At 33.6% G+C, this 72,089-nt stretch overlaps 2 protein-coding genes across 5 annotated transcripts; both read right to left on the minus strand.

Annotated features, from left to right (window-relative positions):
• Positions 1–1,181: 1,181 nt before the first annotated feature.
• On the minus strand, positions 1,182–15,295 carry LOC7484713 (tip elongation aberrant protein 1). Of its 4 annotated transcripts, XM_024582649.2 has the most exons (12): positions 14,865–15,295; positions 13,979–14,128; positions 13,569–13,736; positions 13,069–13,221; positions 12,715–12,867; positions 12,351–12,515; positions 12,039–12,209; positions 9,226–9,412; positions 8,911–9,124; positions 7,757–7,775; positions 7,647–7,709; positions 5,867–6,337 (listed from the first exon to the last, which is right to left on the minus strand). In XM_024582649.2, exons 1-12 carry the CDS (start codon positions 15,043–15,045, stop codon positions 6,303–6,305), a joined length of 1,659 nt encoding a protein of 552 aa, XP_024438417.1. In that variant the 5' UTR covers positions 15,046–15,295; the 3' UTR covers positions 5,867–6,302. The 4 variants fall into 4 exon arrangements, with proteins under 4 accessions (XP_024438416.1, XP_024438417.1, XP_024438415.1 ...); XM_024582648.2 differs by lacking the exon at positions 5,867–6,337 and adding an exon at positions 1,182–1,809 and having other exon boundaries at positions 7,647–7,775; positions 14,865–15,292; XM_024582647.2 differs by having other exon boundaries at positions 7,647–7,775; positions 14,865–15,292.
• Positions 15,296–39,937: 24,642 nt separating this feature from the next.
• Positions 39,938–42,628, minus strand: LOC7484714 (COBRA-like protein 4). The gene is made up of 6 exons (XM_002318538.4): positions 42,409–42,628; positions 42,230–42,309; positions 41,372–41,828; positions 41,123–41,276; positions 40,741–41,000; positions 39,938–40,625 (listed from the first exon to the last, which is right to left on the minus strand). Exons 1-6 carry the CDS (start codon positions 42,476–42,478, stop codon positions 40,330–40,332), a joined length of 1,317 nt encoding a protein of 438 aa, XP_002318574.4. The 5' UTR covers positions 42,479–42,628; the 3' UTR covers positions 39,938–40,329.
• Between the last annotated feature and the right edge of the window lie 29,461 nt (positions 42,629–72,089).

Genomic DNA, 72,089 nt, shown 5'->3' on the forward strand with positions numbered 1-72,089 from the left:
CTCTAATGTTTCACTCACAGATTCGTGGTGATTCGCAACGACAAGACAAATATACACTAGAATTAATTAACGATATGGGAAAATAAAATTAACACAATTTATCTCTAAACTATAGAAATAATCTGACTAAAACTAGAAACAAGTAGAAAAACCTGAAACTACCCAAATTTATTTTAACCGAACCGATTGAACCACTTTTGACATGAACTGATTTGAATATTTTTTTAATTTTGACGCCACAACAAAATTTTTCTAGATAGTAGGTTTTTTTTTATTATCAAGAAACCCTAATTAATGCAAACCCTAGTGCTAGACGCAAAGAAATTGACAACATAAACAAAACTCAAATTCTAGGAAGAACCGAAACAAAAACAAGGTAAATAAAGGGATATAACTTGATTTTAAAGCCTAACTCTGATAACAAATGATGTGGATATCTTGATTACATGGTCAAGCAACCCCTTACAAAGTATGTAGTATCTTGATACCCAACAAAATACAGATCTCAGTTTATAGGTCGTTTTATTATGCCTAGTTATCAAAACCCATGTATGATCAATTTACGACAGAATTAAATCTTGAATTGAAACCTCAAGCAAATGATATTGAAATAAGCCCGGATGTAATAGATAGTGTTATTTCATCCCCAGTACAAATTTTATGAAATTTCAATTAATTTTAAGGTGGTTTGCTTAGGGTTCTCTAAGAGTTGTGTTTTTGCTCCAAATTGCAACAAGCATTGAATAATGTCTTTTTTCTCTCTTTTTTTTTTTGGACTTTTATGAGACTAATATGTTTAGAGATAATAAAAAAAAATGTTATTTTTTTTAATAGTATGCCGCAAACATAAAGAAGAAGAAGATTGATGCAAACATTGAAAAAACTTAACGAACAATAAAAAAACAGAAATTTCAAAAGGATATGACTTGTTCTCAAAGCCTTGCTCTGATACCAAGTAATGTAAACCTTGCAATCACGTGGTCATGCAACCCACAATCAATATTGAGATCTGATCCTGGAAAGTTAAAAGAGGTCTAATAGGATTGTGACACAATGGAACCTTCCCCAAGGCAACAACACTATTGGAATGAAGTATAATGATGCCACGAAGCCAATTAATCTTTGAAAAGTCAAATTCAGTTTTTTTAAGAATCAAAGAATGCAAGAATCTTTCTCACATGTTAAACTAAAAATTTCAGAAATATTATTCATCAAAGGTGCCGAAATTTAGACTTACATGTGTTTAAATAGTTCTAAGAAATTAATCCTAATGGATCTACCCTGTGGGCTGAATTGACCAACTTATAAAAACTGACCCAAAACATTTACTAGTAAGCCCAAACCCTGATCCAAACAAGCCTTAGATCCTAACTGAAAACAAAGTATTAATTAAGCTCACATAAGCTTTGGGTTGTAGCTAACAAAATAAAAATAAAGCTCATAAGTTCTAAGTCTTTATCCGTCATGAAAAGAGAAGAAGAAGAAAACATTGTAGGTTTAATACAAGACTTATTTATAGCTTATAATGCTTCCTAATAATCCTAGAAACTAAAAGAGAAGTTGTTGTCCCTTTGGTTTCTAAGTTAGAATAGGATTCTGATCTCAACCTTGTATTTATCCTTCTTTTGGAAGGAAAAAGATATTGTCTTTAATGCTTCTCTTTGCCACTTCTTGGTATCCTTCCATTACTAGGAAACACAATTAAGTTGCTAAAGTATTCTCCTTGCACAATAAGGAAACTTTCCAACCACATATATTTTCTAAGTCAGCTTAGATTCCTTTGTTTGCTTTGTTATGTTTTCTCTTTACCTGACAAAGAAATAAAATAAAATTAATAAATCCTAATATTTAAAGGAAATAATTAAAGTTCCCACACATAATAAGAAATCCAAAACTAGTTAGGAATCCATAAAGCATGTAAAAACATCACATAATAAGCCTAGCCAGAACTTATACAAAATTGAAAGTCTTGTTGTCAAAAATTCATGGCCCAAATAAGGGTGGATTGGACCCCTCTTGCACATGGATTAAATGTTCTAAGACCTCTTGATGCTCCAAAGGATCTCCAAGTTTAGCCTAGGTCAAAACTTGCACAAACAGCTTATTCAATGCCTTCGCTTTGGACCTTATGATGAGCTCATTTGGAACGTGTAATGAGTCTTTAGCAGTGTTTTAAAACCCGGCCCGACCCGACAGGTCGACCCGGGACCCAGCTGACCCGGGGCTGGAATCGAGCCGGGTTGATAAAAAACTGGCCAAGGATTTAGCCTGGCAAAACCCGGTCGACCCGGGTAAACCCAGATGAGACTCGAATGTTTATATATATATATATATATATAAAACGTCACCGTTTTATCCTTTTATTATCAAACAGTTTGACAGTAAAAGACTAAAACGATGAAGACAAAAAACCTAATCTCTTCAATCTTCAAAGCCATATCAGTTGCGAAGAAGAGCAGAGGAATTTAAGCCACAAGAAAAAAATTTCAAGGCAAGCCATACCAAGTTTTGTCGCCGTCTCTCTTTTGGTTATTAAATCACCAATGGATCTCCATTATGGCTTTCTAGCTTTTGTGGTTTCTGGCTTTTCTGGTTAGTTCTCTATCTGCATCTCCCTAGTTTTAGGCAAATTAGTCTTAATTAATTCTTGCATGCTTCTTCAATCTTTGACACAACTTTTTTTGTGTCACTTGAAGTGGAAACAGAGAGATCAATAACTGGGATTCCTTCATTAGTTTTGGACAAACATTTTTTTTTAGTGGAAATAGAAAGATCAATAACTGAGATTCCTTCTTTGACACAACTTTTTTTTTGGCAAACATTGAACATGGACAGTTTCTGTTGATTATAAGAGTGGATTAAAAGGGGAAAAAAGGAGGAAAAAGTGAAGGGATTGTTGGATCCAATTACCTATTGATATGTATGGTTTTAGAGATGTACAAGAATAGTTTGCGAAGGGATTGTTGGATCCAATTACCTATTGATATGTATGGTTTTAGAGATGTACAAGAATAGTTTGCTTAGGGATTGCAATTTATTAAATATTTTTTGCTTTAAATTATGTGAAAAAAAATATATTAAACTGTCTATTAATCAAAGTGTTTGTGTTGCTATGTGGTTTTGACTCTAATTTAAGAGGAATGCTTGCTTTCCAGAACTAATCTAAACAGTCTATTCTTTTTTTTTTGACCTTTTTTTGTTGACCCGGGTCAACCCATCTGACCCGTGACCCGATCATTGTACCGGGTCAACCACCGGGTCGGGTTTAAAAACTATGGTCCTTGGTGTTCACGGGCTGATCCAAACCATTCTTATTTCCAAAACAATAAACAATAGTACAAAACAACTGAAAAACACATAAAAAGAACCTAGTACTCAAAGGCATAACAATCTTTATATCCTAAAAGGGTTTAAGAGATTTATTATTGGTTGTTCGTGTGGATTACCGTTTTTGGACGAACACTTGGACGACTTGTGGTTTACAACCCAGCTTTAAAGCAATTATTTAAAGCAAAAAAGAACATCTAATCTTAAAATAATCTTTGTATAAACCCTAGACAGCTCTATATCTGTCTAACAAGATCCTTGAGACTCTAAAAAAAAATTAAATTTATTGTTTCCATTATGTATACTTGTTTCAGGAAATCCAACAAATTGTTCTTATATTTTGTTTAACATATTTGCATCAAAGTTATCATAATATTAGTTTTTAAATTAAAACTTGCTTTTATGTATATGATAAGATATTTGAAAAACAAATCCTATGGTAAAAACAAATACCAATAAAAAATGAAACGCGCTAATAAGATAAAATGGTTTTACTTAAAAATATGCCTTTCTTGTTCTTATAGAAAATCACCATTTTTTGGAATAATTACAAAAAACCTCTTATAGTTTAATTATTTTTTAATTTATCTATGTTTTTCCATAAATTACACTTCACATCATAAAGTTTATATATTCATAACACTTTACATCCTAAAGTTGACATGCCAAAAAGAAACAGCAAAAATATATATGATTATTTATAAGATTAGCATTACATTCCATTTAATGACTAAATAGCTCTTATATTAAAAAAAAAAAAAAAAAAAAAAACCCTAGCCACCACCCTCTTAATCCAAACCTAGATCTACAACAAATGAAAAAAAGAAGAAGAGAAAACACCCATGTACAATCTCACCCTCTCTCTCTCTCTCTCTCTCTCTATATATATATATATATATATATATATATATATATATAAAGCACAAAGACTATGCTAGAAGCCAAAAGAATTGGGTTGGTTCGATTCAGTGAGAAGAAGAAAACATTGGTTTCAATGGATGGTTTACCAGACTAATTGGTGTGGGAAATCTTGAGAATGGTCAAGAAAATTATAGATAAAAACTATACTTCATTAGCATGTAAACGAATCTACAAACAGGTTAATGAACAAAGACAATTTATGAGGGGTGGTTGTGGATTGAACCCTGCAAATCAAGCCTAGAAATCCCTCTACAATAGGTTTCCTAACTTGGCAAAAGTAGAAATAACATACGCTGGTTGGATGTCCGAGAGTAAAGCAATTAAATTAAGGGTTTTGTTCTTATTACTTTTGATTTTTATTAAATAAAAACATAGAAAAAAAATTATATTTTTGGTGGAAAAAATAATAAGAAAATGAGGAATCTATTAGCACATTATTTTGTTTCAATGAAATTTAACTTATTTCTATTCATAAAAAAAAAATGATTTTCATACTATTAAATTAAAAAATCTGAAGGACTCATTAATACAAACCTTAATGGTAAGAAATTTAGAACCCATAATCAAGATTGAACACAATTCAAAAAAAAAATCAGTGGATGATTACCTAAATGAAAAAAAAGTTATTGAATGAAAACCCCGACTCATTAATTATAACAAACCAAGAACCGAAAGAATAAGATTGAAAACCTTGATCCATTGATTATAACAAAACAAGAACCGAATGTATGAGGATGAACTCCATAAAATACTAGTCTTTGATAAGTTATGAAAGTTATCTAAAGAACTAAGAGTAAACATAAACTCTCATGTACAAGTTTTATTTTTGAATAATCAATTTATTCTTTAAATACAAGCTAAATAACCCTATATAAAATTTCTTAAACAAGACTTTAAAAATAACAAAGAAGTTATAAATAAAATAGAAAAAAAAATCCTAAATCAATTACGAAAATATTGCAAATTCCATACAGGAACTTCTGAGCTTTATCGTAAGGCATTTTCAATGATTGAACGCTACTGAGAGTTTATCCTTATTAAAAACAAGACCTTTAGAATTTTTTAGCGAAATTTCAATATAATCCAATAGTTAGATTGAAAGTTAAATCCATTAACATAAAACTACACAATAGAAAAATAGACCTAATTCGCATATAAGTAGAAAGACAAATTGATTCCAGAAATAAAGCTGAAATATCTTGAATTTATTCATTAAATGCCTTTTTAATCTTCTTAGCTCATAACATTATAATAGGCTCAATTGAAACATTTAATGGATCATATGATGGTGTTTGCTTGATGATTCTCAGCACTTAATTTATCACTAGCACTTAATTTATCACTATACTATCACTAGCACTTAATTTATCACTATACAGGATCATATATTTTAATATACATTTATTTCTCATTTTAATATACATTTATCTTGCAACTTCCTGACTTAGACTTTAGTTAGCATAAACAATATTTATTAACGTATGTGATTCTCAATTTTTTTTTATTAAACATCCATCAGATTTTCAATTTATGGTTAAAAATTTTCTCCATCCTAGAAAATACATTGACAATGTCTTTGTATTTTTCTGTCTTAAAATAATTTTTTGCTCTCAACAGCAACATAACACAAGCCAACTAGCTAGTGTAGATCTAAATAGTATTTGATTTAGATTTGTATAACAATTGGCAAATGCATTAACTATTACATTCCACACCTTTTTACACTATTTCTAAAGCTCGAGTTCTTCCACTTACCCTAGATGAACAGGTCATTGAACGTTGACCAACCAAGCTAGGACAAGTCTTATAACACAACTTTCTAGTCTGCCCACAATTTTTTTTTCTTTGCCTTTTTATTTTTTTCATTATCTTCTTTCTTGAGTTTTAATCTCCCAGTTAACACCATCAAAAGAGAAGTCAAACATCTCATAGAAATGAAATAAGCTAAATGTGTTTTTGCAAATACCGAGCCTTTGCCCCAAAGATGAAAAGACACCCGTTAGTCACCAACTTGATGATAAGCAACTCTTTTCCCATAATTGGACGAAGATGGATCAAGTATTCAAGATATCTCCGATAATAAACAAAACTGCATGTAACACAAATGGGTCCATAAGGTGTAAAGTCAATCAGGATTAAAAAAAAAAGAAAAAAGAAGAAGGAAGAGGTATGAACAAAAGGGCGGTAGATTACACCAGTTAAGAGTGCAGATTCTGGATATCACCAATCAAATGCATCTATGACCACCTTCAAGCCATAATGTACACAGGCAGGTGGTTTGTATCAAGTCATTCCAAAAGGTCAACTATTCATCAATCAAATCGATCTCCCCGGACCATTTATACCTCAGCAGTTGTTGACCGGCCATTATTTAAAATACGGGCCTGGTAACTATGGTCACAGATTTGACATTGGTTGGACAGCACAGAAATCTCTTGACGCAATGCAAGAGCCAGGACTATTTTCAATTTATCTGTACAATGTTGTCTGAAAATAGTCTTAAATATCATGACACTACTTACAAACTAACTATTCTATTAATTATTAATTAATTTGAATAATGAATTTACAAATACATCTCTAATAGCCCTTTCTCTTATGTATATGAGGTATTGATCACATCAGAATCATACAGTATTGAATTTGGAAGCCACTATCAATATAGCATAGGCATTTCATCAAGTGGGTGATTTGAAACGCAATTCAAAACAAAAAATAACACGTGTGCAGACATAAGGTAGCAATACATTGGGATGAACATGGAGGCAATGCTTTTTTTCAACAAGGTCTGAATCAACTAACTCATTCATCTTGATGGTCGGTGAAACCCTAATCCAACACTCGAACCAATATGGTTTGCAACATAATATTTTTGTAGACCCCTAATACAACAGACAAGCTGAAGATAGTGAGTTAAATCACAAGTTTTTTTCTTTTCTTTTCCTTTTTTTTCACAAAATAAATTTTTTATAATTAGCTAAGTGAATCAGAGCGAGCTCATATTTACGCAAACCATAGCTTGCTATCTTAAAGCAAAAATTGACAATGGTCAGAAAAGCGCTAGTAATGGCTTATATAATGTGAGATTCAAACCCACTCCATCAGATTTGAGTGCAAAATAAGATATTCATTTTGGTTCCAGAAGTCGCATAAATAGTCACCCACGATAAAATACCACAAATTTGAATGAGGTTTATCTTTTATCATATATCAGCAGCAGTACAGGTCAGAAATAATTATAACCTGACAGTGCCAACCCCCTAAAGCCAACTCACTAACAAATGGTTTCTGATTTTCTAACTGTAACCCAGTCTAGAATTATCATGTGACAAACTAAGGATGGGTTGAGTTTTGCCAACCGTAATTGGCCAAATACTAAATCCTTCCTAGATTCATACCTTGGTTTAGTGACAAAGTGGTAGGCCCTCTGCTGCAGTAGACTTCTCTTTTAGAAATCCTGTATCAGAGGTCATATCATCATTCAAATTCAGAGTAGGAGTCGCTGGTGGTTCTGCATTTGGAGGAACCTGAAGGAAATCAGAAGGAAAAAATCATTGATAGGTCAATTCACATTAGACCCATTAACATGAAGAATAGGTTATACTCTAGACAATTAAATTAATTCCATGAGGATGTAAGTCTTGACAAGTCATGATAAAAATTGGTATACGAGCAAAAGCTCTCAGAAGCTCCTAGAGCACAAGGAGATGCGTGATTGAACAGACATACCATGATGCTTATCAAAAACAGCTGGCTACTGCAATGCATATGAGCATGGTTTTCAATAATGGCCATTATTTAATGGGATCGGAGGATTCTGACCGTTGTTCAGTTTTGTGGTGCCGTCAACATGTTCACAACAATAACGGTTACGATTTCAGTAGATAACGTTATTGGCTGATATTGAGAAAATAAAAGGTCAATCATGGCCTACATTTAATAATATGATTTTGAAATAAATTTTGTACTCCAAGTTCATGTTTTCACACTTTACTATTTTTTTAAAGAACAATAGCCACATTGTTTTGTAACACCTGTTAGTTCATGATCAGTAATCTGCAACCATCATTTAAAAGCAGTGTAGTCAAGAGGCGCTTGCCTAGGCGATCCCAGCGAGGCAAGGTGAGCCCCAACACCTTTATTAGCCTCAGGCATTGGATGTCAATGAAGCACCGCCTAGGCGAGCACCTTTTGAGTGGGTGCAAGGCATTAAGGCTAGTGCCTGCTTGAAGTTCTTCTTTATATGTTGGATTTTTCTTTTTTAAAAATAAAAACTAATTTATATTTTGACCTATTTATCCATTTTTTAATTGATATTTAATTTTGCTTTTTAATCTATTTGGCTACTTACTACTTTAAATTATCTTATTTTTAAGGGTGAAAAATATAACTTTATATGATTATGTTATGGTATTTTATATTTTCTTTTGATCTAATCCTAATTGGAAAGATATATATTTTATATTTATATATTATAATATAATATTACTTCTTTTTTTAATTTATAGCAAATCGCCTTGGTTCATTCAGATGAACTCCATTCACAGTTTCTCCAACACTAGCATTTGAAGCAGGCATTTAGCCTAAAAAGAACAAAGCTAAGAGTACTTAATAAAACATGCAGGAGATATTGAATGAAGAAAAAGGCAAATAGATTTAAACCTCATGAGACAGATGAACATTAGAGGAAGCCAGATTTTTTAAATCAGGGACAGCAGCAGCTTCCGTCTTGGGTTCCTGTGCTGTGGATTCCATCCCATGAGCGTTGTCTGGCTGAATGTTTTCTACTGCATCCTGGATGAGGGTTTTATAAGTTTTTGATTTGCTGTTGTAGTCACCATTCAATACAACACCACTTTCAGCACTTGCCCTTTTCCTGATATGGGCATGTAGCAAAAATAAACACAAGTTTCACGGGAAATGCAGTTATAGCAACAACTGCCAATTAAGCATTAGCAAAAAATACCATGTTCTCACCTGCGGTTATTGTGGCTAACTATCTGGGGAGAACTTTGCTTGTTGGAAAATAATATTCCACGTAGAAGCTTTCCATCTACAATAGTCTCAATGGTATATCCATGAGGAAGGCTTTCAGTAACTTTGGCTTGAAATGTCTTCTTCCCATGATCACGCTGTGTTTGATTCAACGGGAAATTTTCTCTGCCTGCAAATAAAAGCACAAATTTTGTTTGGTATTCAACTCACATGAAACCAGGACAATACTGCCCAAATTGCTAGTCTTACCATATTACCATCATGGTAATACATAATTAGATTCTCTTAGTTTCCAGCAGATAAATCATGATTACAACAATAAATTGCCACGCTAATATAAAAGAATTGGTAACAGGTATAGTTCGAAACCTACTTAACTTGCATGCTTAAAGAAGTTAAATCACAAACAGTAGGATTCAAAAAGCATCAGTATACAGATCATCAGTAAACTAAATAGCAAAGTGCAAAAAAGGGAAATATGCAGAAATAGAAATGTTGGAGCTTGGAATCTAAATTTCAACGCGTAAAATTCCTTTTGCCACTGTTGGGATGTTGAGTGGTCATTCCAAAAACCACTATCTAGAACTTTTTGAGATTTGGAAAAGATTCCCAGGCTTTTTTCCAGAATATAATAATGCAATCTTGGGCGGATTATTCTTAGAAGTTTAGTAACCATGGCAATTACTGTATAAATTTCTCACCTTTTCCCTAACATTTCATGCGAACTAAAATTCATTTCAGTTCTACATCTAGTGTACAAATCCCAAACAAATTTCAACCAAGATTTCAACTTAAGTCCTGTCACTGCAGTCTGAACATTTTTGTTGATGCCAAAAGACTCCAATCTGAGAAAAGAGATTTCAACTCAAATCATGCAACTAACTCTTGATTGTTTTCTTGATGACATATAGACTATCTGATCCCAGAAAACATAACAACATTTCAAACTCAGGGATCATATATGCTTGGTGGCCATCCGAAAATTCCACTAGCTTATTATGAAAAAAATCCTGCCTTCAAATGCCTTAGAATTGTAGCACAGTTCAACCCCATAAATTACATGCCCTTAACCTTCTCGGTAAGAAAGATAGCCACCATAATTTTTTGAAAAACCAGCCAGGCAACAGTAAACATTCTTTATCTGCACAACACAAAACCTTCAAAAACGAGCTGGAGGGTGGATATATCTCAACTAGTTTTTAAATCACGACAAATAAACTCCACTCTCATTTTGGCCATAGGAGGTGAGTGCTGCCACTTGGAAATTGTCCTGGCCTCCATGGAAAAAGGAATTAGAACTGAATTTACTTTCATCAAACTCTTCACTATCAATACCATGAATCTTGTAGCAATGTAGCCCCCTCTAAAGTGCTTAAATTTTAGCCAGCCATATGCATATTACATAATCCTGCCTTCAAATGCCTTTGAATTGTAGCACAGTTCAACCCCATCAATTACATGCCCTTAACCTTCTTGGTAAGAAAGATAGCAACCATATTTTTTGAAAAACCAGCCAGGCAACAGTAAACATTCTTTATCTGCACAACACAAAACCTTCAAATACGAGGTGGAGGGTGGATATATCTCAACTAGTTTTCAAATCATAACAAATAAACTGCACTCTCATTTTGGCCACGAGGTGACTGCTGCCACTTGGAAATTGTCCTGGCCTCCAAGGACAAAGGAATTAGAACTGATTTCACTTTCATCAAACTCTTCACTATCAATACCATGAATCTTGTAGCATTGTAGCCCCCTCTAAAGTGCTTAAATTTTAGCCAGCCATGTATGCTTACTACATAATGATAAGAAAAAGGTCCCCCATCTTATTACAGAACAGCAGTCTCTGAGTATCTGGACATGCTTAAATATTGGGTAATGGATACAAAAAATTGTTATGATGACTGGAAAAGAGAGACAAAAGGAAGTGAACCAAAAATTTATTTCAATCCCATTGGCTGCATCTTAACAAAGAAAAAGAAATTCCAGGAGGGACAAGACCTAAAAAAGTTTTTCCACATTTTTTTCCTCTGTTTAAATAGCATAAAGATGCATTTTCCATTAGAACTAGAATATCATTAGGAGTCCTTCCTCCTGCTCCGTCTCCAAATTGGTCAGAGCACATTTCATAAATTGCATTTCCTTCAGGAGGACAATTTTAAATTCATCCTCGTCCACTTTCACATAAGAAACAGAATCACAACATCCCCAATTGTGCTTTTGAACTCACTCCCACTCCATATTTCAAATGAAAAGAAAAGAAATCATATCATCTATTTTCATGGTCAATAAATCCTCAATGATGCTTTAGACCATTATGCAAGAAGTAAATAGCAGATAAAAGAAATTGCACACTCTGTCCCAACAAAGAGCAGACACTGGACTTATAGGACATTAAGATATTGCATTACAAGGAACACCAAGATTTTCCAAGTACACAGATAATGCTAAAAGACCACAAATTTCCGATAGAGAATTCACCATTTTCCAAAATAAAAAAGGCCACTGAAAGATTTATTAGATGAGCATCCAAATAAAAAGCTAGATGCATCTAGTCACGTTAAGTTCTATTTTTTGGACCATGTAAATAACTCATACAAAAACTCATTGAGACTGATAAAAACTGTGAAATAATTGTCAATCGAGTAACACTACCAAGGCACTCCAAAGGCATTTTTTAGTGATTGCATGAGACCTCCAATTCTGTCTGGTTCAGATATGAAAAACTACCGGATTAATTTCATGAATGGAAACTGTGATAAATAATATAAAAAGAGAGAAAATCTACTTTTTACCTGGTTGGGCATAACTCAGAAAGGTGTGGTGAAAGTCAGCATTTGTGTCAATTCGGACTAAAACTTTTTCATGCACAGAAGAATTAAGATTTTGTTCTTGGCACTTTAGTTTCAATTGTTTTTTCAGAGATAACTTTTCCATACGCCATTCATCTTGCACTCTTGTGAGACCTACATTTTAAATAATGGATGAGATTACCAAAATAAAATAATGATCTAGACTGATACAAGGGTTTATAGAATAACAAAATTGCATCACAAAAGCATGCAAGAAACGTTAGTTCAAGAAAAATATAAGAGAATGTACCATACCTGTGTGTAAATAATACATATCTTCCAGTGCCTCAAGACTCTTATTGCAGCCACCAATGAACACAAGCACACCACCCTTCAGTGGATCCAAGCAGTCCCCAGCCACAGAAAATCTGGCAGAAGGTCCATCTCCAGTTGTCATCACCATGGTCCAAATGCCAGTTTCTGCCCCCATAACAAATGTAGATGTTTACAGCAATAAATAACAATAACCATATCAAGAACTTGAAGATATAATCTGCTTGTATTTTCAAATCCACAGGAAAAGCAAGTAAAATGTTGAAAATTTGGTGGATTTACAGGGAGAGGGAAGTGCATTTTTTCAACGTCACTAAAACTTTATCAACAATAGCATGATACATACCAACATTAAGCATATGTAGGTCATCATATAGATTTTGAGCATCTGTAAATCCACCAAAAACAAATAAATTCTTGCCAAAAGAAACAGTAGAATGGCCAGCTCGAGGTGGCAACTTTTGGCCCGATGTGTTCAGCTCCTTCCAAACAAGAGTTTCTAGCAAAATACAAGAAAAATAAAGAGTAGGTAACACATCCTTGCACAAAAATACAATTTCAAATTATAATTGAAATTAATCATGTGCACATGTTTGAAAGCAAATACATAAAATTTACCTTCACATACGCACACACACAAATGCACATGTTCTGTGAGTGTGTGCGGATATATATTTATGTGCATGATAATGAGCAGAACCTGTATCTAGGATGTGGACATCTGACAAATAATAATCATGCCCATCTTCACCACCAATCACAATGATTTTATCCCTCCAAGATGAGCAAGTATGGCTATCGCGGGCAGAAGGTGGAGTGCCTGTTGTTATTGCTTGTTTCCATACAAATGTCTCTACAAAAGTAGAAGGAAAATGAATGACACAATGTCTTTAACCCTACACGGCTGTGCACAACAAATTGCAAGAGAATAATAATTTACTAAAATAAATGAAGACTTGTCTACTTTCAGAGCCCATCGAAAGAGTCTGAAAAGTCAATAAGTTTTAGAAAAATCAACTCAGTCCCCCATAACCCAACCCCTAAAACCCCCACCACATGGACGCAAAAAAATAAAAAATAAAAAATAATCCTTGGTAGTCCTGTATAGCATAGGAACTTGATGTATGCATAAATTGTAAGCTAAACTAAAGCATGATCAAAACAAATACTTGCTGACTAGCCATATATGGAGAAAGTTACCTGTATTCAAGATATAAAGATCATTGTAATAGATTTCATGACTATTATCTGAAGATTTTCCACAGCCACCAAATATGAAAAGTCGTTTGCCAACAAGGGCAGCGCTATGACCCTCCCGTGCATCTGGTCCATCACCTCTTACATTTGGAGATATCCAAGTATGTGATGCTACAATATGATGACCAATGAAGGAAGTGTAAATCTTCATCAGAGTTGCCAGCACCATAGGTAACAGAAACAATTTTGTTAAATATCATTCCTTAGTTACTCTTTCATGATCAGATCTATTTCATCATAAAAATTATTGCTCTGTGACACTTAAGATATGTAATCAATGGCCACGTAAAATAGTAGGGCGTGACATAGAAGGAAAATCAAATAGAATCAAAATCAAGGACAAGATCACTCACAAGTATCTAAGATACGCAGATCCTTGAGAGGGTTCATCCCATCAGTACCCCCAAACACATAGAGATTTTCACCAACAGTTGTACAAGAGTGGCTATCTCTCGGAACTGGCAGTGTGCCATTTAACATTGGCTGGCTCCAAGTCTGGTTAACTACAAGTCAGCAACCCGATATGAGAGCATAAAATAAAATTAGGGGGAAAAGAAATTGCAGATGAAAATTCAACAACTCAAAAGGCAATCATCAACGAATATCAAGTGAAGAAAACATGGAAAAATTTGTTCTAAAAGAAACCAAGAACACCTCAGCGAGAAAAATAAATGCTCGCAAGTAGCAAAAGCAACAAGCATGATAGAGTACAGATATAATCAAATCCTATTAGGTGGGACAAATACTTGCATAGGCTCGTATAGTTCATTGACTCCAAAATAGGAAATTAACCGCACAGACATATCATTTTGCACGCAGAGTTAAAAAAGAGAAGAAAGAAATAAAAATTAGTACCCGTACCCACAGGAAACCTAAACATACACTTCAAACACTATTTTAATAGCAAACCATAAATGCCACAAAAATTAATGCTAACAACAACTCCCATGCAATTTGCAACACCAATAAACACAATTCAACAAGTTACAGAAAAAAGGGGGGGAAAGCAAAATAACACCAGTAATCACATTTCCTCTCATCACCAAACTTAATACAGACAAAATTAATGCCAAGAAACAAAAAAGAAAATCCGCAAAATCCCCAATAAACAAAAAATCCAGATTTCGTACAAGCACCAAAGGAAACCCCAGAATTGCAAAAGACTAAAAGATAGCGAGGACAAGATATAAAGAGAAAAATAAAAACAAGAGAAAAAAAGTAGAAGAAGTGATAACCCACCAGTGTCAAAGACATGGACTTGGTTGGTCTGGCAGTTATCCTTTCCATAGCCACCAAAAACATAGAGAAATCTTCCTCCTTTAATCGAATTACAAGTGTGTCCCCACCTCTTCCTTGGTCCATTTAACTCTTCTATTGCAACCCCTTGTTGTAACTGCTGCTGCACCCTTTCCCATCTCATTTTTTCTTTCTTTTGGAAAAAAAATTCTCCAAGGAAAAATAAAATACAAATGTGAGGTTTTATGTCTCACACAGTAGAGAATGAGAATCAGAATATAAAGAAATAAAAGGAAGTTTTTTTTTTGTTTGGATTATCAGTAGATTTAGAATAGAGTGTGATTTCTTTTCTTTTTTAGTTTGTTGTTGTTTCAGTTTTCATGCAGAACAGAAAGAGAAGCTTAGAGCAAAGTGTGTGTTAATAAATAATTAGACAGGGGCGAAAAGAAAAGGCATTAGGGTAAACTTGGTTGCAGCTTTTTATTTGGAATGTAATAAATTAATATTTTTTTATTTTTAAAATTTATTTTTAATAGCAATATTAAAATTGAAAGTATAATTCTACTAAAAAGCAACATCATGACTAAAATATTTATCAAATAAAAATGGTCAATTAAGTAGAGATTTATTTGTTGCAAATTACGTGACAAAAAGACAATTAAACAAATTAACCATTAGGGTAAAAACCTGAATGGGCTCAAGAGTCCTAAAAATAAAATAAAAAACCAAAAACTCATTTTAGAAATTACAAACTTCGTCCATCAAACATGACAGAAAATAAAAAAAACTATATTTCTAACTAGATAAAAATGCATGGATATCATTTAATCCCAAATCATTGCATTTTGTTTTTGCATAAATTTTCTAGGAAAAATCATCAATATAGTTCAACTCTATTATTAGAAAGGACAAGTGTCGCCTTGCAATCAAGAAACACTAAAAATTTTAACTTTATTATCAGAAATCTTAAATTCAACCATGTCATTAGAAAATCTCTATTTTCAACCCTATCATAAGGAATTCTTAATTTTAATTTTATCATCAGGAAGTCCAACCCTTCCATTAGAAAGGACATGTATTAGCCTTGTAATCAGAAAACACCAAGAAATTTAACCTTGTCATCAGGAATCTTCAATTTTAACCTTGTTACCAAGAACCTTCAATTTTAACCATGTCGTCAGGAATCTCCAAACTTAACATTGTCATCAAGAAATTTTTATTTTAACTCTATTATCAGGAATCCCCTATCCCAACCCTACGATTAGGAAAGAAAAACTTAACCCTACCTTCAAGAAGTTTGTCCCTGCCATGAGGAAGAACATGTGTCAACCCTGCAATTAGAAAACACCAAGAAATTCAACTTTGTCATCAAGAATCTCAAATTCAACCTTGTCATTAGGAAATATCCATTTTTAACTCTTTTAGATAGTGTTTTTGGCATTATTTCCTTTTGAATATGATTTCTAGCCCTTACCTTTTAGATAGTGCACTTTATAGCCCTATCATTTTTCCTTTTGAATGCACTTTATAGTCCTCATCTTTCAGGTAATGCGTTTTCTACCCTATTTTTATTTTTATTTTGAGGGTGATTTGAAGCCCTCACCTACCAGATAGTGTGCTTTCTAATCTATCTCTTTCCTCCGAGTATGCTTTCTAATCTATCTCTTTCCTCCGAGTATGCTTTCTAACCTTCACCTCTTAGATAACACATTTTTTAGCCCTATCCTTTTCTTTTCTAAGTGTGTTTTCTAGCCTTCACCAACCAAATAATGCATCTTTAAGCTCTATCTTTTTCTTTTGAGTATGTTTTTTAGCTCTCACCTCTTAGATAATGCACTTTCTAGCCCTATTTTTTTCATTCTAAATGTGTTTTACAGCCCTCATCTACTAGATAGTGCACCTTTGAGCCATATCTTTTTTCCTTTGAGTGCATTTTAAAGCCTTCACCTACCAGATAATGCGTTTTCTAGCCCTTTCTCTTTTCTTTTGAGTGTGTTTTTAATCCCTCACCTGCCAAACAGTACGCCTTTGAGCCTTATCTATTTTCTTCTGAGTGTGCCTTTGAGCCATCACCTTCCAAATAAAACATCTTTAAGCCCTATCTCTTTTACATAGTGTTTTTTGCATTATTTTATTCTGAGTGCACTTTTAAGCCCTCACATGCCAGATAAGGCGTCTTTAAACCCTATCTATTTCCTTCTAAGTGTGTCTTTGAGTCCCTACCTTTTAGATAGCACACCTTTGAGCCTTATGTTTTTTACATAGTGCTTTTGGCACCATTCCCTTCTAAGTGCACATTTGATCCCTCACCTTTCAGATAGCGTGTCGTTGAGCCTTATCTCTTTACATAGTACTTTCAACACTATTTTCTTTAGAGTGCGCTTTTTAGTCCTTACTTCTAACATTTTTTTTAGATTAGTCATTCTTAGAGATCTTTGAATATCCCATTATTTTGAGAAGGATTAACCACTTCATGATTTGGTAAATCCATCCTTTTATCTTTTCTTCTTTACAAGCTTACTATCTAAATATCTAAAGTCTCTTACAAGACTTTCGGTTGTAAGTGTCACCCGTGTGCAGCATCATGATGAATCGTCCTCCTGAAATAGGATTAACGTGAATGAGTATGATAGAAAGAATAAGAAATTCTTGTCCTTTATTAATGAAACCAAAAGAATGGGAGTTGCCACCTAGTATTAAGGTCACTAGGAAACCTATCGGACTGCGAGAGTTTGGATAAGGGGACATGTTGTGAATAAGAAAGACGTATCACCCCTAAAACACCTTACCTAGGGTAAGCTGCATTGCTATTTGTCTAAAATAAACTAAAGTCTTGTTATGTTTTCTAGTTGTTGGTCTGTCTAAGATTTACAAAAAAGTCCTTATCAGTAAGGAGGTCCGTATCTTATCATATGAAAACTTAGTCATTCTAAAGTCAATACATAAATAAAAGGAATTGTCTTTTATTTAATATCGGAAATACATTTTACATATAAGTTCACAATCTCAGATATTAAAAAATATATATGTTTTGGTGTTTTTGAAATATAAATTAAATTCTTATGACTTTAATAAACTAGTTATAAATCCAAATAAAGATGCATGCAAACTAAAAAAACTATTTTTTATGACTTTTTATATAAGGAAATATACAGATATAATCTATTTTTGAGACACTTGGCCATATGCATACGGATAAAACACACTTTTTTTTGGTATTTTCTTATAAGGAATTTTGATTATTTTTTTGGGTTTTTCAATGAAAGACAAGTATTTTTAATATCAGGTCGGTACTTTACAATATAAATTTACTATCCTAATATTAAATAAAAAGGCCTAAAAATATATGAGGGACTAAAAAATAAATTAAAAGAGGTCCTTGAATTTTTTTCAATTTTTTTTTGAAATTATTTGGGGGTCTGTTTGGTAAAACCTCTTTTATTCAAAAACATAAAATTGTCAAAGTAGGCTTAAGGGTGTGTTTGCCAAACAACCCCTTCGACCAAAAAACTTAACAAAAAGAAAAGTCATCCAAACAAAGCCTTATAAACTGACCCAAAATTGACCCGTCTGAGTCAACCCAAAGTGTTGGTTCAACTATAAACCAAGCCAAAAATAAGATATGACCAGGAAAATTAACCAAAAGCAAAGGTTTAATCCGAAACAAATCAAAGTAAAAAAAAAACACAAAAAACATAGAAATTTCACAGAAAAATATATCAAATGCACAATCAAACAAAAATATGATGAATGTTCTTCATGAACCTAGAAACACAAAACACGAAGGAGACCAGAACTTAAGCAATAAAAGGCATGGTTTTGTGCATAAACCAACATAGATCAATAATCAAGTGTCAGTTTGCCTTGATTATCACTCAAAAGCCATAATTTTATCAAGAATGAGTTTCGATTCAAAATCAAAACCCTAAGATTAAACCCACAAAAATATGTTATTGATGCTTGAAAGTCCTAAATTAATTACTAATAAAGATATATGAACTTGCAGAAAACATAATTAAATCAAAACGAGCTCTAAAACTAGTACACATGACAATGTTCATCGGATGCAAATAAACCCAAAACTGCTCAGAAAACCCAAAAAAACCCTGCCAAACCCAAAATGACCTTTTTGGACCACTAAAACATGCTTTCTTTGTTCTAGCAAGATACATTATCAAAAGTTATTGGATTGCCCAAATCTAATCAGTCTATACTTTTAAGCCAATGTTTTTTCCTTTACTATAGAGGTGATCGATCATATCTAGTGTGGCAGACCTCCATATTAGTGCTTTGGAATATCAAGATAAGGAATATATTGAGAAAATGAAGGTCAAAGTAGAAGATGCGATGCTATCATAGCTGTTTGTGCACACCGTTGACGACGTCCCTACAAAAGCCTTTATAAGGAAGCTGGCTGAGGGAGAAGTATACCAGAATTGGAAGATGGAGTCTGCTCCTATTATGTTCAAAAAGTAATTATTCTTATTTGACCATATCTAGTAAAGTGTTTTATCTTGTTTTGATGTTTTACCTCTTTACGGATGTTTTATTGTGTTCTGTTGTTCCGACCTACTTTTATTCTTGATGGCAATTTGGCTTATAATACCACATGATCTTCTTTGTCAAATGAGCTTTTTTATTTTAATAAGATCATGCATTTTCTTATATCCACAATGTTTCTCTGTTTTCTTTTATCTTGCATGCAAATAACATATTTACACGAGCACACCTTATAGTTTTAGAAACCCTAAAAGTTCCATCAATTCATGAACTCAATGTATTAAGAATAATTGGCCAAACTTTGATAATATAATTGCAATTTACTAGGTTAATGGAAAATTTTGAGAAAACTTGGAAACCCACTAGTAAAGAACTAGAAGTAAAAAAATTAGGTACTAAACAAGAAAAAAAAGAATTAAAGATTGGTACCCTTATTATACCGAGGAAAGAGATGGCCTAATCTCTTTATTACATGAATATGTTGATGTTTTTGCTTGAACTTATGCTGATATGCCTAGTTTGGACAATGATATAGTGGTACATAGGATTCTCTTGATGGAAGGGAGTAAGCCAGTTAAATAGAAAACCAGACGAATGCGTCTAGATACGCTGCTTAAGTTGAAGGCAGAAATACAGAAACAGTGGAATGCAAGATTCCTAGATGTGGCCCATTATCCTCAATGAGTGGCTAATGTAGTTGTAGTTCCTAAATAAGATGATAAGATCAGGGTGTGTGGATTATAGAGACTTGAACAAGGCATTGAAATAAATCCACCATAGTTATGAACTATTAAAAACTTGCATATTTTTTAAACCATGTTGAAAATTGTTCATCTTGTAATTAGAGAATTTGAGCTTCACTAACATTTGGGTTTTGAGATATAATAATTGATAATGTTGCCTACAAGGAAGTTACTAAATTTAGTTTATATGAGAAAATGGTTTAAAACTATATAATTGTAAAATTGACATACTAAACCAAAGGTCTCAATTCATCATAGTTAAATAACATATAATTATGTGCTTGTCTGGATTCGATGTCTATCAAATATATTTTCCCTATTAGTTTGTCATCCGGGATAATAATATATTGACAAATTCTCACTTGAAGATAGTTCACCACAATCATCATTTCTAGGAATGCAATTGATTCTTGTTCTCAAGTAAGACTTAAAATAATATGAGGTAAATAGTAAAATCTCTTTAATAATATAAGTGACATGACCAAAAGATTGATGTCTTCTCCCAAGTGCAGGAGTGTCAAAGTAATAAATAACCCGGCAAGACCGGGGTCGAACCACATGGAGGTTAACTATATAAATTATAAATAATAATAACAACAACAACAATAATAAGTTAAAGAGAGCTTTGAGATGTGATATTGATGTAAGGATTAAACAAGGATAAAATAATTATCAAGGTTAGAGGATCCACTAATGGTATTTCAAACAAATATAGTATATAATATTTTTATTACTCAACTAGAAACCACACACAAAGGAGGTTCCAATCAGATTATAAATTGTTAACATGATTACATTTGTTATCTTATTCGAATAATGCTAATACTTGTAAATGTTGTCAGGCATTCATGATTATAACTTATGTTAACAACAAATCAAGTTCCTTTTATAGCACAGGTGTCGGTTATACCATACGGTTGGGCTATGAAAGTGCCAATTATTTGTTGTACCAAGGGTTATACAACATAAATCTAGATTAACCATTTAACAAGCAAAGTATTAAAAGTGAACAAGATAACAAATATAAAACATGTTAGTATCAAACATTAAGGTCCATGTTGAGTTTATATTATAATTATTCTTACACCATTAGTGTAACTTTTTCACCTTGACATGATAAACTTAGCTAAACATAATGAAAGAGAGAAACATAAATAAACAAGGAAAGGAAATGAAAAGCATATAAGCAAGAGATTAATATAAGCAAAACTTAAGCATTACAAAATATAAAGAGAGAGCAAGAGCATGATCTTGATCTGAAAAACAAGATGCCTAAATACATGGCAAATGCCTCTTTTTGTAGGCCAAAATTCGGAACTATTGATTTGTTGAGTAATTGTTGAGTGGGTGGCCACATCTTGACTTGGTGACAATCCTTATCTTCTTGTCTGCCAAAAAATCATTGATAACGTCATAATTTGAACAGACTTGAATCATGAAAGTTCTAGGAAATTGTCTCAGCTTTCCAGGAAAAAAAAGGGTTGAGGTCATTTGGACTTCTAGAACTCGAGATATGGGCTAAACACTGAACAGTGTCTGGGCTGCAGGACAGATTCAGACTTCTCCGTTGTTGCTACAATTTGGACTTGAAAATGGCCTTTTTAAATCTTGGATTCCTATGAAAGTTTTAGGCATATGTCTTAGCTTTTCATCCATATAAGGCAGACCTAAATCCAAGATCTACAGCTTCAGATGACCCGATGGCCGAACAGTGTTCCAGTTTGGACTGAACCAACATCTCTTTTCTAAGTTTGGCCCTCTTTTTGTCATTTCAATTTCCGTACTTAAACTCATCAATCAATCCTTTCATTTATATAATAGGCCTGCATTTAAGATGAACATTTCCCATAAATTAAAGGTATCTTATGGTATCAGACTTGTTATTATAAAACATGCTTTAGTTAAGGAGTTATTGATACTTCAAGTGCGAAATGATGATATAAAACCTTGATAAAAATGCACTTTTAAGTACTAATCACACCCCCTAACCATCTTATTACTAGTCCCTAGTAATCAAAATGTTAAAATAGAAATTTTTTTTACAAATTCCACAAAGCAAGGCATTCATCATTCAACTTCCATTAATCTATCCAGATAAACAAACTCTCATTAAATTTATATATCTGCTCAATACCTCTTAAACAAAATATTAATAAACCTTCCTTTTTATGTGCTCAATGTATGAAAATATAGATGATGGGGCTTTTATTGGAAGAAAACAATATTCTGTTCTAATGTTTAAGGTTAACTTCCTTGGGTTGAGATTATTATCTTCTTCTTTTTTTCTTTTTTTTTCTTTGTTCTTTCTTTTTTCTTTTTTTCAATATATATACATATACTTAAAACACAATGCATCTTTAATCCATGTAACGAGCTTTCGGCTAATGACTCCCAGACCAGTTGGTCTTAGGGCATTGGGTGTTGAGACACCCCTACGAGCTTAGTAACTCGAGTTGCAGATACTGATACATAGATAGTGCAATGTTTGATTCCCTTAAGCTTTTCTCCTTAACCCATGTAACAAGCTTTGGGCCAATAGCTCCCAAGTCAGTTGACTTTAGGGTATTAGGTGTTAAAACACCCCTTCGGGCTTAATTGCTTAGGTTAGGGAGGCTACGAAACCAAACTTATCTACGTTTTTATTATCATCAATATTATCAATTTGTTTTTTTTTTGAAAATTATATACTATCTATTTCCCTTAGTTGTTACCTTTAACAAAAGAACATAAATAATGTAATAATCCAATATGCAACCCACAATCATATGTTAAAGTGTGTGTGTGAAAATGAAGGTTTAAGAATACTTGTTAAATGAGTATATGAGCAGAATCAAGTGATAACAATGCGAGAGTTTGTAAACCTGAATATTTCAAGAAGTATTCTGATAGACCTTGATAAGACTATTTACTAAGATGCGTCTTAAGAGTCAATAAAATTCCTCCTTACTCTGCCATCCTAATAACAGTTTTGTCAAATGGTTTTAATAATAGCAAAAACAGTTAGGAAGTTAGTTTTTTTTTTAATGTCAACTACTACTCTCTCCCCCCAACCAAAACGAGACATTGTCCTCAATGTCCTAAGGTAGAAAGATAGAGTATAGAAGTCATCACCTGAAGCAGCGAACACTGACAATCCTGAAACACACTTAAACAAATATAAGAGATAACAAAACATAAAAAAATATTATGTTATTAATAAAACCAAAAGACACAAATTTTTACAAACTATGACTCAAATTGTAGTTGTGATTGTGGCTCACATCTTCCCTTGGTTTTAAGTCCAAGAACGGCTTAAACGCCCTTTATGGGTCGGGGATAGGCTTCCCTTCCAGTTTTCTTAAAAACTGGCAAACATGGTTTTTTTTAGTTAGATTCCCAAGACTATGTCGAGCATGTTCTTTATGGAAATGGGGTCATAAGTCCTGAAATGCACAATGCACATCTCCACCAGGATATAAAGTAAATAAAAGATTATCTAAAGATTCCTTATGTTTTGAAATAAATCCTGACTTTTGACAATTCTCACAAGCTTTGCAGAACATATATGTGTCTTTGAACATGGTGGGCTAATAAAATCCACATTGTAAGATTTTTGCAGTTGTCTTTTTTTATGAGAAATGACAACCACATGCCTCAGAATGACAAAGTTTAATGACACTACTTACCTCATTATCAGGAATGCATCTTTGAAATATTTGATCAGGATAATATTTGAATAAGTAAGGGTCATCCCAATAAAATTTTTGCACGTCGCTCAAAAACTTTCTTTTGTCTTCGGTACTCTAGTGAGCTAGCAAAAATCCTGAAGCAAGAAAATTGATATTTTTAGCAAACCAAGGCATTGAACTAAGAGAAAGTAAGGATTCGTTAGGAAAGTAATCATCGATTGGTGTGATGTCGGATGTCGAATCTGTTGTCAATCTTGACAAAAGATCCGCATCAACATTTTCGGTGCCTTTTTCATCCGTGAATTCTTCCTGAAAATAAATCAGCAAATCTTCAGATTCATCCAACTCAATTTTACTCAAAGTAGATTCAAGTTGATTATAAACTAATTCTTCAATAACATCTACTTCTTGTAAATCATTATCATCTCCAGGTTGCTTGCAAATGTTAAAAATATTCATCTCCAATGTCATGTTTCCAAAAGATAGCTTCATCAGTCCATTCCTACAATTAATCAATGCATTAGAAGTTGCAAGAAATGGACTTCCTAAAATAACAAGAAATGAATTACATGCTTCAACAGGTTGTGTGTCCAAGACAATAAAATCCACAAGATAAATGAATTTAGCAATTTGTACTAACACATCTTCAACCATTCCTCTAGGCACTTTTACAAATCTGTCAACAAGTAAAAGAGTTACAGAAGTTGGTTTTAACTCACCTAGATAAGACTCTGAAAAACTGAATATGGAAGTAAATTCACACTAGCTCCAAGATCAAGTAAAGCTATTTCAATTTTATGTTCTCCAATAAAGCATGAAATTGTAGGACAACCAGGGTCTTTATATTTCAAAGCATTATTGTTTTGAAGAATGACACTTACTTGTTCTGCTAAAAAGGCTTTCTTTTTCACATTCAGTTTTCTCTTCACAGTGCACAGATCTTTTAAAAATTTAGCATAAGAAGGTACCTATTTATTAGCATCCACCAAAGGTATATTGATCCTTACCTGCTTGAAAGTTTCAAAGATTTCAAAGTTGTGATTGACTTTTCTTTGTTTGGTCATGGCATGAGGAAATGGAAGTGCTGACGAAGAATCAGTCTTTTCTTTACAATGTTCAGATTCAACCTCTTCCTTACCCTCAGAGATTGACTCATCATCTTTCTCACAACGTTCAAGAATGGGTTTTTCAATAACCTTACCACTGCGAAGAGTAGTGACTGATTTAACTTAATCCATGTGTTGGCTTTCAGAACTACTTGCATTTGCATTGTATTGCCCCTTTGGATTTTGTTGTGGTTGAGATGGAAACTTACTTTTCTCTTGAAAACTGAGAGCAGGTGTCAATTTTGCAAGAGTATCTTTAAAATCTGTCATGCTTTGAGCAAGTTGAATGTTGATTGTCTCCTGCTTTTCAATGATGCATGTAATGTTTCCTCAAGATTTCTTTTAGGAGGGGGAGCATAAGGAGGTGCATATCCATGGGAATTTTGGAAATTATGGTGTGCTTGAAATGGTGGTTGTGAAGTTTGTGCATTATTGTTATCACTCTTCCAATTGAAATTTGGGTGATTTCTTCAACCAGGGTTGTATGTTTGCGAGTATAGGTTATGATCGGGCCTTTGGAAACTGTTTAAAGCATGAGCTTGTTCATGGAGACATTTCTTAAAAGAAGGCAAAGTTGGACAGTCATTGGTTGAATGTTCATTAGTTTCACAGATTTGACACATAATGTCTTGAACAGATTTTAGTTGACCACTCTTTTTTAATTCTAGTGCCTCGACTTTTCTAGCTAAAGATGCAAACTTGGCTTGGAGGTCATGATCTTCTCTAAGGTTGTACATACCTCCACTAGATGTATGAGGTTGAGTTTTACTTGGTGCCTGTAGTGTCCTAATTTTACGCATTTTCAGCTAACAAGTCTAGGTACTCCATTGCTTCATTAGGGTCTTTATCCTCAAAAGTTTCATTGCACATCAATTCAACCATTTGCCTAACTCTAGGAGTTAACCCTTCATAAAAATGTGAAACCAATCTCCATGTTTCAAAACCATGATGAGGGCAAGTATTAAGCAAGTCTCGATACCTATCCCAACATTGGTAGAATATTTCTCCTGGTTTTTGAGTGAAAGTGATGATTTGTCTTTTGAAAGAGCTTGTTCTGTGAGATCGAAAAAACTTTTTTTTAAAATTGTTGTTGCATTTCATCCCAAGCACGAATGGATCCAGGTCTCAAATTTTGTAACCATGTTTTAGCTTTATCTTTTAATGAAAAAGGAAAAAGCTTTAACATGATGGTGTTCATGCTACAATTTGAGTCATTATAGGTGTTACAGACCTCCTCAAATTCCCTTAAATGCAAGTATGAATTTTCTAAATCTAAGACATGAAAAGAAGGTAAAAGTTGAATCATGCCTGACTTAAAATAAAAATGAGATGCATCAGGAGGAAAAACTATGCATGAGGGTGCACTTGTTCTTGTGGGATTGATGTGGTCTCTAAGTGTTCTCACTCGGTTATTCTCATTATTCTCATTATGAAGCGACTGATTATCTTCTTCGGCTATATTTTCTGAAAATGATGAGGATACCCTACAAAGTCTACCACTTAAGGTACGTGACCAAACTCTCATGCACGTGTAGGAAGAGAATAAAAGGAAGAAGAAAGCAAAAGAAAAGGAAACAAAAACAAAACAAAAGAAACAAAGTTAGATACACGAAAAGTGAAAAGAGAAAATAAAATAAATATTATAATTTGTACAAGAATTTACATCCCCGGCAACGGCGTCAAAAACTTAACACGACCAAAATATTGATGTCTTCTCCCAAGTGCAGGAGTGTCGAAGTAATAAATAACCCGGCAAGACCGGGGTCGAACCACATGGAGGTTAACTATATAAATTATAAATAACAACAACAACAACAATAATAAGTTAAAGAGAGCTTTGAGATGTGATATTGATGTAAGGATTAAACAATGATAAAATAATTATCAAGGTTAGAGGATCCACTAATGGTATTTCAAACAAGTATAGTATAAACTCCTTTTATTACTCAACTGGAAACCACACACAAAAGAGGTTCCAATCGGATTATAAATTGTTAACATGATTACATTAGTTATCTTATTCGAATAATGCTAATACTTGTAAATGTTGTCAGGCATTCATGATTATAACTTATGTTAACAACAAATCAAGTTCCTTTCATAGCACAGGTGTCGGATATACCATACGGTTGGGCTATGAAAGTGCCAAGTATTTGTTGTACCAAGGGTTATACAACATAAATCTAGATTAACCATTTAACAAGCAAAGTATTAAAAGTGAACAAGATAACAAATATAAAACATGTTAGTATAAAAAATTAAGGTCTATGTTAAGTTTATATTATACTTATTCTTACACCATTAGTGTAACCTTTTCACCTTGACATGATAAACTTAGCTAAACATAATGAAAGAGAGAAACATAAATAAACAAGGAAAAGAAATGAAAAGCATAAGAAAGAGATTAATTTAAGCAAAACTTAAGCATTACAAAATATAAAGAGAGAGCAAGAGCATGATCTTGATCTGAAAACCAAGATGCCTAATATACATGGCAAATGCCTCCTTTATAGGCCAAAATTCAGAACTATTGATTTGTTGACTAATTGTTGAGTGGGTGGCCACATCTTGACTTGGTGACAATCCTTATCTTCTTGTCTGCCAAAAACATCATTGATAACGTCATAATTTGAACAGACTTAAATCATGAAAGTTCTAAGAAATTGTCTCAGCTTTCCAGGAAAAAAAAGTTGAGGTCATTTGGACTTCTAGAATTTGAGATATGGGCTAAACACTGAACAGTGTCTGGGCTGCAGGACAGATTCGGACTTCTCCGTTGTTGCTACAATTTGGACTTGAAAATGACCTTTTTAAATCTTGGACTCCTATGAAAGTTTTAGGCATATGTCTTAGCTTTCCATCCATAGAAGGCAGACCTAAATCCAAGATCTACAGCTTCCGATATGACCCGATGACCGAACAATGTTCCAGTTTGGACTGAACCAGCATCTCTTTTCTAAGTTTGGCCCTCTTTTTGTCCTTTCAATTTCCGTACTTAAACTCATCAATCAATCCTTTCATTTATATGATAGGCCTGCATTTAACATGAACATTTACCATAAATTAAAGGTATCTTATGATATCAAACTTGTTATTATAAAACATGCTTTAGTTAAGGAGTTATTGATACTTCAAGTGCAAAATGATGATATAAAACCTTTATAAAAATGCACTTTTAAGTACTAATCAATAAGTCTTTCATATCGAAGCCTTAACATGCACTTTGTTTCTAAAATTTTTCTTTCGGTTGAAAAAGTGTTTGCATTCAAGTAATTAGAGATGAATAACTAAATCTTGAAAAAAAAAAGATCTAATTATTTAGGATATCCCTAACCTTTTGAATGGATACACCTCTTTGTACTGCATAGGACCTCTAACTTTTGCCTTATATACCAAATGTATAAGCAGATGCTCCATTGAGTCGAGGAAGGAGGAGGGAAAGATCATTTGAAGATTACAAATTATCTTAATAATGTTCATTCCAAGTTGCTCCTTGTTTTGGGTATGCAACTTATTCGAACAAATATCTCCAAAACAATGACTAATATTTATAAGTGCATCCCATATTATTTTTTGTAATAAACCCCTATAAATAATTGGAATGAGTATTAGCATAAACTCATGGTTGTCATGATTTTTTATTTCATATAATTTGTATCCCTCTAAATTCTTAAATCTAGCTATGTTTGAAGTATATTCATCAGGAAATCACAAACTTTTAAGTCATTCATAGACTAAAAGTTGTGCATCTTTGTCTACGACGAAGCTGGCTTTGAGATTTGCAACATGGAACCCATCATTAATCAAATCCATATTCCCATGGTCACAATGCAAAGCTAGATCCTTTATAACTTTTATATTATCATTTGTTTTCCCTTTCACGTCCATAATCATGTTAAAGATTTTGTCAAACATATTTTTCTTGATATGTATAATAACATCCAAATTATGATAGATAACATTAGTCTTCCAATAAGTAAGCTCCCAAAAAATACTCTACTTTACCCAATTATGAGTCACACCAAAACTAGGGAACTTTTGCTTCCTATAATGAAAACCAAATACAATGCCCTCATATTTCGCAACTTCATCATATAGTTTTTCACCCAACAATACAAATGATGTAACATCCCTTTCAACTTTACTTTTCAAGAAGTCATTTATGTTATTTCTAAATCAATGATGACTTGGCAATAACCTCTGATGGTAATAAAAAAAGGAAGAAGTTTTGCCATTATTGATTAAGGTAAATGTCTTATTAATTTACATGCAATATGGGCAAACTAATTTCCTATGTGTAATCCAACCCAAAACCATTCTATATGCAGAAAAATCATTTATAGTCTACATCAATGTTGTCTTTAAGAGAAAATTTTGTTTTCTTGAGATGTTATATGTCAGAGCCTCGACTAACCATAACTAATTTAACTCATTAATCAACAGTTAAAGACAAACATTTATATTCCTACCTGGATTATAAGGACTGGTATGATCATAGATAAGAACATGAATTCCAGCTTCATACATATCTATAGGGGTAAGTTGTAACCGTTAGTATGACTAACCAACAAGAATAAAGTGCATCAAGGAACCTAAATGGGTTAAATCCATCATTACACAACCCAAGATGTATGTTTTACAGTTCTGTTAAAAACTCATAATGTCACCCTATTGAACCGTTTCTAAGCTTAATCATAAAAAAGGGTGCACTATGACTCCATCCACTTCATCATGTAAATGATATCATATCATGTCATGTCATGTACTCAATAGTTTTTGTAGACATAAATAACCTTTGCAATCTAGAAGTGATTGAAAAGTATCTTAATTTTTTGTATGCGATAAGAATCTTTGCTCTACCGCTATTAGATTTATACCAAGCATGTTGACAAGTTTTGTGTTGCATAAAATTTGTATATTCATTATAGTATAAAATACAAAAATTTGGACATATATCAATTTTTTGATATCCTAGGCCAAGAGACTTTATCATGGATTTTGCAGCATATAACTCATCTTTCAACCTATTCCCTTCAAATAACATGTTTTTTTTCCCATTCAAGGATCTGATCATAATCAGCCTCACTTAACCTATAATCTGACTTGATGGTAAATATTTGTGCAATTATTGACAATTTATTATGAGTAGTGCATCCATCCTATAATGCACTACACTATTAAACAGTTTTACCGACGGACTAATTCTGTCGGTAACAGGCATGAACTCCGTCGGTGAAATTATTCCCGACGGTCTCACTGACGGAATAAGACCGTCGGTATAATACTTGTCGATAATTCCCATTTTCGTCGCAAATAAAAAAAACCACCCACCGACGGAACACTGACGGTCTTACAGACGGATACGCGCGCCAAATTTATTTTTTCCCGCGAGAACATTACCGACGGACTACACCCGTCTGAATTTTCAATGGTAATTACCGACGGATAATCCGTCGGTAATTATGGCATCGGTGGTAATTGTTTGGCAACTCTCTGTGAAATACTGACAGATAATTTTCGTCGGTAAAGCCGTCTGTATTTAAACACCGACGACAATATTCCGTCGGTAATTATGGCATCGGTTGTAATTGTTTTGCAACTCTCTGTGAAATACCGACAGAAATAGTCCGTCGGTAAAGTCGTCGGTATGTATTTAAAATATATATAAAAAAATAATTTATTAATAGTAAAAAATCTTAATAAACAAATAAAATTGGATTAAACATTAAAAATATAAAAATAATGTTAAATAATATTCATCCAAATATTCATTACAAATTTAATGTGTTTAAAAAACAAAATTAAACTAGAATAGCGGCGGAGCTGGAGGAGGAGGAGGAGGAGAAGGAGGCTGGTTGTTCCCGGGACCGTACGACCAAAAAGGAGCTGCACATGTATCATCACCCATCTTTGATCTCATCTCCATGACCATTTGACGGAGCTGATCATAATTCGTCGAGAGTTGTTGATATTGTTGTTTCAAGGCAATGAACTCCTCAGACTGGGTGCTCGATATTGATGGAGAGCTCCCAACGGTTGAGACACTACGGGCCGACAGCAAGTTTTCGGCCGTAGTGTTGGAGAGCCCGTAGACCCGATTTTTTTCGGGTCCACCAGACGATCCCATCTCCATCCACAAATCTGGATCGAAATCTGGATGGGTCGAAGGATTGTCCCCATATCTCTCCCTCAACCGGCTATTATAGGTTTCCTGAATTTTTTTTAAAAAATCATCATATGCAATTCAAGAAAATAATAACTTACAAAATAAAATGAATGAACGAACATACCACGAAGTGCTGAGCACGGTTGTCCACGAACTGCTGCACCTCCTTTTGGCGGTCTTGACTCCGCACATGCGTCTCTACAAACAGCTCCATTGGACTCGGCTCACGTCCAAGAGACGCAGTCTGTAAGAAAAAAATAGGTTAAAAGTTAAATATATTATAAGGAACGACAAATTAATTAACAATATATTTCATTAAAATTAATCTTACCATCCGCTTTGCATGTTCACTGAATGGGACAGATCTGCCAGTGTGCATGGTCACCGAACCATGAATTTGCCGGTTCCGGTTGTTGGCGCCGGACTGTGAGCGCCGTGAGAACCGCTCTGAGGTCACGTGCTCAATATATGCCGTCCATATTTCCCCCGAGATGAATGGCGGTTTGAATTCCCGCCAAACCGCCACCTCATTCCATCCTTCAAGACCGTTATCCCTCGCATGTCTTTTTGATTTTTTTTTGTGTCATACCAAAAATCACGCAACCTACTTCCATAGTAAAAAAATAGAATTTAAAACATAAAATTATAAAACAAAAATAAATATTATTTTCGATGTTACCTAGTTGTCGCGTGATTCTGCCATACCCTCCTCACAACATTGTTGTTCGCCCTATCCCACTCAAATTTGTTCTGTGTATATAAATAATTCATATAAAATAAAAATAGTACAAGATATAAAATTATAAAAATAATTTATTAAAAATAAGCTGGAAATTAAAAGTTAACACCGACCTGAAATCGCTTAAACCATGCATCGATATTAAGTTTCCACTCAGGATGTCTGGAAACCTAGCGCCATTGAAACAATGGAATCTCCATCGACGATTTAAACGTCAATGTTATAGCCCTTGCAGCCTCAATGTTTGTGAACCTAAAATTAAATAAAAGTAATAATATTAATTAGTTGTTCATAAATTATGTTATAAGTATATATAAAAAAAACTAAAACCTAAACAAACTTACATTAAGAAGTCATCCTTCCATTGTGCCTGGTACTTGTAGGTGAATTGACCCCGCTGTGAAAGCACACCGCTTCTGCGCTGTGAAACCACGCTAGAAGAGGCAGCATCACAAGTTGGCGCAGATTCCTCGCCGTGATCAGCACCTAAGGATACGTCCTCCTCGTTGCTAGAAGAACTAGCTGCAACCGTCTACTGACGACGTGCTGTAGATTTCATTCTACGCATCTACACAAATTTATACGAATAATTACATAATTAACTTCGATTATTTTAAAAAAATTCGACAGAGTCTCCCCTATACTGGGAGGTCCCAAGTTATCGACAAAATCATATTACACTTCCAATTTTATTTCACATCCCGATCCAATCATCCTGGATCTCAACCCAACTTATCATCATCATCAACACAAAACATCTTATTCAATAACATCATATAATGTAACTCAAGTAAAAGAATCAATTTCAACTATGAACATTCATTGTTAAATTGGTACTTAGAGTTACAAACATTAGATTAAAGTCATATATTCAAATTTACGGATTAATATTACATTTCAAGTTTTAGAAGACAAGACTCTTAATTTATAAATAATTACATGGTCAAAAGCAAAAGGTAACTAAATCAATATCATTCCTGACACGACCCTAATGGACCTCAAAATAGAAATTAACGTGTACACATAAATATAAAAATGTAATAACAAGCAATAACAATGACAGATAAACAATAATATCCTAAAATTAAGATAAACTAATTAAATTTAATTCTATATTTCAATTAACGTTTAAAACATAAATTCAACAATAACAATTATAGCAATACAAACAATAATATCCTAAAATTAAGATAAACTAATTAAATGTAATTCTATATTTCAATTAACATTTAAAACATAAATTCAACAATAACAATTATAGCAATACAAACAATAATATCCTAAATTAAGATAAACTAATTAAATGTAATTCTATATATTAATTAACATTTAAAACATAAATTCAACAATAACAATTATGACAATACAAACAATAATATCATAAAATTAATAAATAAAATGAAAAAACCAAAAAACACTATACAAAACAACCTAAACACAAAACAAACAATACACAAAACTAAAAAACACTATATCAATTCAAAATAAATTTAGGAATAAAAAATGCTTACCTTAATAGTGTGTTGAATTTAAGATTTTATCTACAAACAATACACAAAACAAAGAACACCAAAAAAAATAATCATAATTAAAATAAAAAAAATACAAAGATAAAGAAAAAAGAATACATACCTTTTAAAACTACCACCAAAACAATAAAATCTCTTCCAAAAACCAAATAGAAACGGAGAGGAGAAGAGAAATGGAGAAGAAGAGAAACAGAGCCGAAAGAAAAAATGAACCAAATGGGGGGAGGGGGGTTTTATATAACAATTTTTCCGACGGTATTACCGATGGAAATTTATTGTTGCCGTCGGTAATTAATTGATATTCACACAAAAAAAGTTCAAAAATCCCGCCAGACTTTTCGATCCGTCGGAAAATCCGTCGGTACTTGTGCCGACTGATATGCGTCTGACATGCGTGCGCTTCGGGATGTGCGTAATTCGTCAGTGATTGTGGCACAATCCCGTAAATTTTTTTCAACTCTCTGTGAAACCGTCAATATTTCTTATTTTTTGTGTATCCCCTTCACAAAATCTTGAATTGCAAACTTACAGCACACACAACACAATAACAAGAGCTGACCATTAAAGAAAAATAAATATTTCATGTTCCAAAATATTACATTATAAAAATAAGGCTTTAGAACATGTTTAGTTAGTCAGAATTTTCATCTTCGTCCTTAATTGAATTGTTATCATCAGCTTCATCGCACTCTTCAATGTGGTTATCATCTTCTTCAACAACATTCTGTTTTCCACTAGTAGAGCTCAAAACAACATTCAACTCCTCTGCGTCAACATCAACAAGACTATCGTTGAAAACATGAAAATTCAAATTTTCTTCTAAGTCAATCGAAGGAGTAACTCGGTATAGTTCAACCAACTCACTAGCTTGAAAGACTTCATTTATCACACTTGTGTCTTCGTTCTCATCTTGAACAACCTCGACACGACCCTTGGGTGTTGTTTTTAAAACGGATAACCAATCAACTCTTGATCGGTCCTTTCTAAAGGAAGGGGTGTATGTATAATAAACTTGTTGGCATTGCTTTGCGAAAACAAAGACGTCGTTTACATTGCGGTGTCTAGCTTTTGAGTTGATTTCAACGAGACCATAATGATGATCTACTCTGATTCCTCTATCAGTTGTGTCATACCAATAGCATTTGAATAAAAACACTTTATTTTGCTCGCTATGATATTGTAGTTCTATAACCTCTTCCAATCTACCGTAGTAGTCAACTTCAAACTCACTAGAAGTCGATCCCTTAATACAAACACCGTTGTTGTATGTCTTTCTTCCATGCCCGTATTCTTCAGTATGAAAGACATATCCATTGAGAAAATACCCGTTATAGCACTTGACTTTTCTTTTAGGGCCCAGGCTTAGTAAAGACAGTGAAATAGCAGCACTACCTCCCATTTGATAAACCTTGTAAATTAAATACAACAATAATCAATAAACGGATATTATGTAATATTGACGTACAATTAATTATATTGTAAGAGATAATGAGTTTGTGATAGGACTTATATGTGTTCTAAACCATGTGGCAAATTGTTCATCTTGTAATTGAAAGATCTGGGATTCGGTCAGCTGTGAGTTATTGGACAGTAAGTATCGTCGATGTTGCCTGCAAGGTTGTTCCAAATTATATGAGTTTATGGTATCACAAAATATAAATAGTACACTCTTGACAAAGTTTAAGTCGAACATCTACTTATTTAATAAAAGGTCTCAGCTCATCACAGTTAAATATGACACAATTGTGTGCTTGTCTGAACTCTATTTTAGACAAATATCTTCCCCTCACGGCATTTTTAGGTGTGGGTCGTTCAGGATTGGAGAATATTGACAAGTTCCCACTTGAAGGCACTTCACCACCACCATCATGCCGTGGAACACGGTTGATCCTCGTTCTCAAATGAGGTTCGAAATAGTATGAGATAAATATTGAGATCTCCTCAACAATATAGGCCTCACATATTGACGCCTCAACATGCGCCTTGTTCTTAACCTTTTTTTTTTAAAGATTGAACAAGTACCTGCATATATATATATATATATATATATATATAATTAATAAAAAATTATCAATTAAAAAAACATAAAAACATTTAATTATGAATTACATAGCTCCTGTAATATCTAACCTCTTGAATGGATACATCCATCTGTACTTGACCGGTCCTCCAACTTTTACCTCAAACAGTAAATGTATGGGTAGATGCTCCATTGAGTCAAAAAATGATGGAGGGAATATCATCTCAAGTTTGCATATTGTCTCGACGATATTCTTTTCAAGCCTTTCAATGTGATTCAACTTGCTGGAGCATATATCTCTGAAGAAATGATTGATCTTTGTTAGTGCATCCCATATCCCCTTTGGCAACAAATCAGGAAAAGCTAATGGGATGAGTGTTTGCATAAACACATGGCAGTCATGACTCTTCATTCCATATAATCTGCATTCCTCCGTATTAACCAGCCTTGATATGTTCGAGGCATGTCCATCGGGGAAACGCAGACTCTTAAGCCGTTTGTAGACTAGTAGTTGTGTGTTTTTCTCTAACACGAAGCTTGCTCTTGGTTTTGCGACCCGCGACCCATCACAAACCAACTCCATATTTTTACGATTACAGAACACCGGTACATCCAATCTAGCCTTGATGTTGTCCTTTGTCTTCCTCTTCACATCCATGACAGTGTTGAAAATGTTCTCAAACACGTTCTTTTCAATGTGCATAACATCAAGGTTATGGTGGAGAAGATTGGTCTTCCAATAAGGAAGCTCCCAAAAGATACTTCATTTCACCCAATTATGGGTCAAACCAAAACCAGGAAACTTCTGCTTACCTGATTGGAGACCAAACACAATGTCACCGTACTCTGACACAAAATCAAATAATTCTTCACCGGAAAGACGTGGGGGTGCAACATCCTTTTCAACTCTGCCAACAAAGAAATCATTTTTGTTCTTTCTGTACTTGTGATTCGGCGGCAAGAAATGACGGTGATAGTAAAAAAGAAGAAGCTTTACCCCCGTTTATTAGCGTGAATGCCTTGTTGTTCTCCATACAGTATGGACATGCTAGCTTTCCATGTATGCTCCAACCAGAAACCATTCCATAAGCTGGGAAATCATTGATAGTCCACATCAAAGCCGCTCTCATAACAAAATTCTGTTTCCTCGAGATGTCATAAGTCAAAGCTCCAGAGGACCACAACTGCGTCAACTCATCAATCAACGGACGAAGACAAACATCTATATTCCGTCCCGGACTGCTCGGACCTGGTATGACCATAGATAAAAACATGAACTCCGGCCTCATACACATCCCCGGTGGCAAGTTATAAACCGTCAGTATGACCGGCCAACAAGAATAAGAAGCAGCAAATGACCCGAATGGGTTGAATCCGTCTATACACAACCCAAGACGCACGTTCCTTGATTCAGCTGAAAAGTGAGGATGCACACTGTTAAAGTGTTTCCAGGCTTCACCGTCAGAAGGATACACCATCACTCCATCAACCACATGGTGTGATTGGTGCCATGTCATGTGCTCAGCAGTCCTTGGTGACATGAATAACCTCTGCAATCTAGGTGTGATTGGAAAGTATCTAAGTTTTTTATATGCCACGAGAGTCTTCCTTCTACCAGTTCTGGGTTTGTAATGGGAATGCCCGCATGTCATGCACTCGGTCATCTCAGCATTTTCAAGGTAGTAAACATACAGAAGTTAGGGCATATGTCAATGTTCTGGTATCCTAAACCGAGGGGTTTCATCATGGACTTGGCAGCATAGAAGTTCTCTTTTAGCCTGTTCCCTTCAGGTAAAATGCTTCTCGCCCATTCGATAATCTTGTCATAACCGGCCTCACTCAACCCATGATCTAACTTGATGGTGAACACCTGTGCTACGGCTGATAATTTATTGTGGTTCGTGCAGCCATCCCATAATAGTTCGTCAGAATCTTTCAACATATCAAAAAACCTTTCTGCATCTGCATTAGGTTCTTCTTCTACGATTGGACATTCCCTGACATTACCTTCACTCATTCTCATTGCATCCATAACCATATTCCTGTAAGGATTACTGTTCTCATTTCCAACTTCATGCATGTTGCTAGCACTAGAAGTTGACCCAACCACCTGTTCTTCCATGCTCTCATCAGGAACAAATAGTTCTCCGTGTGCATACCAATACAGGTAATCCTCCATGAACCCTTTGGTTATAAGATGCATCGTTACAACATCTTGATACAGAAACTTTAAATTTTTACACTTCCTGCATGGACACCTAATACCGCCATCAGTAAAATTTCTCGGAATAGATGTTGCGAAATTAATAAAACCCTGAACATCGTTACAATAATCCATCCTCCGCAATCCTTGGGGTGAGTCCCGATATATCCATGAACGATCATCCATGACTTCTATTGAACCTCTATAAAACATAACAAAAATATTGGTTTTCCCCGACATTATCCGACAAACTAAAAAAACACTTATGTTAAATATTCATTATCAATTATCAACTATCAATGTTCATACATACAAATTTATACATATATAAATTTACGAAAATCACAACTTCGCAATAGAATTGATAACAATTAAAACAGACCCGTTAAACAAGCTATTAATTATTTATTTCATCACAACACATTTAATTCGGTGTAATTCAAACAAAATTTCAACAATTTACAAACAAATATAATTTGACAAAATCTAAAACAAACTATAACAACTACAAAATTATACATTCATATTACAAGTTTCTTTGACAAATAACAATCAAACAAGTACATACGTTAACAAAATACATATACTAAAAAAACAATAAAATTCACATTTAAATGTTAAAACTAAAAAGGATAGATTTACTTACAAAAAAATGATAAAATCCACAAGAAACGGATATTGTGACCACGTACAAAAGTATAAGAAACTTGAGTGCTTGTGTTGAGAAGAGTGGAGAGTTGGGATGGGTGGTTGGCTGCAGTTTGGGAGGGGAGAGGTGGGATGGGGAAGAAGAAGAAGAAGAAGAAGGAGAAACAGAGGAAGAGAGTGTCGACATAGGGGGTACGTATATAATGGCTTTTACCGATGGAATCACCGACGGAATGTATCCGTCGGTGATTCCGACGGTGAAAGTGCCACGTCACTGTACGGCTATCTCGGTTTGAATCCGTCGGTAAAATCGTCTGAAAAAACTCTACGTCACCACACCGTTGCATCTTTCCAAACAAACTGTATAGGCCGTCAACGATACGGTCGGTATTTACCGACCGGATCGCCGATGGAGTTATGCCGTCAGTATATACCGACAGAATTGGAGACGAAATTATTTCCATCGGTAAGAATTACCGACGAAAAAATTACGTCGGTAATTTCGTTGGTTTTCGCCGGTTTTCTGGTAGTGATTGTTCATTAGAATCTTTAAAAAATTCAGAGAACTTAGCTGCATCTATATTAGGTTCTTAATCTACAAGGATGTTATGTGAATCTTATATAAATAATCTTGATTTATTCTCATTGCATCGATCACCATACCTTTATAAGGATTAATATTATCATCCACAAACCTATATGTTGCTAAAGTTAGAAGTTGAGTCAACCATCCTTTCTAATATGGTTTAATTTGTAAGGAATATAGGGTTTTCCGTGTACTAACTAATTTAAGTATTTCTCGATGAACCCCCTTTTAAGTTGATGCATCATCACAACATCTTTGTAGTGAAACTTTTTATTTTTGCACTTAGCACATGGACATCTAATTTTATTTTCACTAATATTATTTGAATTAAAAAGTACAAAATTAATGAAACTCTCAACTATTTGAAGATACTTTTTTTTTAAAAAAAAAATTAAATTCACAATCCAATAACTATCCAACACTTCATATATTGAAACATGATAAACCCTAATTAGTATCAATTTCACACAAATTCAATTTTCCATCAAAATTTGAATTTAACAATAAAATTGACAAAAAATAATTGGTACCTAATGAGTTATCCATCATTTATTCAATTCAACTTAGTCAACCTAAATTAATACCTTTGAATTATTATCAATTACACAAAAATAAATTTTCTCTAAATTTCTAACTTACCAATAAAATTGACAAAATATAATTGATACCATTAAATTATCCATCATTTCTTCAATTATAACACACAAAATTTACAAAATCAAACTTAATTTCATCAGATAACATATAAGATTCATTTCCCCCAAATCCTAAACAAACCCTAAAATACAGATCATACATTAATACAACAAAATTATCTAGGAAAAGTTGTAAAACACTTAAATATATAATTACACTATAAATTCCACAATTTTTTTAAATAAATTAATTTAAAATATAAATCAGTTAAAAATAAATAAAAATGGATGAGAGGGGTCACTGTTTTTTTTTTTTTTAATTTTTTTTTTATGAAAGTGAGAAGTGGAAAGGATGTGAGAAGACTGTCGGTCTTTAATTCATTTAAATTTGCTGATGAGATTTCCATCAGCAATATTAATATGTCAAATCACGAACGATGATTTCTGCTACTATTACTAATATAAATGGACGGCGGGAAATAGATTGAATCTACAATGAAACTTGTCGGAGCTTATTGATAGAAATCAAACTCTTAAGGTAAAATTGAAATAGACAATATAAATTAATAACCTCACGGGAGGCGAATTAAAATTTATACAAATATAAACGAGCCACGGACCCATCTACCGACAGTATTCTCCATCCATGCATTAGAATACATAATCTGAGAGAGCACCTGTTCATAAGTAAATCACATATATGTTAATCTCCCGAGTCGTATTTTAATAAACTACAGCGAATTCTACACGTCGATCCTTATGTATATGATTTCCAGCGGTGCTTCATCTTTCTGTAAACCAAGTGGTTTATTTTCAACATTTTAATTAAAAAAAAAAAGGACAAAAGGTTGGTACATTGATAAGATGGCTCCTTGTCTTCATAAGAACTTCCCAATTAATCCTATCCAGCTAGGTTCAATATCTACTAGAACAACGAACACCGAAGGGCTAGCAAGATGAGAATTAGAAATATTGCTGGTGTTGAGGAGGCTGTTGGACTGAAAGGAGCAGAGTTGGGTAGAAATGGATATGAATCAGGAGGAGGCATCATACATTCATCACCGTTGAAGTAAATTCTCGAAGGGAAACCCCAGCCATGCTCCAATGTGTATCTGCTCATGTCCTTTCCAAACAGAATCTCTGATTGAACATTCCCATTTTGCCCGGCTTCCAGGAGCATGTCATTCTTATTTTTGTTCCCATAAAACATGGCAGTATCGTCTGCATATAGGAATGCTTGTGTCATAAGAAATGAAAGCACCATTACCAGTGAATCAGAACTATACACAAATAAAAGAAACCATGTAAGGTGGATTTTCTTGGACTTTGGACTTACTTATGGTATTGAAGAGCATAAATGACTTGTAGAGAAAGCTATAAACTCTGGTTACATTGTTGAGGTTTGGATGCTGAGCAACAAGAGTCCACTGTGTGAAATTCTTCCGATAATTGAAATTGGTGACTGTAATCTTCACACGCCAATACTCCTTGTAGTTGGCCTTAACATGCCAATGCACCCGGATTGGGCACATGTGTGAAGTACACTGAAGCATTGATGTACTTGCTTCTACAACACTTGAAATTCTGGAATTGCTCCTGTTATTTTACAGTTCAAATACATGAATCAGAAACAGAGACACATCTAACAGAACGAACACACTAATCGATGCAGCGTGAAATACATTTAACTTGTTTCTCAAGTGAGTGTGACTTCTTACATGACACAGCTAGTATTTTCATTATTCTGGCACCCACAAGAACAGGACGGACAGGGAGTGATCTTAGAGTTGTAAAAGGATGACAAAGAAACACAACAGGAGGGATTCTTAGACACAAGCATTTGCGAGTAAGAGCATGTCACAGTCCAGGTCACTGCAATATTATAGAAACAGATAATCAAAGAATCAGAACTCTATACGCAGGAACTACACTGGCCAGAGGAGATTTTAAGAGGAAGACCAACTCACTCATTGCTTGTGTTTTTCTCTGCCCATCACTTGAGAAGAAAACTGAAGGTGAAACAATTGTTGCTGCACTGCACGTATAGCCTGGTCCTGGACCAAGCAAAAAGAAATTCTGGGGCAGTGCAACTGTTGTATTGGATGTACCAGAGAGACCAACACTGAGCTGAAATGATGAAACTGCGGCTGTAGGATCTTGTCCCCAAGATGCCAAAACACCACCCTTGCAGCAATCAGAATACTGTTGGGTTTTAGGGACTCCATGGAGCAAGTCAATAACTGTAGGATTTCTCTTACAGCAGTGTGGAATGTTGCCTTTGAAATTGGAACAATCTCCTTGATCAGTGGCTTGGGCTCCCACCATTGACCAAATCACTTCTTTCTTAGCCCATGTCCAGCCTAATGTCCACCCTGGGCTCATTATTTGCCGATACATTTGAAAGTTATTCATCGACACAACTGCCTAAAAAATATCTCAATTTCAGTGACTTCAAATCAGAATACATAAGCTAATCGATGCTCTTCTCTTCAGTTGGAAACTGCATGTTTAAATTTTGACCAAATTTTACGAGTTCTTCAATGCAAACTGAGTACCCTTGCTAACTAAGAGGCAAGCTAGTAATGTAACTGATAAATCCGCATATATGCTGTTAGAACATGAGCAGATTCTAGCCCTCTACAATGCTCTAGTTTGCTAATTTTCTATTTGGTAGCTGCAACTATAGAATAAGAGTTCTCACAAGTTCAAGACAAAAATGAATGGCAATATAATTGAGTACTTTGCATTGTGCTTACTTTATGCTGATAAACTAGCCGTAGCATTACATAATACAAATATATGAAGAAAAATGAGATGACACTCACAACATAGCCATCAGGAGTCCAAGACAGGATATCCCATTTTATATTTATGCTCCCATTGGGATCCAATGGATCGTAAGCCACTGCAATAACATGGCAAGATAATTAAAGAGGGAAATAAATATTCAGCAGAATTTTATCAAACTTGCCTAATGTATATTTCTGAGAGCTAGAAGGGTAACCTGCACATAAAACTGTCATGGCACAAAAAATAGTCAAGACAATCGAGAACTTAAGCTTATCAAGTTCCATGCTCTTTCGCTCGCTCTTAGTTTTGCCTAATTGTATTAAAAAGTCTAGTATTTATGTAAGGAGGTAGGATTAAAGATATGAAGGTGATATTCTTTGTTTGGTAGTTCCATGTAATATTCTCCTGTTATATTCACAGCACCTTCAGGGCAGAAGAAATAATAAGATGGCTAAAGAATGGCTTCATATGGTAATGTCATGTGATGTTAAGTCTGCCACTAATTTATCCTGCTAGGTACTATTGATTCGGGGTACGGGGCGCTAGAAGATATAATAATAGCAGTGTCCATCAATGACACCAATGAGGGGGAACATCTCTCTTTCATGGGCAGATTATATGAATTAAATTGGTAGTATGGTTTCTCAAAGAGTTATATAGAAGAGTTAATTGTATTTTAATATATTTGATAGATATCTATTTTAATAATATAGTATGCCAATTTAAGAAGTAGGTTCCCTGGAGAGAAAAGCCATATATAGCTCAGGTAACAAGGATTCCACACACACACATAGATATATATAAATATCACACGTTTGTGTATAATGAATGAATATTAATATTAAAGCGTCCCTTTGTTTCAATTGAAAGATCTCTTGCCAGTTGACAAAATGCCTATTGAGAAATTCCACCCTCTCAGTGGCTTCGCCATTTATAAAGATGGTTTCTCAAAACTATTAGAGATAAGTCACCTCATCATTCTTGATGAACCGTACAACTTGAAAGGAAAAGCTTGGAATTCCCTTCACGAATAGGAAAAGCCATCCAGACATAAAAAAATTGAAAAAGAATATTAAATAGGTTTAGTCAACGAGGCCACGACAAGATACAACCATGTTCACATCCACCACTTGGGCTGAAGCTCTTCCATTGTGAGCTGAATACCCAAAGTCTGTGATCCACCACTATCAGTTGATCGTAATAAGAGGGCTTGACACGTGTTTAGCTGACAAATTCGTTTTCTCACTCAATGGTCCATGCGTGTCGGTTGTAATGTGAGCTCGTGGGTTAGAGCATTAGGAGCAGCAATGTATTTCCTTATGAAAAAAAAAACAATATGCATGATATATCATTTTATAGGTACAAGAGCAGCAATATTTTTCTTTATGATTTTTTTTTTTTAAAAGGATGGCCACCACACACCTTATTAAACGAAAAAAATAAAATAAAAGAACTAGGTACATGGATCCAGAGTTTTTAAACCTGGATCAAGGTTCGGATCATCTAAGTTAACCATATTTTTTTTAGAAATCAAAACGACGTTATTTTAGTTAAAAAAATAAATATTCAATGGATCGGAACCTGGTTTTTTACCAGGTCTTGCCGGGTCAACTCATTGGGTCAGCTGAGTTTTTGACTTCTCTTATTTTTTTTAAACCCAGCCCGGTTCCAGCCCCGGATCAGCCGAGTCCTGGGTCGACTCGCCGGGTCGGGTTTCAAAACTATGCATGGACCTCCCTCGAGCACTCGTATTTGGATTTTATTTAAATGACCATTTGGTTTTTTAGTTTTTTTTATCTTTTCTTTTCTTTTTTTATTTCATCATTTAATATGAGATTTGTGTTTTTTTTCTATTTTTTTTAATTTCATCCTTTAACATGAGGTTTTTATTTAATTTTATCATTTAGTATTAAGTTGATGGTAAATCATTTTTTTTTGTATTTTTTATCATATAATGTTTTTAGCCTTATTTTTTTTAATTTCATCCTTTAATATAGAGTTTTTAATTCTTTTTTTTATCTTTTTTTTAATAAAAAATTCATCATTTAAAATGAGGTTTTTATTTAATTTTATCATTTGGAGTATTAGGTTGTTTTTTTTTCTTTGGACCTACCTAGTGAACAACATTACATCAGGAAACTCTCACACAATTTAATTTAAAATCTGACCTATTAAGCAAATAGTCAAGTCAAGATTTTTAAAATTTGAACCGTTATACCAAGTTTTATGACATTATCGAAAAGATTTTGTTAATGTAGATATTATTGTTTTAAGTTCAATTTTTTTATCCTTGCCATAACTAGATAACGGTTAATAAACTAATTAATAAATACTCTAAAACCCGTAGGTCATTTACTGTAGTTCAATCCATAGTGAAATGTGTCTTGGGTTATAGTAAAATAATCATTTTACCCTTTCCCTTTTGATTTTTGAGGCTTAGTTTGAGGGTAGGATAATATTTCACGTGTGTAAAAATACTCTTTTACTCTTAAAGTCAACAAAATTTAGAACAGTTGGCTAAGGCAAGGTTATTAAAAATATTTTTTTAACACGACATGGAATATACAATATTAACTCGGATCGTAAAATCGTAAGTAAAATATTTTAATTGATTCTATATTGAAAATTCCAGTCAAATAGTAAATAATAATATAACACAATTAAAATGAAAATGAAATAAACAATATAAAAGTCCAAACACCTTAAAATACATATTTCAAATAAAAATTCATACATGATTTAAAAAATTTAAAAATACAATACAATACAATTATATTCATAGAATTTCATTAACTAAAAATTAACAAACAATCTGTTGGTGTGTCATGTAAACTAAAAGCAACTTCATTGACTTTATCTTCCTCGTTATTTCTAAAACATTCATCAAAATCTTTATCATCTAAATGATTATTACTGTTACTACTAATATCAACATCGATATTATGAACATTAATGCTACTACTAGTATCAGACAACAATATAATGTTGCAAATATTATATGTTTTAAATTATAGTCAAAGAGGAATCTACCTGAGAGGAAAATATATGAATGAATAACATGTCTGTGTACATTTCTTTTGAATGATTTTTACCAGTCACTTCGGCTAAACAAAATGATTGGAGTCATAGAAAGATGGACAGTGGTTAGATTCATTTTGATTGTGTTAGCAAATGTAGTGTTGAAGGCCTTTGACCCAGGTGTTTTCTACTCAGCAATATCTACAACTCCTTTCCTGCTCTCTATCCAAGCTGTCATCTCTTGAAAAATTGTAGATAAAAGCCAGTTACTCTAATTATTAATTCCACTAACATGAATCCTTGAAATTCTTAAATGACTAAACCACTGAGGATATTGATCTAGATAAAGTGGAATGATGTAGAAGGATACATGCAACTAAATCCTTGAAATTCCATCTGTTTCCATAATATTTCATTTCTGCAGATCAGAATATCTGCAATCTCAGGATGAATGTTGCATGTTCCTGGTCCTAGAGTTTTCTTCTGGAGGAAATCTAGCTTCTTATCTTCAACAACATGGGAGAGTTCAAGAGAAGATTGCTAAAAGATTACGCAACAGATGGGTAGCGGTCATTTGATATTTGTTTCACAGTACAACATATGAGTTGCTTGTATCACATCTCTGTTTACATAATTCTAATCTCGATGATTTATATGGTTCAATGGATGGTTTGAAAATTCTGCAGAGCCATCATATTTTTCATAGAGACAAGAACTAGAAAGGACTAGTGGAATGTATATGCAGCTCCGGCTAAACAAAATGATTGGAGTCATAGAAAGATGGGTTCATGAACTATAAACAATAACAGAAAATGATTGGACCATCTTGCTTACATAAGTTAATTGCTCCCCATTTCTCTTGTTTTTGTTCTTTTCCACTCTAGTAAGTCAGTCAATCTTAGATAAACAATAACACCTCTCTACTCTTAGTTTCTTTATGTTTCTACTTTCCACCCATGTATCGTTGTGAATCATGTGTGGACTGATTGAATTGTTCTCTACCATGTTATTACGAACCTAGCAAAGAAGAGTTTCTAAAAAGGACACAACCAAAAGGAAAAAACAATGGTAAAAAACTAAATGGCAGCAAGACAACCTTAGAGAACCCAACATCGAAATAAAAGAAAACAAAACTAAGCAAATGAAAAGCAATGGAAGGAAACTAAATTCAGGAAGAATAATGGCAGGAAACTAAATTCAAGAAGAACAGTGGCAGTAATTAGGGAGAGTGTGAGAGTTGTGAAACTAGCTAGGGTTGAGAACTTGAGTTTTGAGAAAAGACAAAGGGAAAAGGAGAAAAGACAAAGGGAAAAGGAGAGACTGGAGATTGGGGAGTGAGTGATGGCCTGACGGGGAGGGGAGTCTATTAATTTTTTCACTTTTGTTGTTAAACTCATAAACTCGGTCCGAGTTTATTGATTTGACCGAGTATGATCGAGTTTGCTAATTTTCGAGTTTTTAACCCGATTTTAAATGTTATATGCATGTTGACTGTAAAATCATATAATTTTACGAGTAAACTCGTGATTTTAACAACCTTGGGTAAAGGGCTTTCTTAACTTTTCACAAACTTCTTAACAGTGAAAATATTTTTTTGCCCCCCAAATCAAAAAATTAGTGGCTTGCTAGACAAGGGCTTTTCTGTTTTTTTATTGTTATTGTACAATGTAAATACAAAATTAACCTTAGATGAGACAAAAAAAAAAAAAAGAAGCTTTGCATGTTGGGGTATTTTGTATTTTGACATGGGTATTTTTGTATTTTCACACGGGTATTTTCTATAATTGCCAAAGTCTTTGGGGGACATTTTAGTATTTTTCACATTGTTTATTAATTTTTAAATGGGAAAAGCTACTAGCACATGTATTGTATGTGCCAGCATGTGAGTGGCATCCATGTCATTTAGGCAGCATGTTTGACGCCACTCGGTGACCAAATTTAGCCTTCCGCCATCTCCCTGGATGCTCTACCGTCTCCTTTTTCATTTGGAGTGGCATGTGGTAGCTGAATGTGGTCGGATTGTCGTTGATGATTTTTTTTCTCTTTCTCCCTTCTTTTCTCTCTCCTTACAATTAAACAACACCATTATCTTCTTTGTTTGTTATTGTGCCAATTTTAGTCCTTATTCTTTTAATTTCTTAATTCGTTTTTATTCCTTTTATAGAAGTTTTTTAATTTGCAATTGAGTCCTTCAATTACACTTTCTTAGATGTTTTATTTTTAATTTAAGTTCTTATTCTTTTAATTTCAGATTTCATTCTTATTCCTTTTATAGTTTCAGTCCTCATTCTTTTAATTTCTTATTTCATTCTTATTCTTTTTAAAGAATTTTTTAGTTTTTCAATTTAGTTTTTCAATTACAATTTATTGTTTATTTTTGTTTTTAATTTCAGTCCTCATTCTTTTAATATTATCTTCTTATACATTTGATATAATTTTAATTTCATTGTAGTCCTTCAATTACAATTTTTCAAATGTTTTGTTTTTCATTTTGGTTCTTATTTTTTAAAATTTTCATTTTTTTTTCCTTTGCCCTTTAGTTGAAGTTTTTTTTTTTTGCTTTCAATTTCATTCTTTTGATTTATTTTTTTTAGTTTAGCCCTCATACTTTTGATTTGTTTTTTCTTTTGTCAAAGTTATTTTTCAATTCAATTTAACCTTTCAACTGAAATTTTTTATTTGCCCTCTAATTAATTTTTTTTTCACCCTAAATTTTTTTAAATCCTTTTGTGTAATTTTTTTTTTTAAATTTTATCTTTTGACATTTGATTTGTTGGGGATTCTGATTCATGCGATCTTATCTTATCTTTTGATTCTGCATTGGTTTACTATGAGTTCATAGAAAAAACACATTGAAGAAGCATGTATACATATGTTTTTTTTAAATAACAACCAGCTACGAAGCGCAAGTTAAATGGCTAGTTGGTGTTATATTTCTTTACTAGTGAGGCCATGTAACCTTGACAAAAAGCTATTGATCCAAGTATAAAAGTATGTAGATATGTTTTGTTCCTTGCATGCTTTTTGGTTCTCTTTCAATTGTCTTTTGTTGAAGCATCTCGAACAATGTCTATATGCTATAGAAAAAACTTTGCATCTATCTTTTTTTCTTTTCATTTTGATGGTTGAATGTACTTGGATTCTTTGAATTCTTCACATATCATTTGCTTTTTTAAGTGAAAGATTATTATCTTTTTTTTTCATGAATTACATTTTGTTTGTGTAGACATATTTAGTCACTAATAAGATTATAATCAGTTGATGATTGTGAAAAATCATTTACGACAAAGTGTAGACATGTTTTTTAGCATATAATATATATTAGATAGGTGGTCACACTATGTTACTGATTGAGTCAAATGTTTCCTAACATAAAAAAAGATGTTCAGGTGTGATGATAGAGATTTTAAAGAGTAAAAAAATTTTGGGATCTATGTCATTGATTCGAATAGGTTCAATTAGCTAAGATCATTTAATAAAATGACTATACAAAAAAAAAAAAAACAATGACTAATAAAAAAATTAAATGCTTGTCAATATTATGAAAAGATACCTTATAAATATTTTTAAAATATCACATCAAGATCTTATTCAAAAACAAAGTAAAAATTGAATGAGAATGATGTAACCCTATAAAGAGAAAAGAAATATCAAAGCTCAATTTCTAGAAAATCAAACGCTTAAGGACATATTGAAAAAAATATTTTTTTTTTGAAAAGAAAATAATCTCACTCTAGTCAGTGTGACAAAGTCGCGCCTATTATAAAGGCAGCATAACCTCGTACAAGAAAAAGTGAATAAAACAATGGAGGTAAACTCTCATACAAATTTTTTATTTTTGCTCTTAGTACATAGACATCTAATTTCATTATAACTAATATTCTTCGGATTAAAAAGTATAAAATTAATAAAACTCTCAACTCTTTTAAGATAATCTTTTTTTAAAAATAAAAATAAATTCACAATCCAATAACTATCCAACACTTCATATATTGAAACAAAGAAAACCTTAAGTGGTATCAATTTCACACAAATTCAATTTTCCATCAAAATTTGAACTAAACAATAAAATTGACAAAACATAATTGGTATCTAATGAGTTATCCATCATTTATTCAATTCAACTTAGTCAACCTAAATTAATACCTTTGAATTATTATTAATTACATGTAATTTTTTTTTATTTCTAACTTAACAATGAAATTGACAAAATATAATTGGTACCATTAAATTATCCATCATTTTTCAATTATAACACACATAAGTTAGAAAATCAAACTCAATTTCATCAAATGAAAAATAAAATTCATTTCCCCCAAATCTCAAGCGAATCCTAAAATATAAATCATATATTAATATAACAAAATTATATAGGAAAAAGTTGTAAAACACTTAAATATACAATTACACTATAAATACCTCAATTGTTTTTTCAATAAATTGACTTAAAACATAAATGAGTTAAAAAAAGGGTGAGTTCGCTTACTTGGTAGAGTGAAATAGAACCAAAAGAGGAAAGCTAACACTACTAATAGATATAGGTGATGTCGGCAAGTTGGGTAGCCAGATTTGTGAGGGGAGTCACGGCTATGTTTTTTTTTTTAAAATCAGAAAGGAGAAGTGGAAAGTAGGGGAGAAGATTGTCGAGCTTTAATTCATTTAAATTTTCTAATGAGATTTCGACTAGCAATATTCACGTGTCAAATCATCAACGAAATCTTTGACAAAATTTTTATAAGTTTTTTTATTTCATCACAATTTTTTTTGTTAGTGTTGTTTTTATTATGTTAAGTTCAGTTCATATATGTTTTTTGTTTTTAATAAACTTTGAGTTATATTAAAATATTTCATAAACTACAAGAGATAAAATTAATATTTACACATAATTTCTGGTACTATTACTAATATCATAACCTATTTTTGGGTTATTCCCCAAAGTTTACTTTTTTCCTTGTACAAAAAAAAAAAGCAATAATAACAAGAAGATTGACAATTTGACAAAAAAAAAAAAACTAGCTGAGAAAGGTCCCAAATATTTACAGAAGAATCAAACTAAAATTTTAGATGAAATTTGAAACTTAATTATACCCCATTGAACTCAAGACTGGAGAAATAATGCAGATTCAAGATCAAATTAATGACTATTGGACGAATCTGCATAAAAATCAAGTCCATAGAAATAATTAGATTTTTAATAGGCCAATTTGATTTAATCATAAGCCAAATTAAAAGTTTAATTATGTTTAAAAATTAATTTGAGTCGAATTAAAAGATTTAATTAGGTGCAAGGACTTGATTATACTTTTAATGAGTCAAATTAATTTTATTAGGGACTTAATTGGTGAAAAATTAAGTTTGGGGGCTTAATTTGATGGAAGACAAGGGTAAAATTAAAAGTTTAATAGTCAATTGAGGGTCATTTTGCATAAATCCAAAACCAAAGATCACAATGAAAAAGGCGCTGAAATTCGAGGTTGATATTGAAGTTCAAAGAGGATAAAATTGCATAAAATAAAAAAATTTGAGGTCAATTAGGGATGCAATTAAAAGAAATCAAAAGTCAAGGGATTAAATTGAATTCTGGTCGAATATTTAAATTAAAACCCTAAAATCCAAAACTACGTTGTTTTATTTAAATGAAATGGCGTATTTTGACTAAACAATACCAAAAAAAAATATTCATCATCTTCCACTTTTCACCAAACAAAGCTACTTGGGTGGCTATCTTTTTAAAGCATTTAATACTTCATCTCTCAATCAAACCGGACAAACTATACACCACTATAATGACCTAACATTGTACTACACCCTAACATAATTCTTGCCAGTTGATTACCTATATAGCAGTCGCAGTGCCATCCTAAAGTGGCCTACCTGACCAACCTTTAGCAGCCCAATTTTATAGACCATGATGAAACCTTTGAGCTAACAGTTGAGATCCTTTCTACTTGAATCAAGGGCCAAGATTTGCCCCAAATAAAGACAACATGCCCCTCTTCCACTTTCTATAAATAGGGATGGATTCTAGGCATTGAGCAATAAGAAAACAAAGTGTGAAGTCTGAAAAAAAATCAACCCTTTCCCCCCAGTTTTTCATCTGCCATCCTTTTCTTCCTCTCTCTCCGTCGTGTTTTCAGCCACCACAACCTCAACACCACCGTGAACAACAACAACCTAACCTTCTCCACTAACTCATCTTCTGCAACAAGAGCAGCCACTATGAGCTTCTCCCTCTCCGCTGCAAGTTTCTTCTTCCAGCAATCAAAACAAGCATTCCTCGTTAGCAGCAACTCTAGTCGCAGACCCATGAAAACGTGCACCATTAGCCAAACCATTATCCATGCACCTTGACGCTAGGTAATTCTCCCCTTTGCTTGCTGCAACCATGGCCATTTTATGTAAAATGTGAATTCCTTTTTTCATGCAGTGCAGATTTAAATAGCATGGTCACCGGGCTAGGCCAGTGACCATGTAATAATGGGCTAGACTCGTATCAGCCCAGCCCAGATGGCTGAGCCGAGTCCAGCCCAACAAAAAAAATGAGAGAGGTTTGTTGGGCTATCAATTGACCCAATTTGACTTAACTAGGTCCAACCTATATATAGATATATAAGATTTCAAAATTTTTCAAAGTCCATTTTTTTAAAAATATTTATGGGTCTCTCACATGTTTTTCTAATAATTTTGCATAATATCAGGTTGTGTACTTACACTGTAAGATACATACCTGGTATTAAAAATACCGAGTATCCTTTAATACAAAAAAAAAAAATTTAATTTCCTCATTCCTAAAACATAAAAAATGCTGTCTTCGTGCATATATACAACCAAATCCTAAAGTTTTTCATGTATGTTTTCAAAAAAGATAAAATCATATTTTTATCATGTGTTAAAAAATACAAAATGAAATCGTAACCAATTTATAATTATTCATTAGAATTTGATAAAAAATATATAAAAAATCCCATTATAATTAGTTTGTTATTCGAAATGCCAAGACATAGTTATATCCAAGAAATAAATAAGTGTGGGCCTTAGAACAGTTAGGATTTAACCCAATAAGATTGAGATTTCCTTACGAAGAGAGATCTGTCTTGAACCTTAGACAAAACCAACATACAGAAACACGATTTAGAATAACAATCAAACAACAATGCATCTTACCTTAGGTAGGGTACATTGGGGGTGATACGTCTGCCTTTTGCACAACTAGCCCCTTACCCCAACTCTTGCAGACCATTAGGTTTCCTAATAACCATAACATTAGGTGACAACTCCTAAACTTTCATAATCATAATTTTTTGATTAAACCCACAACCCTCTTTTACCATTCTTAGGAGGCAGATCCACCATTCGATGTCGTGCACGTCACGACAACCAATATAAATGGATGACGGTAAATAGATTGAATTTATAATGAAATTGTGGGAGCTTATTTATAGAAATTGAGATAGACAATATTAATTGATAGAAATAGACAATATAAATTGATAACACGTCCGCCCAAGAATCTAGTGTTTGGCTAATGGATGATGCCGCGCACATCGCTCAAATCAAGCGAGCTCAACCCATGCGCTGACGCATGCATTGTAGCGTCAACCAAAATTGAAATAAACAATATAAATTGATAGAAATAGACAATATAAATTAATAACACGTGCCGGCCCAGAATCTGGTGTTTGGCTAATGGATGACGTCGTACGCACCCTCGAATCAGCGAGATCAACCCATGCGTTGACGTGTGCATTACAACGTTAACCATATATATATATATTAAATTACCAAATCACCCCTCAATCCATGTGATAATAACAAGAAAAAACCATAATAAAAATATGAGAAAGCCGATGACAGTAAGTTTATTAATTTTTTATTTTAGAGGTAATTTAGTCATTTAACTATTTTGAAAAGAGTGAAAGGATCAGGAAGTCCCTGGACGCTAGGCTTTTTTTTTTTCTTTTCTTTTGAAGGATAAGTAAGTCTTATTTGTGCAAAAATGTGAAAAGACCTATTTAACCTAGATCAATTTGATAATGCTGAATGAATGTTGTAAAAAATCATCTTGCCCCCTAATTTACACTTTATTAGCTTGCATTGTAGAGAGCAAAAATATCATTACACTGTAGTAATCTATACTACAATGAGTCTTGGTTCCTAGTATTTTACATATGCCTATTAATTTTGAATTATATATATATATATATATATATATATATAATTAAAATTAAATAAGAGCTAAAATGTGTGGGGGTTCATTGTGCAAAATGCATTGTGGATCCCCTCACATGACACTGTAGATGAATTGTTGACAGTGACATTTTTTTGTCCTTTTTTTTTTTAATTTGACGTGGCCGAGAGGCATCGGGGGGTTGTTAGAAGTCACCAACTCGTTGTTTGGTTCAGGATCGCTAGGAAATTCGAGTGTATTGGTCTTATCAGAAATTCAAAGGATAAGAGATTGATTATGACTATGGAATGTATTAACACTACTAGTGCACCTTATCTAAGGTAAACTGCATTGTATGGTTTGAATGTGGTTTAAAAGTTTTGATAGGTTTCTAACATACAATCTATCTATGGCTTAGGATTGAGAATTATTCGTGTGAATAAATTTGATGTTAAGAATTTATTATGGGTTCACATACCCAAATAAATTCTTATAAATAAGTTTTTCATAATTCATATGTTGCGGTGAAAATACTTCTAATTAAAATTGATGAATATTTAGAATAACTTTGAAAATTTTCTAGTCAACTCCCAATATTTAAATACTAGCCTTACTTGTAGGTCCAACATTTATACCAGAATATTGACTATTAATTCTCATAAATTAAATTTTTGTTATTATTGGAATATTAGTCAAATTCTCATCAATTCAATAAACTAATTATTAAATTCAATATGCATGCTAAAAACATATAAAAACATACCATGTATTTTTTTAAAGCAAGATATGATTTTTTTTTAATGAAAAACTTGACCGTATGCAAACGCAAAATTTTTATTTATTTATTTTATATATATATTTTTGTATTTTTGTAAGTCCACATTTGGAAAAAAAAAAAAAAACTAAAAACAAGCCAAAAGGTTTGCCAAACACACCCTTAAACCAAATAAATCTTGACAAAAAATAACAGCAAATCAAACAGGGCCTGGGGATTGACTCGGTTTTGACTCGACCATATTGACTTAACTGGTTTAACTTGGCTGGGTTGAACCGATCGAGTTGACTAAAAAACAAACCAAAACAAAGTCTTAGGACCAAAACAAATCTAACATAAGAAAAACATAAAAAATTTAACTTTTTTTATCGAAACGAATCAAACACATGGAAAACAAAGAAGATGAAGAACATTCAAATGTGAACCCAACAACATGCAATCAAGCAATAAAAGGTAAGATTTCATGCACAATCAAACATAGATCAATAATTAAGTGCCAGTTTGCCTCCATTATTACTTAAAAGCCACAATTTGATTAAGAAGTATTTCGGGCAGGCGGAAGAAAACTAAAATCTAAATGCATTAATCCGTGTTATTGATATGTTTTTAACCTAGATTTTTTGGTAATCAAGTTATTTAATGGGTTATGTGAAATTAAATGGATAAAAAATGGTCTAAATCATGGAGCTAAGACAATTTTCTTTCCAAGAACACAAATAACACTGCCTTAGATACTCAGAAAATACCTAGAAAATGCCAGCCATTATCCAAACCAGAATGATCATTTTACACCTCTAAAACATTATCCGTGACAAGTATATCTATAACAAAAGAAACTAGCAATACAAGAAAAACAAATAAAAATGCATTAATCTTCATTCTCAAAACTTCCAACTCAAACAAAAAGGCATGATTAAACAATTTGGGTGGTTGTGTGCAAATGGATGTCTCAGTCAAGCCTGACTAGGGTGGTCATTTTTATGGCTTCGACGAAGCAACTTCGACATCAACGTTTCCTGAGATCACCTCAACTTGGTAGAGAGGGTGCATACCTTTTGATTGGATTCATTTTTACTTAATATAGAGGTGTGTAGTTCCACATTCATTCATTTAAAAATATCAACTCAATTAGTGTAGCATATGAAAATGCAGTGATGGCTGACCGGGGATAAGATGTTGTTGAGATCAATGGAGAATATGAGAAATAAACATTTGATTCCAAGGAAATAGGGTTGTAGATGGGGTGTTTTTCAGTTGAATGGTGGTGGTTACAGTCTCTAGAATGGTCGGAAATGCCACATTCATTCGTCTGAAAGTGCCTATATCGATCAACCAAAAACTGAAGAAGAAGGAGATGCATAGTTTCCTGAATGACCCCGTTTTGGCTAAACCCTATAAATTAAAGTTTTTTATTTGGGATTTGTTAATCTTCAATTTTATCCAATTATTTCAATTTCATTAGTTTTACTCGTAATTTCCTCATAAACTTTTAATTTCATGTGATCGCATCCATGCCAGATTCAATTGCCAGCCTTAAATTTGAGCGCCTTTCACAAGATGGTCTTTGGTCTTTGATTTGTTCAATTGGACCCCTAGATAACCATCAAACTTTTAATTTTCTTTGATTTGACCCCTGATTTCACTAATGTTAGTCCCCGAAGCGCCTTTTGCAAATTGGTAATTTATTTACAAATTATTCAATTAAGTTCTTAATTGCCTTTGAGACTTTTAATTTTTTACTATTAAGCTTCTGATTTGACCAATTATACTTTCCAAAATCCAATTTCAGCCCCCAAACTCAATTTGTTTCAATTAACAATCAAATTGACTATAAAAGCTGATTTTCATTGTGATTAAGTCAATAAATTTAATTAAACCTTCCAAAATTCCTATTGAGTCTTTAAACACCCAAATAAAAATATTTTCACTAATGGGGCCTTTGGGAATAAAAAATGGGCTTTTAATATTTTCATGGGTGACATGTCCTTTCAAAAATTGGTCTATTTTTATGGACGACCTGCCCATTTAAAGAATACTCTATTTTCATAGGCGACCCGTCTTTTTTAGAAATTGATCTATTTTCACAGGCGACCTATCCATTCAAAAACTGAAAGAACTTCAACAGGTAGGCTTCCTTGAAATTGGTCGATTTTCATAGGCGACCTACCTATTTTAAAAATTCAAAAACTAGTTTGTTTTTCACAGGCGACTTGCCTATTTTGCAATTCAAACTAGGATCTGAGTATATAGCCATCTCATAGGGAGTTGCTTGGTGGAACATTGTTCTTGACGTATCATTGATTTTTCTCAAAATCATTAGCCAATACGGAGGAAAGACTTGTTAAGTGCTTTGTAGTAAGTTTGTAAAGACAAACAAACTATTCTTCCAAAACTATTCTCAAAACTTTTAGTTCGGTTGACTTAAAACTTTATCTTCGCAACAATCCCCTTCAACTATGATCAAACTATTTATAGCTCGGTTAACCTGAAATCCTAATCTGGCAAATTCCCTTTAACTAGAACCAAAATGTTGCCTCCAGCTCGGTCAACCTGAAATATCAATTTAGAGACCCCTTTTAACCATAACCTTGGTCTTTGTCTTCAGCTCGGTTTAACCAGAACCAGAATGTTTTAAAACTAGGTGCTTCATAAAGATTCTTCTTGATGATAAGGTTGATCTTCTTCTTTTCTTGATAATTTTCTAATAGTAGGGTTCTTCTCACTTTTCTTTTTTTATTACAAGGTTGAATTTCTTGGTGTTTCCTTATTGCAGGGTTGACCTAAAATTTCCTAATTATAGGGTTTGAAAACTTGGTGCTTCTTGATTGCAGGGTTGACCTGAAGATTCTTCATGATGATAGGTTGATCCTTTTCTTTTCTTGAGAATTTCCTAATAGTAGGGTTCTCACTTTTTCTTTGATTGCAAGGTTGAAATTTCTTGGTGTTTCTTGATTGCAGGGTTAACCTGAAATTTTATGATCGTGGGGTTTGAAAACTTGGTTGACACGACCAAAAGATTGATGTCTTTTCCCAAGTGTAGGAGTGTCAAAGTAATAAATAACCCGGCAAGACCGGGGTCGAACCACAGGGAGGTTAATTGTATAAATTATAGATAATAACACACATAACAACAAAAGCAATAATAATAAGTTTTAAAGAGCTTTGAGATGTGATATTGATGTAAGGATTAAACAAGGATAAAATAATTGTCAAGGTTAGAGGATCCACTAATGGTATTTCAAACAAGTATAGTATAAACTCTTTTTATTACTCTCAACTGGAAACCACACACAAAGGAGGTTCCAATCGGATTTGTTAACATGATTACATTAGTTATCTTATTCGAATAATACTAATACTTGTAATGTTGTCAGACATTCATGATTATAACTTATGTTAACAACAAATCAAGTTCCTTTCATAGCTCAGGTGTCGGTTATACCATACAGTATGGGCTATGAAAGTGCCAAGTATTTGTTGTACCAAGTGTTATACACATAAATCTAGATTAACCATTTAACAAGCAAAGTATTAAAAGTGAACAAGATAACAAATATAAGCATGTTAGTATCCAACATTAAGGTCCATGTTAAGTTTATATTATACTTATTCTTACACCATTAGTGTACCCTTTTCACCTTGACATAATTAACTTAGCAACACATAATGAAAGAGAGAACATAAATAAACAAGGAAAGGAAATGAAAAGCATAAGGAACCACAGGGAGGTTAATTGTATAAATTATAGATAATAACAACAATAACAACAAAAGCAATAATAATAAGTTTAAAGAGAGCTTTGAGATGTGATATTGATGTAAGGATTAAACAAGGATAAAAATAATTGTCAAGGTTAGAGGATCCACTAATGGTATTTCAAACAAGTATAGTATAAACTCTTTTTATTACTCAACTGGAAACCACACACAAAGGAGGTTCCAATCGGATTTGTTAACATGATTACATTAGTTATCTTATTCGAATAATGCTAATACTTGTAAATGTTGTCAGACATTCATGATTATAACTTATGTTAACAACAAATCAAGTTCCTTTCATAGCTCAGGTGTCGGTTATACCATACAGTATGGGCTATGAAAGTGCCAAGTATTTGTTGTACCAAGTGTTATACAACATAAATCTAGATTAACCATTTAACAAGCAAAGTATTAAAAGTGAACAAGATAACAAATATAAAGCATGTTAGTATCCAACATTAAGGTCCATGTTAAGTTTATATTATACTTATTCTTACACCATTAGTGTACCCTTTTCACCTTGACATAATTAACTTAGCAACACATAATGAAAGAGAGAAACATAAATAAACAAGGAAAGGAAATGAAAAGCATAAGCAAGAAATTAATATAAGTAAAACTTAAGCATTACAAAATATAAAGAGAGAGCAAGAGCATGATCTTGATCTGAACACCAAGATGCCTAAATACATGGCAAATGCCTCATTTTATAGGCCAAAATTCGGAACTATTGATTTGTTGACTAATTGATGAGTGGGTGGCCACATCTTGACTTGGTGACAATTCTTATCTTCTTTTCTGCCAAAAACATCATTGATGACGTCATAATTGGAACAAACTTAAATCATGAAAGTTCTAGGGAATTGTCTCATCTTTCCAGGATAAAAATTTGAGATCATTTGGATTTCTAGAACTCGAGATATGGGCTAAACACTGAACAGTGTCTGGGCTGCAGGACAGATTCAGACTTCTTTGTTGTTGCTACAATTTGGACTTGAAAACGGCCTTGTTAAATCTTGGGCTCCTCATGAACTTCTTTGTTGTTGCTACAATTTGGACTTGAAAACGGCCTTGTTAAATCTTGGGCTCCCATGAAAGTTGTAGGCCTATGTCTTATCTTTCCATCCATATAAAATAGACCTAAATCCGAGATCTACAGCTCCAGATATCACCCAATTACCAAATAGTGTTCCAGTTTGGACTGCACCAATCATCTCTTTTCTAAGTTTGGCCATCTCTTTGTCCACTCAATTTCAGTACTTTCAACTCATCAATCAATTTCTTTCATTTATGTGATAGGCCTGCATTTAAGTATGACATTTACCATAAATTAAAGGTATCTTATATTATTAGATATGTTATTATAAAACATGCTTTAGTTAAGGAGTTATTGATACTTCAAGTGCAAAATGATGATATAAAACCTTGATAAAAATGCACTTTTAAGTACTAATCATTGGTGCTTCCTGATTATAGGGTTGACCTAAAGATTCTTCCTGATGACAAGGTTGATCTTCTTCTTTTCTTGAGAATTTTCTAATAGTAGGGGTTCTTCTATCTTTCTTTCATGATTGTAGGTTTTTATTGATATTTCCCGATTGCAGGGTTTAAACTTGGTGTTTTTCTATCATAGCTCAAGGATTCTTTCTTTATCAACTTTGACTCATCAAAATCTTGTTGGATTTCAATGAGAATCTTTCTGAAAAATTCAAAAACATATATACAAATCCTTCTAAGTTTTTCTGATTCATCAGCTCATTCGAGTTTACTGTTTGTCACTCCCTACTCACATATAAATGCAGTGCCCATCCTAGGTTGTCCGTGATGATTACTGGTCTCATTATTTATTAAGTTTGATCATACCCCCAAGTGTGGTGTTGCTTGATTCATCATGAATAAGTTTAACAAATCATTAACTCTTGGATTCTCCGAAGAATTGCCCTCTGATCAGCTGTATGTATCCTGCCAACAATAATCAAAAAAATTTCTAGTGTCGACCTCATCTTAATTGTTAATCTGTCACAAAGTTACCTTCAGTTGAACTATATGCTTCAAGCATATGTTACTATCAACCTTTATGGAACTGTAAAGGCTCATCATTTTATGCTTCATTTTTTTCTCGATAAATTTATCTCACCCCATCTAATCAGATCATAAAAAGAAATGCATTGTCATCATCAATGATATTCCTTTTATCAACCACATTCACGTGGTGAAGTGAACCTTGAATCAATGGACTTTAAAACAGATTGTCCACAATCAGTCTTGGTGGTGTGAATCCTTCTAACATTCATCCAAATGCACTCATGTGATAACATTTTTCAGAAGTCATAACCATATTTTGAAAAGGGTAAACCAAGATTTTAGATATGAAGATACCCTTCAAGTACAACGTTATTCTCAACTGCTGTTGGAGTTCATTAAATCATAGCATGTCCTTAAGCAACATTGCCCACAATTGATCTGATCGTGCTCATTCTTCCGTTTATAATCAAGAGGCATTCATTATTGCCAGATGCTAAACATAGCTTTGATGAATTTTACTGAATCATCATTTGATTATCTTTCTTTGCCCCCAATTGATCTAAATATTGTTTGTTTTCCTTCACATGGTCCACTGTATTGCCCCCAACTGCTCAACTTTTCAAAGATGATTAAGGAGTGTCAATGTCATTCCTGTCAAGGATTTTGCAAACTCAGTTAACGTTATTTTTTGTTTAAAAATCTTTCTTATTCCAAAATCAAATTTTCAAGGATCATGTCCATTCAAATCTAATTTGTTGAAATGAAATTAGAGAAATGTTAGTTTGTTTTTAAAGTGTTTTTGAAAATCATGCTTCTTTGGTCAAAGATCCAACACACGCCATTCAATACATGGAGTCTTTGTATTTTGAAAACAAAAATTGACTCATTGTAAGATTAAAATAGTTTTTTTTATGGTTCATTGTGTCAATTTTAATGTCTGATTTCGGGTATGTCATTTGATGGTATGTGACAATGTGACCTTCTATGGATTTCAATAATAAGAGGTTTTGACTAAAGACTCAATGTTCCATTTAAATTTTGCCTATTTTGAGCATCAATTTTATCAGCATGCATAATAACCAGTGGCTCAGTTCGTGAAGCCACAACCTTTATAGAGAAGCTATTTAAGTTTTGAGAGTGTCATTTATCATTTCATAGTGCTTATTTGATTAGAAAGGGCTTTTAAAAGCACGTAATGTAGGCTATGATTCATAGCTATAAAAGAAAGGGAAATTTATAAGCTCAAAAGATGTTTGAGGGTTTCAGAAACCTAGGATCAACATCAACTATCCATTAACTCTCTTTCTCTTGTTGTCTTTATAGAGGAAATGACATATAACCATGCCATATATTTCATTAATAAATCTTATTTCCTAAAACTGGACAAGAAACTCCATCATAATCAAACAATAACCATGCCTCACTTTTAATAGGATTTGTTTTCAATAAAAAACTTTCAATGTTATCCATCAAGGTTAAACATTTGTATATAATCATGCCACTCCTTTCATTATCAATCTCAAACTTAAAGAGAATACCAAAAGACAAAATTCTCTTAATAGAGGCTATAAGGCAAATCCAACTTTTCCTTTGATGGATAACCAATCTAATTATTTGAAGACACGAGAGGCTTTATTATAAACACCAAAAGACATGTTTGTAGTTCAATATCTTTTTTTTTTTATCAACTTTTAGCATTTGTTGTACCTTTCCTCAATAAAAAAACCCTATTTTACCCCTCTTAGACTTGATAGGCATTTTCCTATTTTTAACTTTGACTTAACTTTTAAGTGCGGACAATTTTCACTTTTTGGCTTTCACATATCCTTCCTCAAAGGTTTCTTAGATGCCCCCTAGACTAGGTCTTTTTCACTTTTAGCCCTTTCGTAATCATTAGGCTTTTGTTCTTAGCATTCCCTTTACCATTGATTCTACCATTGTCTTTATTTTTTCAACCGAAAATCCCTTGTTTGCCCCTAGTGTGGGGTGTGACCCATGTCAGGTTTTTTTTTTTAAGAAATAATCCACCATGCTCAAATGAGAATTATAAGGGATATATATTTTAAGAATACTGAAGGGAATAAATAAAGATGGTCTTTTCTCATTTCAAGCAAGGTCAGTTAGAACCGATGGATTTTGACTTCGTCCAATATAATGATTTGGACTTACAAAGAATCATGATTCACAAGTCCATAATTACCGAATCCACTACATGTCATTATGCATACTATTAAAACTTAGCTATATGATGTGTGGTTCAATTTCATGTGTGAGTTCAAAATTTGTTTGGTCGCCCCATATTGTTTATCATGTCATTTTAATGAACGTCGAGTCATTTTTGCAATCAAAACACTTTTAATCTTTCAGGATTGATTAACATTAATTTTACATGTTGGAGTTTGATAAAATTATTTTGTCAAAAATCAAATGCAAACATCTCTTGATTTCAGAACAGCAAAGAGACAAATAGAAGACATATTTCATTGAAAAGACTATTTAATCCCAAAACAAAAGTGCAGAGTAGCAAAATTCCATAACAACATGATTGACAATTTAATAATCTTCTTGGATCATCTTCTCTAGCAATATCTGTGTTTTGCCAAACATTTTTTATCACTTGTTATGTTAAGGATGTTTCGGTGTACCAACTAGAGGATGGTGGCTTGGGGCAATTGTTTTTAAAAACCGGGCAATTCCAACATTTATGCCCAATTGTGATTCTTTCCTTGTTAAAACCCCTATGCTTATTGAATGCCTTTTATTCCATTGTTTTCTGTTGTAACTCCCCATGATCCATACTTCCATGAAATCACTCTACCTATCAATGCAGGTCATGACAAGTTTTCCTATGTATTTGACAAGCCCAATATCTTTGCTATAATTGTCCTCGGAGACTGGTAGAGGAAGTAAAAACAAGAAATAACTCTCCCTTTTCACATCAAATGCGAATATGTTTCTCTTCCAAGTAAGCCAATGAAGTGAACCATTCACGGATACTTTTGTTATATGTAAAAAAAACTCTCTTATGGAAGCTTTACTAAGATACTGGATAGGAATAATGAGTCATTGACCATGAGCAATGATGCGTTGCTTAAAGACAACACTTTGTTCCATTACAAGATTAAATAAACAAGCATGTTGATTGATAAGGTGGCTCGAAAGGCAAATGAATTATTAATGAACCCTCCATGATCTACAACAACTTTGGCATGTACAAAGCGTATTTGAGTGAGGTTTTAGCTTCTATTACAAATGTAGCTAATATGGGGGGAGACATTTTAGAATGAGTATAGATGTATAGAAGTTTTATTCCATAATATAAACTCCTTGTATGAACTATTTGCTTTTCATGAATGAAAAGGGCTTAGACCCACTCTTTATATGGTACTTTCTAATGTGTATGGGATTCAACCAATTCGAGGACTAAAAAAAAATCTCTTCAAATCCATCAGACTATAAATTCTACTAGTACTTCATAAATAAGTCATGGATCAAATCTTTGAACCGGTTAATCCATACCCGATATACGTGTACATACACTTACATTTATAAGCATGCATACATTCATATCTTAGAGTTTGAATGTCATAAATGCATGCCCAGGTTGAAATATAGGCCTCTGAAAAGCTCAAATCTACAGAGTTTACAGCACCAGACTTTGACAAAGAAATATGGAAGATGAAAACACATTCATCGTGATGCCCATTTCCAATAAGAGTTGGATTTATTGAAGGATAACATGGCTCACATCGCTAGGTTGCTCAAGCAAACGCTAAAAAATTCTATAGTGAAGGCCAGTCCAATCGGCCTATGACTTTTGCTTAGAACCAGACAACCATTTAACCTGAAGAAAGGATGGGTGGACAAAGCCATAAACCTCTATTTAATACAGCATTTGTGTAGTCAATAATACCTACACTAGTCCTAGCAGTTGTAAATGCATTCACCAATGAATCTCACAAAACAAAGTCCTCTGAGGACATTGATCATGATAAGATAGCTACACTAGATAATAGAGTAAGGGCTATTAAAGGAGTAGATATGTATGATCCCATACAAGCCGTAAAATGTGTTTGGTCCCGAATATTGTAGTACCAAAGAAGTTATGTGTGCCCAAGTTCATAAAGTACATCAGAACTCAGTGTCCTATTACCCATCTTAAGTCTTATTGTAACAAGATGACATAAGTAGTGTATGATGAAAAATTATTGATTCATTTTTTTCATGACAATTTAAACGAGACAATGTTAAGTTGATACATAAGGTTAGATAACATAAAGATTTGGAGATGGAATGACCTTGTGGATACTTTTATCAAACAATATATATACAATATGGATATTGCCCTCGATAGAACAAGCCTTTCTCATCTAGAGAAGACAGATAAAGAAACAATGAGAGAGTGCGCTCAACATTAGAGGGATCTAGCTGCATAAGTACATCTTCCACTTTTAAATAAGGAGATGGTTACTCTATTTGCAAATATGCTCAAAATGTCATACTATGAACATATGATGAGTAATTCGACACAAAAATTCATATACATTGTAGCCATGGCCGAGCATACAGAGCAAGGCATAAAAAGTGATAGGATCTTCGCGCCCACTAAAAATAGGGGTTTTGAAGGGAAGAAGCAGGATGTTGATCATATCAAGGTTGGCTACACAAGTAACAAAAACAAATTCCAAAACTACAACACTCCATCTCCTTCATCCCAAATCGCCAACATCAACTTTAACTCTTATTTTCCTATCAAAAAACCTAAAACCCAAAACAACCAAGTTGAAAATCAATCTAGGAAAAATTACCAAAGAACCTAGGAACAACTTCCCCCGCTAACATTATCCTTGAGTGAGATGTACCAAAAGCTATTGAGTATCGATAAAACAACTTCAGTACTACTACCCATGCCACTACAACCACCCGATCACAACTAGCATAAGTCGAACTAACCTGTGAATATCACGCCATCGCCATAAGACATAACATCAATACCTATAATGCCTTTAAGAAAAAACTCTTGTAGTTAATTAAAGTCGGGTGGATAACATTTGAGGAGACCCCGAATGTAAATACAAACCCTATATACAATCATGCCTCGGGTTGCAGAACAATAAATGCATTAGAGGTGGAAGCCCAGAGTTTAAAGTTGTTGCTCGATAAGGTTCACAAAATGCTAATAAAAGCCAGGTACAAGAAGGGTGTTGTAATCTTCTTTGGCTAATAGTTTGCACAAGGGTGCTGTAATCTTCGAGAAATCTTTGATAAAGCATCGATAGAAACCTGCATGGCCAAGAAAAGAATGAATTTCCCTCACGAAGGAGGGGTAAGGCAATGATGAAATAACGTCTATTTTAGCTTTATCAACCTCTAATCCACGTGAAGACACAACATGCCCAAGAACTATTCCTTGTTCTACCATAAAATAACACTTATCATAGTTTAAGACAAGGTTAGTTTCAATGCACCTTTTCAAGATCAAAGATAAATTTTTTAGACATTTATCAAAAGAATCACCATACACCATGAAAACCTCAATTATTCTTTCAACATAGTCAGAAAAAATACTCATCATGCATCTTTGAAAAGTTGCAGGTGCATTACAGAGACCAAAGGGCATTCTCCTATATGCATATGTACCAAATGGACATGTAAATGTAGTCTTTTCTTGATCTTCAGGATTAATAACAATCTGATTGTATCCACTATATCCATCAAGAAAGCAATAAAAAGACTTACCTGCTAGGCGTTTAAGCATTTGATCCATGAATGGTAATGGGAAATGATCTTTGCGTGTAGCAAGATTTAGCTTTCTATAATCAACACACATTCTCCATCCACTCGAGATGCGAGCAGGAATGAGCTCATCATTTTTGTTTTTCACCAACGTGATTCTGGTCTTTTTAGGCACCACATGGATTGGCGCCACACATTTACTGTTTGTGATGGGATAAATGACTCCTGCATCTAACAGTTTCAAAATTTCAGCTTTCACTACCTCCATCATAGGCGGGTTCAACCTCCTTCGCATTTCCCTTGTTGGTTTTGCATTGTCCTCCAATAGTTTGTGATGCATACACATTGAGGGACTAATGCCCTTGATGTCAGCTAAAGTTCATCCAATGGCCGTCTTGTGATCACACAATAACTTCACAAGTTTTTCCTCTTGCGTATTTATCAAACCTGTTGCTATGATAACGGGAAGTGTATTGTTGTCGCCAATGAATACATACTTCAAATTATCGGGCAAAGGTTTCAATTCTAACTCAGGGGCCTGTAAAATAGATGGCAAAAGCTTTTTATGTGAAAGTACTAAATCAACAAAGACATTACCATAGGGAACAGTTTGCAAAGATTGCAAAGATTGCAAAGCCAATGTTGATTCATGCACATTTTGGGGAACACATATGTGCCTCTCTATCTCTTCTATCTCGATAAAATCATAGCCATAGCTCAAAGCTACGCTTAATCCATCCTCATAATCAAAATAAAAAACTTGCTGCACACACTTATCAACTTGGTCATAGCATGTGATAGAATAAACATTGCTATAAGGATATTTCATTGCATCATGAAAATTAAATTCAATCTTTTCATCTCCTACTTCCATAGACAAAGTATCCTTACCACAATCAATCTTTATATTGGCAGTTTTCAAGAATGGTCTCCCAAACAATATAAGAGTGTTGTTTGATGAATCATAAGAATCATGTTCCATATCAAGAATATAAAAGTCGCATGGAATGACCAAACTATCAATCTTGACTAGGTCATTTTCTATCAAACTAAGTGGGTAAACAGAACTACGATCCGCAAGTTGTATTACAATGCTAGTTTTATTCAAAGGCTAAAGACTAAGAGAATCATAAACATGTTTGGGCATAACACTAATGGATGCACCTAAATCGCACAAGGCCCTTTTGAAACTAGCATTACCAATAACACATAGGATAGTAAACACACCTGGGTCTTTTTGCTTCAAAGGCATATTCTTTTGAATAACAGCAGATACAACTTCACCCATACTTACCATTTCATGACCTTTCAGTTTGAAAGCTCTCTTGGTAGTACACAACTCCTTCAAAAATTTGGTATGCTTGGAAATTTGCTTGATATCAAGCAAAGGAATGTTGAGTTCTACTTTCTTGAAAACCTCTAAAATCTCTTTTTCTTTGTCCTCTTTCTTTGAACTAGAAGAACTCATAGGAAAGGGTGGAATTGTTTTAAAACTGGAATTCATTGATTGAGGAGTTACCTTTGGAGTGTTGGTCTTTGTTTCAGTTTGTGGAGGAGGAGGATGTTCTTTCTTTGTACTCAATTCAGTTTCTATCTCTTCTTCTTCCTCCATCTCAATTTGTTTCGACCTTTTCTCTTCAAGTTCTTTCCCACTTCGCAACATGATCGCACTAACATTCTTTTTTGGATTCAATGCTTGGGAGGGCAATTTTCCATTCATTTGTGCTTCCAATTTCCCCACACTTGAAGCTACTTGCCCCATTTGCTTCTCCAAGTTGTGAATACTTGACCTGGTTTCCTGTTGAAAAGACATGACATTTTGTTTCAAGGTCACAGTGTTAGAAGCTAAAGTTTTCATCATCTCACGAAGATCATCACTGGATGATGACCCCGTAACATTGGAGTTTGTGAATGGAGGGGGTTGTCTTGCTTGATAATTCTGTTGGGGCTGAAATCCATGAGGATGGAACTGTCATCCTTGATTTCCTTGTTGAGGCTGGTTCCCATAATGTAGGTTGGGATGATCTCTCAATCCAGGATTGTACGTGTAGGAAAAAGGATCATACTTACGCTGAAGTTGTCCATTGAATGCTCCATCAACTGTATTAGCTTGTTCAATGTAATCTTCTTGCATTGTTGGGCACATATCCGAAGCATGTCCTTGTAAGGAGCATATGCTACAAACTTTAACCTACTGTACATTGCCACAAGCCAAAGAACGCACAAGAGAAGTAAGATCATTATCTTTATTTTCAAGGTTAGAAATACTTACCTCATTTACTCGTTTATTTGCGAAGTCTCCACGGGTGCCAAGCTATTTCGAGTTGGCTGCCATGTTTGAGATCACATGGCGTGCAGCCTCGGGTGTCTTATCTATTAATGCCCCTCCACTTGTAGCATCAATGATACTACGGTCAGTAGGCATCAATCCTTCATAGAAATATTGAATGAGCAACTGATCGGGTATTTGATGATGAGGGCATTGAATGCACAGTTGCTCAAATCTTTCCCAATGCTCGGAAAGTGTCTCTCCATGAGATTGCCGAGGAGATTGCCGAGTCCCATATATTTCTTTCCTTATGTTGGCAACTCGAGATGCTGGGAAATACTTCTCAAGGAAGATCTTCTTCATGCCATTCCAAGTTCCAATTGAACCTGAGAGAATGGAGAAAAACCATGCCTTTGCTGCCCCTTTTAAAGAGAAAGGGAAAGCTTTCAACTTAACCTGTTCTTCATCAACTCCGTTCGGTTTCATGCCAACACAAACCATACGAAACTCCTTGAGATGAGTATGAGGATCTTCTCCTGCAAGACCATTAAATGTTGGTAACAAATGTATAAAACCAAATTTGAGCTCAAAGTTTACATTATTGTCCATGTTTATGCATAATGGCTGATTTTCCATGTTAGGAGCAGCAAGCTCCTTGAGTGTTTGTTGTCGTGCAACAGCCATGGTGTTGAGGCGAGCTTCCTTTTGTAACCTGCGTAAAGTTTTTTCTATTTCGAGATCCAACTGCACTTGACTTTGATTAGTAGAACGGGTTACTGGCATAAATCATCAAGAAAACTCAAAAGAAACCAACCACACAAGAGATCAAAAACAATGCAATTGTACGAAAATCCTACGCTAGAAAACTAAAACTGCCTAAAAACCCTAGAAAACAACGAAATTTAGCCTTGATAGGATAGGGCTAGTGGATACTAGTCCTGTTTAGAACGGTGTTTCCCTTCAGGAAACAAAAGACTGATACCTAATTCTACCAAAACATCTGTTTTGAACAGTACCGCTGTCGTAATGAACAGTACCGCAGCAAGCAAAAATTATGTTTCTCTTTTTTTTTCAGAAAAAGAAATAACAATCACAACAAATAAAAATAATAGCACAAGAATCAACTAAAATTACTTCCCCGGCAGCGGCGCTAAAATTTGTTGCGATGTCGCGGTCGCACAAATTAATTACCCTAGCTTCAAACACAACACACAAGATAGTATAAAGCAAGCAAGGAGTCGATCCCACGAGAAAGATTCAAGTCATATTTTTATGCTAGATGATATGCAATTTGAGGGGGGGTTTGGATGTTATCTAGGCTAAAGCAAAAGAAAACAGAAAACTATCAAACAAAATTTAATAAAATCAGAAAATTATCAAGTGAACAAACCTTGGTTGTAAGCACACATCCACCTATAGAAATCAAAACTGATCATGGAAACGAAACATCAATTTATATTCTGAATATTTATCTCTTCTTAACTTGGTTAATTAACGGATCCGCCGTATATCCCTAACCATCAAACAACCACAGTGTCCGCACTAGTAATTTAATTCAATGGCAGCCTTAAGAACTAGATAAGTTGATTAATCAAGAAAACATAATTGTCCGCAGTCTATGTTTGATTTGATGTTCTCCCTAAGATTAATAACGTAGATCCACCGCAGTTATTAAACTCAGTTGCTTCACAAGTTCATATACCACAACTCTGGTTTTGATATCAAACTTAGCAATAGATTGTCTACAATAATAACTTAGAGTCCGCTCTAGCAATTAAAATAAACAATCATAGGAAAAATAAGCATAGGAGAACAAATATATTCATCATATAAACTGAAAAGAAAAGGTAAAATAAATCTCACAGTTCTTGAAATCCGAATGTTTCCGTGTCCTTGCAACCAAGAAAAAGTGTTTAGCCTTGAATGTTTGTTGAACAACGAATCAAAAAGAAGGAAGAATGCATAATTTTAAGTTTCTTAGAGGAGAGGGGCATTTTTCTCCTCTTGGCTGGCTGCCCCCCTTCTCTTCTCTCATTCTTTTTATATCCTAGGAAACCCTAGTCTCTATTTTACAAAATAGTCCTCCCTTAAGTAGATAGTTTACATTTAAGTACTTCAATAACTATTTTCCTAAAAAAGGAGAAATAGCCTTGCATGAAATCTTCAAGCTTTGACTTAGAGGAGCTAAATTTCTGAAATAAAAACTTGGATATCGGTTGAGATGCTTCGGAACATAATTTGGACTCATTTCTTCACGAAACCTGTTAGCTGGCATAATTTAGTTTTCATCTTTTAAAACTCATATCTCCCTCATATGACATCTTTTTTTGCTTATATTTGGAGAATTTATAGGCTTTTGAGTCAGGAATCCAAAAAAATTGAGTTTACATCAATTGGACTTCTGTAGCTCCAGATATTCAAGTCGGAATGATCGAAGGTCAACATTGGCAGATTGCGAGATTTGACTTTGAAGGCTGCGATTTCCATGCTCTTCCTTATTTTATTTTCTTGCCTTAGATCTCCAGAAAGGTATGGATGTTAGCTTTTTAATGCCACTAGAATCACTTCATTTCGACCTCTAGAGCTCACGCTCTGCACAAAACATTGACTGAAAGTCAAATCTGCCAATTACCTCCAATTTACTCCTTTTTGCATCTTTCATCCAAAAGTGCCTTCAAAACATAAAACAAAGAATATCAAGGCATTTTATATATAAAACATAGGCAAAACACTAGTTAAATGTGGGTGAAACTATCGAATAATATGGTTGTATCAGGTAGTTATAAAAATGGATTAGCAAGGAGGTATTTTTGTAAGTATCACTGTGAAGAAGGCTATATGATCAATCAATGTGAAGGCTTTTGCAATAAGATGATACAAATGTTGATTCGAGGAACCTTTAGAATTGAGAGGGAAACAGGTAAAGAACTGTCCATGATAGATGAACCTAGAAAACAAGGAAGTTTGCTGGGTATAATTAACTGTAGAAGGATTGCCCAAACTAATTCTCTCAAAACCTATAATGACAAGTAAGGGAAACTACAATTCCTTACAACATAACTACGAGTAATCCTTCTAGAGCGTGCAACTAGTGCCTGATTTCTAAGCAAAATTTAGAGGCTTAACCTGTAGTGTAAAATGTTTCACCCTAGAAGAGCTTGAGAACCCAAAGAAAGCAAAGGGGAAAGAAGTAGTTAACCTGATCGAGAAAGTGAATAAACCTGTCACTAAAAAAGAGATCAAAGTTCCTAAAGATGATGAAACACAGTGAATACATTATTGTTGAGCAGTTTAAGAAGACTTATGCTAGAATATCATTGTTGTTATTGATTTTGAGCTTTGAGTCATATAAGAAGGCTCTGCAAAAGGTGTTGAATGAGGCATACGTACATCAAGATATCAATCAGGACACTATAAAACATTTAGGAGGAAGGATCCAGGCTTTAAATTATCTATACTTTACCAAATATGATTTGGATCCTGATGGTACTAGACATAACAAAACATTGTACATCACAATATGATGCAAAAATGTCTTAATCAAGAAGGTACTGATTGACAACTGCTCAACATTGAATGTGTTGTCCAGACACATGTTGAAAGAAATGCCCATCGATGGGTCACACATAAGACCTAGTACCATGATAGCAAGACCATATGACGACGTGCCAAGGTAGATAATTGGGACCTTCAAAGTGGAGTTATTTGTGGGGCCATATATGTTCTTGGTGACACTGTAGGTGAGGGATATTCATCCTTTTTATTGTATATTGTTAGGGAGACCATGGATCCATGTGGCTAGAGCAGTAGCCTCCTCATTACACCAATGCCTAAAATATATTATGAATGGGATGCTGATAACTATCAAGGTTGAAGAGAAAATTTCTATGATCAAGAATATGGTTGTATCATTCATCGAGGAAGAAGATTGCAGAAATAAGAATATTCGTGCTTTGAAAATCATAAATGTCGAATGGGTTCCTGAAGGCATGATACTGAGAAGACTGAAAATTTTGGAAGCAATAATGATGGTCGTCAATTGCTTCCTGAAGCATGGGATTCCTTTCTAGTATGATCCTAATATTAGGATGTTTGAGTGAGTCAATTTGATGAAATTAAATGTGCAGACTAGAGATTTGGTCTCAGG

The sequence above is a fragment of the Populus trichocarpa genome, chromosome 12, assembly GCF_000002775.5.
Source record: "Populus trichocarpa isolate Nisqually-1 chromosome 12, P.trichocarpa_v4.1, whole genome shotgun sequence".
Classification (NCBI taxonomy): domain Eukaryota; kingdom Viridiplantae; phylum Streptophyta; class Magnoliopsida; order Malpighiales; family Salicaceae; genus Populus; species Populus trichocarpa.

What these genes read in the sequence shown, in the direction of transcription:
- LOC7484714 (XM_002318538.4), bottom strand. Translation starts at nt 42,478, where the DNA reads ATGGAACTTGATAAGCTTAAGTTCTCGATTGTCTTGACTATTTTTTGT. An exon ending in CATGACAGTTTTATGTGCAG is followed by an intron (nt 42,310 to 42,408) that starts GTTACCCTTCTA and finishes ATGTTATTGCAG; the next exon opens with TGGCTTACGATCCATTGGAT. An exon ending in GAAAATACTAGCTGTGTCAT is followed by an intron (nt 41,001 to 41,122) that starts GTAAGAAGTCAC and finishes GTAAAATAACAG; the next exon opens with GAGCAATTCCAGAATTTCAA.
- LOC7484713 (XM_024582648.2), bottom strand. Translation starts at nt 15,045, where the DNA reads ATGAGATGGGAAAGGGTGCAGCAGCAGTTACAACAAGGGGTTGCAATA. An exon ending in TCTTTATATCTTGAATACAG is followed by an intron (nt 13,222 to 13,568) that starts GTAACTTTCTCC and finishes CTACTTTTGTAG; the next exon opens with AGACATTTGTATGGAAACAA. An exon ending in CCTACATATGCTTAATGTTG is followed by an intron (nt 12,516 to 12,714) that starts GTATGTATCATG and finishes TTATGGGGGCAG; the next exon opens with AAACTGGCATTTGGACCATG.